At 38.1% G+C, this 60,948-nt stretch overlaps 1 protein-coding gene and 1 pseudogene across 1 annotated transcript; one reads left to right on the forward strand and one right to left on the reverse strand.

Moving 5' to 3' along the window:
• The window catches only part of LOC110743009, a 1,664-nt pseudogene extending 839 nt beyond the window's left edge, over positions 1 to 825 (reverse strand).
• A 27,289-nt stretch (positions 826 to 28,114) lies between these two features.
• OPN5 (opsin 5) lies at positions 28,115 to 60,109 on the forward strand. The gene is made up of 6 exons (XM_031667603.1): positions 28,115 to 28,244; positions 32,534 to 32,653; positions 37,806 to 37,970; positions 41,230 to 41,564; positions 54,737 to 54,978; positions 58,243 to 60,109. The coding sequence occupies exons 1-6, from the start codon at positions 28,115 to 28,117 to the stop codon at positions 58,304 to 58,306; spliced, it is 1,056 nt and encodes a 351-aa protein (XP_031523463.1). The 3' UTR covers positions 58,307 to 60,109.
• Positions 60,110 to 60,948: the final 839 nt, after the last annotated feature.

Genomic DNA, 60,948 nt, shown 5'->3' on the forward strand with positions numbered 1-60,948 from the left:
TTTTGTTTTGTTATTTTTATTTTTTTTTGTAGCAGTTGTTAGAATTTAACAAACCTCCCTCCATGTGGCTTCACACCACCGGCCCACTCCAACACCCTTTAATCCTCTCCTCAGCTCTTCTTCTGAAGAATCTGGCCTTCACAATGACAGGCTGCTTTGGGAGCGTTCCCTTTCCCAGAACTTTGTAGTAGTCTGATCATATGACATCAATGGTAGGAGAGCCCCAGTCTTGTTTTTAGCAGCATTCACCTGTGTCTGCTCACTGACCAAAGTCCACAATTCATTGTGATTGGCAGTTGAGCAGGAGCTCTGGTTCCTCTCTAAGTAGTAATCCTCATACCAACTTTCCCAAAGTAGCCCGGGTGATATTTGTCAAAGTTGATCCTGTGGTGATGCATGCCACCAGCATTCTACTGCCTTCCAAGTGCTTCTGGTGTTTGCTGATGAGGCTGTGGCTGTGGCTCATGTGGCCCCAAAGTTTCTGGGTCTTTCTCACTCTGGATGGCATGTCAGCAACTGAGACAACATAGAGATACTCTAGGTATTTTAAAGTCAACTAGGCATTTTTATTATTGTTTTATAAGACAAAATTTATTTAGCTTTAACCACATATTTACCTTTTCCATTGCTCTTTACTGTTCAATGTCTGTATAATTATATTCCTTCTCTGTAATTATATTCCTTCTTAAAGAATGCCTTTCAGTATCTATATTCATGCAATTCTACTGGCAAGAAACTATTATTGTTATTATTTTAAAAAACCTTTGTTTTCATTTATGAGTATATTTTTATTTTGAATAGAATTTTAGGTTAGAAAATATTTTATTTCATCACTTTGAAGACAAAACTTTACTTTCTAGCTTTCATTGTTTCTGTTGAGACAGCAAGTATCGTTATCACTTTCTTGCTGCTTTGAAAGTAAGGTGTCTTTTTTTCCCCCCTCTATCTCCTTTAAAGATTTTCTCCTTGTCTTTGGTTTTCCTATGATATGCCTAGAAATTGATTTCTTTGATATTATTGGAGTTCATAATGAGTCTTGAGTTTGTGGTTTGATATATTTCATTATTTTTGAAAACCTTCAAAAATTGCTTTTGCCTGTTTTCTCTTTTGTCCTTTTCTGGGACCACAAATATATGTATTAATCTTAGACCTGGATACGTTTTATGTACTGAAATTATAGGTCACTGATTTTCTCTTCAAATGTGTCTAATTTGCTATTTAATGTACTTATTGCATTTTTTTAGTTATTGAATTTTTCAGTTTTAGAGTTCCCATTCCCATTTTATACTTCTTCTTATTAACTCTAGTTGATGAAATTCTTTATCCTGTTGTAGAATTTTGAGCATATAAATCATAGTTTATTTTAAATGCCCTGTTTATTAACGTTAATACCTGCATCCTTATGAGTCTATTCTTAACAACGGTTCTCTATCTTGTTCTTTTCTCTTGATACATATGCCTGGTAGGTTTTGATTGACTATCAGACATAATGTATGAAATAATGTATAGGCTCTGCATGATTCTATTCCGCCAGAGAACAGCAGATGACCTTACTTCAACCAGGACTTAATTGGTTTCTAAGCCTGACTTCTGTCTGTTTAAAGACCTGATCTAGTTCCACTTCACTTTAATTTCTAGGGTGCAGTTCTTCAAGAAGTCTTAAGTACCTTATCAGTATTCTTCCAAATAAGCAGACACTTAACTCTATGTCTTCTCTGCTCAGCACAGTGAAATTTCTAATTGCCTTGCTTAGATTTTTGGCCTCTTAGCAGGTACTTATTGTTGACTCTAGGTACCAAGTTCACTTTTCCAAACTTCCTTTCTGGACAAGATCTTGAACTTTCAAGTCCTAACTTTGTTGGCAGCCCTAAACTCCAAGTGTGTCTTTATAGTTGCTAAGACTGCAGAAAATTTTCTCCACCTCTCCAGTTTTTGCTCAGCTTCTAAGCATTTCTGTCCACATTACTTATGAATTAGCAAATGTGTTGAAGGGGAAAGCATTGAAAAATGTCAGAATCACTTCTGAGTTTTCTTTCCATGATCTTAGCCTCTCAAACCTGTCTGCCTTGGTGCCATTTTGATAGCTTCATTTAAATTGTTTTTCTGTATTTTACAAACTTTTGAAGTTATTCTCAGTGGGAGAATTGGTTCTTATTATAAGTGAAAGCAGAAGCCTTTCCAAGCCATAGAAATGGGCATTTATTGTGGATTTATTCCCCTTGATTACATAAAAAAAAATGTACATTTCTTGTAGTAAACATAGAAGACCCAGAAATATCAAAAGAATATATCTTCCAGAGATAATTATTTTAATATTGATACATGCTATGGACTGAATGTTTGTGTCTGCAAAATTCATATGTGGAAGCACCAGCCCACAATGTGATGTATTTAGAGATGAGCCTTTGGGAGGTAACTAGGTTATGAAGGGAGGGCCCTTCATGAGGGGATTAGTGCCCTTATAAGAAGAGACACCAGACAACTTGCTGTCTCTGTCTCCCCAACATGTTAGGACGTGGTAAAAAGGCAGCCATCTGCCAGCCAGGAAGAGGGCCCTCGTGGAACCTGACCATGGTGGCACCCTGCTTTCTGACTTCCAACTGACTAAAACTGGATATATGAGGTTGACTAAATATATACGTTGTTGTCTAAAACTATATATATATATTTAAAATTCAATATATAAATTATATAAAATTATGTATTATATATAAACATATAATACAATATATAATAAAGAATATACATTATAATACATTACATAATTATATAATATATTGTATACATATTTTGTTTTTCACTAAGTGAAATCTTATATATAATTTTTATTATCTGATTCATTTAAATTTGGCAATAAAATAAAAAATCAAACCTTTCCTTATGTCAGTAAATATTATTCTACTACATATTTTAATGCTATGGATGAATCCAGTTAGATTTCTTGCTAACATTTTATGATTTAAAGTAATGCTATGATGAACATACTTAGCATAATATTTTATATATTTTTGATATGGTTTGGCTGTGTCCTCACCCAAATCTCATCTTGAATTCCCACGTGTTATGGGAGGTACACAGTCAGAAGTAATTGAATCGTGGGGGCAGGTCTTTCCTGTGCTATTCTTGTGATAGTGAATAAGTCTCATGTGATCTGATGGTTCTAAAAAGGGGAATTCCCTGCACAAGCCCTCTTCTCTAGTCTGCTGCCATGTGAGACGTGCCTTTCACCTTCCACCATGATTGTGAGGCCTCCCCAGCCACATGGAATTGTGATTTCAATAAACCTCTTTCTTTTGTAAATTGCCCAGTCTCGGGTATGTCTTTATCAGCCGCCTGAAAATGAACTAATAAAATTTTATATTGTTCCCTCATGATAGGTTCTTAGACATGGAGTTTACTAAGGTAGGTAAACAATTTAGATCTGTATTTGCACTTGAACATTTTTTATTCTAGACATTTTTGAACGTATGTAAAAGTAAAGATGATAGTATAAATAACCTCCAAGTACCTAGAACACATTGTCACCATTTCAGCAAATTCTGGGATGGGAGTTTCACCGTGCTGCCCAGGCTGGTCTTGAACTTCTGGCCTGAAGCAATCCTCCCACCTCAATCTCCCAAGTAGCTGGGATTACAGGTGCAAGCCACTGTGCCCAGCCATTTTTGCAAGATTTTTAAAATGTGATTGGACCTCTAATTTCAATAATGAACAAACAATTCATTCCTATCTGTTAGGGAACTCACTAGATATTAGGGTTTTTTCCACTCCAAGTATTTGCCTTCTCAATTTCCTACAATCATCAACGCACAATAGCCACAAACTTCTAGGAGTCCAGTTTATATCTGCATTACAGAGAGCCTTGAACAGTTGAGAGGCTAGGTTTACATTGCTACGTCAGGAACTCTAGAACATCATAGCAGGACCTTAGGTGTGTTGTTTTTCTTTGGAGTCCCCAGAAAGTTTGGGATAAGGTGAAATATAGAAATGGGACTTGGGCTCAAGGTCAAGTTCTTGGAAATTTGAAAGAGTAAGGCCCCATACATACAGGGCAAGGGAAGAATTGTGCTCCTGGAAGAGTAGGGTCTCATTCTTGAATGGGGATTAGTCAAGGGATATTTCTTTTTGAAGATTGGCTTAGGGTTCATAGAAGGCTACTGGAAAATATCACTTTGAAGATTTTCAGACTCAGATTCCGTAGGACTTGGGAACTGCCCTGAAATGAAAGAGAGATAAACTTCAGAGTGAAGGGTTGCTCTTTGAGGCCAGAATTACTTAGACCTGAGTGATCTAAAACCAGCTGAAAGAGCTACATCACCTGAGGGAATATTTGTTGCATGGAGAGTGAAAGACAGTGAGACTGTCGTGGGGGATGGGGTGGGGGAACACATGTGTCACTCATCAATGTCACAGACTGGAAGAGAGCAGGAAGAGGAGTTGTAAATGGTCAACAGTATTGGAGCAGATGAGTGTGGATGCAGGCACTGGAAAAAGACACGAAAGGACCCGAGGTAAAAAGCAGCATTGGTTGGCGAAGTGGGAGTGGCGTGTCAGGGTAGCTGTGCTCATGAAACTTACAGCTGAGTACTTGGTAGTGGGGTGGGGGAGAAACATGGCTCAAGTCCCCTACCACTTGGTTTATAGCTTAGGTTTTTGATATTTTTCTGACAAACAGCGTAGCCTAAAATAATAATTTTATTTTTGTTGTTACTCATGTTATTCCAGGTAACTTCAACTTATTTTCTTCCATACAAAATAAACATATTAACCCTCTACAAACTAGAACCATCTTACAAATTAACAAAGAAATTGCACTGCTAAGTAACTCTTTCAGTAGCTTTTCTCCCAGAACAAAATACTTGCCCATAATCAGTGCATTAAATGTGTAAGTGTGCATGTGCGTTTGTGTGTGTTTGTGTGTTTGTGTGCATGTGTGTGTGTTGAGAGGGAGGAGTAAGCATAGGGAATAAATGTACAAGTAAGGCAACACAGGCTACAATTCAGAGGAAAGTTACAAAGACTGGGAAAAACACCTCCAGTTGGGGAGGCTGAAAGGATTTCATGGAGGAGGTGGTTCTTAAATGAAACTTGAATGTTATATAAGATTATAACAAGAGTAATGGTAGAAAAACATTCCAGATGATTCTCACTTCGTATGGAAAACCTATGGGCCAATGAACTGGGTATCTTATTGTTTCCTATTCATAGACATGTTTTTGTCCAGATTAAAGTACATGTGCTAAAGCTTAGAAGCTGGAAAACAAATTTGAGGCCATATGTAGCAAAAAAACTCTCCATGTGAGGCTGGAAACACTGCAGTGCAGCAGGAACTGAGGAGTTAGCCAAGTAATTTTAGAAAAATTGCTCTTTTTCTTATTTCTCTGAATAATAAACTAAAATCTCCACCTATTTTTTTCTTAATTTCTCTTAAAATTTAAAAATCTATGTAGAAGACTAGAACATTTTGGGAAAAGGGAACAAGAAAATAAAAAAAGGCAATTATAATTTGACCACCTGAAATCAACCTTTTGCTCTATTTTCTTCCACAAATATTTATTCACATTATTTGTGAAAGCATTTATAAAACTTTAAAGATTTAATTTGTATGTATCATATTACATCATAAGCATTTCTCCATGCTATTTTACAGTTTTCATAAATATCAATTAATGGCCTCCAGTATTCCACGATATTGATGTACCATAGTTTAATCATTTGCCTCCTGTTGAATTTATGGATTACCCCCTCTTTATAGGCATGTAGTGAGTCTGCAAAACAGACAAAGAATGATCTTTGTGGTTTAGAATGATAGATAGATTCAAAGAAAATTTAATAGGGATATATATATAGAGAGAGCTCATTTAATACATTTATTTACAGTTTAGTTTTGAAAGAATAAAACGTACCAGTAAGAGACAAGCAGACCTGACATGAAAAGAACCCAGGTGCTTAATTAAATTGGATCCTCATTGAAATGATAGCTGTAATCAAACAGCTAATGCAATCTTAGGTTTTTAATGTAAAAGATAGTGCCACAGTAAAAGCAAGAGTCCTGATAAACTTCGATAAGTTACTTTAGGAAAGGACAATTATTTGAGAATGAAGAAGGAAGAGGGAAAAGTCAATACTTCCCAAGGTGATTACCCCCATATAAGATGATGAGCTTCAGATTTCGACCTTTAAATGTAGATTGGTGATGAGAATGAGTAATATTACTTTCCAGGAATGCCTCCTCCATGACATCATGCTAATAGCTAGCTCAGGGTTCTAAGCATTATTAAAGAAGCTGCTGGACAGCAAATGTTACCTTCCAGTTTTCACATCTAATGAATCAGAAAAATGCCGTTGGAGTAAAACTTTTATTGAAAACTTTTATTAATGAATTAAATAAATGAAGTTAAGGTAAAACTTTTATTGAAATCTAACTAGTCAGGTCCTCAAAGTTCTTATTATGGCCATGAATTTCTAATATGCATACGATATGTAGATGTCAATGATAAAGCCTCAGAAATTAAGTTGAGTGGAAACAAAGACCCTGGTGTGTTGCATAGTACGAAAAATTTAATTATGATTATTATTTACTCAAGGTGCTTTCTAAAGAATGCTTATTAGAAGGAAAGGTGAAGGGGTGACATGTACAAAGATTAGCATCTCACCATTTAAAAAGTAAGCAATTGAATGAGGGCATAAGGGATTAACTAAGATACAGTGACATACATTTTATAATAGCTTGGTTTAAAGAATTATGAGGACCAGAAAGAGTGAGAAACTAATGATTCTGCTTGTTGGAGTAGAATGGAAAGAATGGAATGCTACATATAGGTGACATTTACCTGATTTTCAAGGACAAAGAGAGGATAATAAATCAGTAGCCTCATATGAAAAGACAAAGAAAGCTTATCTCTGACAAAAGGCATATTCTAGTTGGACAGCAAGCTCTTACAAGTCTATTAAGACGTAGATAAATATATTTCAAAGGACTTTTTAAATAAAATCATTGCAATCAAAGAGATTCTCTTCCTTTAGTTAACCAGAAAATTAGTAATAATTTTGTTAAGCACTGTGCTTTACAGGTCAAATGTCACTTATTCTTCACAGTTACCCCATAACACAGGTATTATATTGTTATCCATTTGGCTTATGGAGAAAAGAGAGTTTCAGTATCATCTTAAGTTCACTCAGCCAGACCTGGTATTGGAACCCATGTACTTGTCATAAGTACACAGTCTCTGCACTATTTGCTTTTTAACCATTCAGTTTTGTGAGGTTTTTCCAACACATCAGATTTATTGTTAACATGCAGACATGTATGAGTGGATGCACATATGCAATAATTTGTTTACTATAGCCTGTTGACATGGATCACATAGTTCATTTTGTACATATCTTTTGGGTTCATTCACGGTCATCACCCTCCTTTTTAAATTTTGACAGCTCTCCTATGCACAATTTTAAGCATTTGGTCTACATTAACTCATTTAATCTTAAGTAACTTAAGGCATACAACTAGCAAGCAGTGGAGCTGGGATTTGAACCCAGAATATTGGAGTCCAGGAGCTATACTAATAATCACTACAGTGTACTCCTATTTAAATCTTAGCTATCCTTTAAGTTCTCACACTTGAAATCATCTCACCTTAAGCAGTCTTTGGCGGTTTTAGGTTGAGCTCCCAAGAATCATACATATGGAACTCACTGGAATTTTCTAACTTTATTGTGTAATATGCTATACGTATTAATTTTTCTGCTGTTATTGGACTAAAAGCCCATACAGCTGCTAAAGGTGAACACCTATCTATGACTGACATCACCATAAGCCACATCTTCTCTCTTTTCAGTGTTTGTCACCTGGAAAATGCTCAATACATGTTTGTGTAATGGTTAGTTAAAACTGCAATTGTGAATATCAGTTATTTATAATTGCATTGTCCTGTAATACATTGATTCACCTAGGGTCCATCTCAATATGCAGAGCTATTGATCTTGATCCTAAGTCTCTCTGAATTTTTATTTTTAAGAATTCTTGGCCGGGCGCTGTGGCTCAAGCCTGTAATCCCAGCACTTTGGGAGGACGAGACGGGCAGATCACGAGGTCAGGAGATCGAGACCATCCTGGCTAACCCGGTGAAACCCCATCTCTATTAAAAAATACAAAAAACTAGCTGGGTGAGGTGGCAGGCGCCTGTAGTCCCAACTACTCGGGAGGCTGAGGCAGGAGAATGGCATAAACCCGGGAGGCGGAGCTTGCAGTGAGCTGAGATCCGGCCCCTGCCCTCCAGCCTGGGCGACAGAGCGAGACTCCATCTCAAAAAAAAAAAAAAGAAAAAAGAATTCTTTATTTTGTTATATATAGTAGACTATATAAGTAATTACATACATTTTATTTAATACATTTTAATTGATAAATTTTATTTTATGTATTTTTTTATTTTTTATTGAGATGATTGAGATGGAGTCTCTCTCTGTTGCTCAGGTTAGAGTGCAGTGATGCAATCTCGTCTCACTGCAACCTCCGCCTCCCGGGTTCAAGCGATTCTCCTGCATCAGCCTCCCCAGTAGCTGGGACTACAGGTGTGTGCCACCCACACCCAGCTAATTTTTTGTATTTTTAGTAGAGATGGGGTTTCACCATGTGACCCAGGATGGTCTTGATCTCCTGACCTCATGATCCACCCACCTTGACCTCCCAAAGTGCTGGAATTTCAGTCATGAACCATCAAGCCTGGCCAAATTTTATTTCTTTAGAGTAGTTTTAAATCGACAGCAAAATTAAGTGGAAAGTACAGAAAGTTCTCATATGCACAACTTTCTCCACTATCAACATTCCACACCAGGGTGGTACATTTATAATTGATGAACCTACATTGCCACGTTATAATCATCCAAAGTTTATAGCTCACTCTTGGTATTGTACATTCTATGAGTTTTGATAAATGTGGAATGACATGTATTTACTATTATAGTATCATACAGAGTAGTTTCACTATCCTAAAAATCCTCTGTGCTCCTCCTGTGTGTCTCTCCCCTCCCTTAAACTCTAGCAATAACTAACATTTTTACTGTCTCCATGGTTTTGTCCTTTCCAGAGTGTCATATAGTTGGCATTATACAGTATGTATAATATAATATACATAATCTAATACAATATAATATAATGTAATATGATATCATATAATGAACAGCCTTTTTAGATTGGCTTTTTACACTTAGCAATATGCATTTGGTTTTCTCTACATTTTTTCATGGCTTAATAACTCATTTTTTCAATGCCAGATAATACTCAATTGGCTGGATGTACAACAGTTTATTTATTCACCTACTAAGGGATACCTTGTTTGCTTTCAAGTCTTGGCAATGATGAATAAAACTGCTATAAACATTTGTGTGCAGGTTTTTGTGTGAGCATGTTTTTAATTCATCTGGGCAAATACCAAAGAGCACAATGGCTAGACTGTATGGCAAAAGTATATTTAGTTTTGTAAGAAACTGCCAAAGTGTCTACCAAAGTGGCTGTTGCAATCACGTCTTGCATCTGCCTTTGATACCTCTAGTTTACTTCTGTACAAAACAAATTATTATTGTGAGAAAAAACACATAATATGGGATTAACCAATTTTTAAGTGTACAGTCAGTGTTGCCAACTATATGCACATAATGGTACAGCAGATCTCTAGAACTTACGCATCTTGCATGACTAGAAGTTTATACCCATTGCACAGCAACTCCCCACTTCTTCCTTTCCTCAGTCCCTGGCAACCATCATTTTATTTTCTCATTCTTTTGAGTTTGACTACTTTAGATACATCACAAAAGTGGAATAATGCAGTATTTGTATTTAAGTGCCATTTGGTCCAGTAATTCCACTTCTGAGTATGTCTCCAAAAGAATTAAAAACAGGATTTCAAAAAGATATTTGCATTACCATATTTATTAATTACAGCATTATTCACAATAGCCAAGAGGTGGAAAGAACTTAATTGCCCATCGAAGGATGAATGTGTCAATGAAATGTTGTATAGACATACAATGGAATATTATTTAGCCTTAAAGAAGAAGAAAATCCTATCAAATGGTACAATATGGTTAACCTTGAGGATATTATGCTACCATTTTTTTTTTTTGAAATCAGCAACAACGACAAAGATCTAGTTTTTTGTTTTTCTTTTTCCCCAAAGAATGTCACTGACCCAGGTTTGAAATGACTGGTTCCAGTTCCACTTATACCCTTTTCTCCTCTGGGTAAATTACTTAAACTCTCTAAGCCTCGGTTTCTCTTTATTTTTTCTTTTCAATGTTAATTTTAATTTAAATTTGTTTAACACAAATATTGTGCTACCTACTTTTTTTTTTAAATTATACTTTAAGTTCTGGGGTATATGTGCAGAACGTACAGGTTTGTTACATAGGTATACACGTGCCATGGTGGTTTGCTGCATCCATCAACTCGTCATCTACATTAGGTATTTCTTCTAACGCTATCCCTCCCCTAGCCCCCAACTGCCCGATAGGCCCCAGTGTGTGATGTTCCCCTCCCTGTGTCCATGTGCTCTCATTGTTCAACTCCCACTTATGAGTGAGAAAATACATTGTTTGGTTTTCTGTTCTTGTGTTAGTTGCTGAGAATGATGGTTTTCAGCTTTATCCAAGTTCCTGAAAAGGACATGAACTCATCATTTTTTATGGCTGCATAGTATTCCATGGTGTATTTGTGCCACATTTTCTTTATCCGGTCTGTCATTGATGGGCATTTGGGTTGGTTCCAAGTCTTTGCTATTGTGAACAGTGCCGAAATAAACATATGTGTGCATGTGTCTTTATAGTAGAATGATTAATAATTCTTTGGGTATATACCCAGTAATGAGATTGTAGGGTCAAATGGTATTTCTGGTTCTAGATCCTTAAGGAATTGCCACACTGTCTTCCACAATGGTTGTACTTTTAATCTCTTTTTTCCAACAATCTTCAGGCAGGGAGCCAGAAACCTAAACTTGTTAGAACTGTGTCTAAAGTAAGAGTAAATAGGTGCATGGATCTGATCTAACAGGTTCAGTGATACACATATTTGTATCTATGTGTGTGCTTAGAGACCTTTCTTGATTATTCCTGTTTTCAGTTTTCATTTTTTATAATGTACATTATTACAATCAATATAAATAATGTAACTAGAAAACAGAAAGAGACAAGAAGTGTTTGCATAAACTGCACGGAATTCAACAATTTGTAACAAAGTTTATATAAAATTTGTAAATGAAATATATTGCTCAGACATCATTATGCAGTAGTTCCTGATGCCCACAGCTACTAGCTGACTAACTGTCGTATTTATGCTGGCAAGAGAGAGGTTGGGAAAATTCTGCTCACTGTTAAATAAATTTTAAGGGTTGGTAGATTTAGAAAATTCTGTCATTGTGTCATTATAGTATTATTTCATTGCATGGAAGTGTCACCTGAGGAGTTCACAAATTATATCTGAATGGAAATTTCAGTTGGTACTAAAATAACCATGTCTTAAAATATCATTTACTTCATCTTGCTTACTTTCTCCCTGATTGCAACTCTTTGGTGAAGGGAAGTGTTCCTGACTTTGCTCCCTGTAAATCTTCAGAGAGCCAATTTGATAAGAACTTTTAGAAATGTCCTTCAAAAATACACACCCACACAGTTCTTTTTCAAGTTTTTTAACTGACTGCTTTGTATGTCATTTAATCACCACATTCAGCATTTACACATTTTCCAAGTAATTGCACTAGAACTCAGGAATGGGCCTATCGCACATCAGCTAGTTTTGATTCACTGTCTTCCTCACTGCTTCACTCTGGCAGGAATCTTTGCAGAGTGAAGGTGGGTGGATGACATGTCAAAAACACTTACTTTCCCTTCTGCAAGTGGTTTAGAAGCTCTTATTTAGGACTGTTGGAGGGAACACATGGGCAACCTTCTTCCTGCCCACCCTCTCCCCACCGTTAAGTCTTCAACTGATAAGCCAGGGTATTTCATGCAGTTTTATGGGGTCTAAGCAAGAAATAATTACTTTTAAAAAAGTAAAATATGGTTGTGATTGGCATGTTGATCTAGCATTAAAAAGCCTTGTGAATTTAGCTTTTGAGACCCAAGCTGTTTCCTTACTCATACTTACAAGGTAAACATCACTATTAGGCAAATACAGTCTCCCTCCACCTCTCTGTCTCTCTCTCTCTCTATGTAATCTAAATTTATATTATATAATATATAAAATTTATATATATTTATATCTATATTTATATTAGATATATATTTATAAATATGTCTATACACACATAAGTATAGGTCTGGCATATAGTAGCCACTTAAGAAACGGTAAGAGTTATTATTACCATCATCACCATTGTTTTAAAATTTATCATCTTAGTCCTTGGGTGAAAAACATTTCCTTGAGGCAGTAATGATAAATCTCTCCAGGAGGTGCTATTTAATCTTTGTTTCTTTTCATGAGAAACTTGTCTCTTCCGGCTATTTAAAAACCTAGAGACTCTTTCTGATGTTTTATGACATATCACTAACCATGTTTTGCTGTGTTTCATATTCCATCATGCTTGTAGCAATTACCGGAAAGACACTGGATTGTCATGCTGGGTTGTCATGGATGGCCTCTTACATTGTAGTTGGGGGCATGTTGTAATGTGGAAGAGTTGTGTGTGCTAATGATTTCTCACTATTCTTATGTTTTGTCACTGCTCACACATGTCCATTTCTGAAGAATTATTGATTTTATTAGAACTCTGTCTCATTATATCTTCACATTGATATGAAAATAAATCAAGGACAAATATAGTCTTATTTGATGTAAGTCAATAGTTCTTACTTATGGATGGGTTTTCATCAGAGTTAGCAGAGGTGTTTTAAATATGCATAACCCAACTTGAATTAAAAAGTCTTCAATGGGGCCAAGGCATATTCCCATGGCTCAATCATTTACTGAGGAGTATTCCATTGAATTCCTGGTTCCATAGACTTTTTTTTCAAGAAATATTTTAATGACCATTAACAGTGTCATTTATTTTTCTCTATTGTTCTTCTGTTTTCTATTTCATTGATTCTTATTTTTAGCTTTATTTTTTTCTTCTGTTTATATTTGCCTTTTAAAAAATTCTAGTTTCTTAAGATGGCACCTTAGGTTATTGATATGTAAGCTTTTTTCTTTCTATATTATGTTATGCATTTATGTCTTTTTGATGAGTCAATCCCTTTATTATTACAAAATGGCCTTCCTTATCCCTTGTAAATTTCTTTGCTCTGAAATCTACTTTTTCTGATTTTAATATAGTCACTCTAGCTTTCTTTTGATCAGTGTTAGCATGATGTATCTCTTTTTTTAGCCTTTATTTTTAATACTATTTATGTCTTTATATTTAAAGTGCAATTCTTGTAGGCAGCATGTAGTTAGCTCTTGTTTTTTAATCTAATCTGACAATATCTGCCTTTTAGTTTTGGTGTTTGGGCCATTTACATTTAATGTAATTATCTGTATGGTTAAATTTAAGTATCTCATCTTGCTATTTGTTTTCTACTTATCCCATCCATGGTGGTTAATTTTATGTGCCAAATTCACTGGGCTATAGTATATCCAGATATTTGGCCAAACATTATTCTGGGTCTATGAAGGTGTTTCTGGATGAAATTAACATTTGTACCAGTAGACTGAGTAAAGCGAATTGCTCTCCCTAATGTGAGTGGATTCCATCCAATCAAGTGAAGGTCTGAATAGAACAAAAAGGCCCTCCCATGAGTAGAGGAAGACTCTGTCTGATTGTCTTTGAGCTTGGACATCAGTCTTCTCCTGCCTTTAGATTTGCTCTTGGGCTGGAACTTAAACCATTGGCTTCTCTGGGCGTCCAGCTTGCTGAGATTTTGGAGCTACTCAGTCTTTGTAAACGCATGAGCCATTTCCTTGTAATAAACCGATCTTTCTGTCTCTCTGTTTCTCTTTCTTGCTCACTGTATAAGTAGCACACACACACACCATAACATATTTTTTATATATATATATATATATAGTATCTATCATTTATATATATATATCAAGGTTCTCTGGAGAACCCTGACTGATACAGCATTTATTCTTTGTTCTTTATTTCTTCTTTTATGATATCATCTTATTTCCTTTGTTGGCTTATTAGCTACAACTCTTTGTTTTGTTAATTTGGTTGTTGCTGTAGGGATTTATATATATGTATTTAACTGATCGCAGTCTACATAGACACTACACATATGACATAAGAACCTCACAATATTATACTTGCATTTCTCATTTCACTCCTTTGTGTTCTTTATGCTCACTTTAGTGAACGTATACACACACACACACACTATTAATCTCATACTATATTTTTATTTTTGCCTGAACAATTATACTTCTAGGAGATTTAAATAATAATTACCTATATAATTACATTTCTGTTGCTCTTTATTTCTTTGTGATATTTGTTTCCAGGTTTCTTTCCTTTTTTCTTTATTTTTCTTAAAAGTAAATTTACTGAAAGTTTTTTAATTGACAAAACTTTTGTATATTTATTGTGTACATGATGTCATTTTGAAATATGTGCACATTATGGACTGGCTAAATCTAGCTAATCAACGTATGTACTACCCTCACATTTTTTTTGTCATGAGAACACTTAAAATTTATTCATTAGCAATTTTCAAGAACACAAAGCATTGTTATTAAATATAGTCTCCATGATATTCAATAGATATCTTGAACTTATTCCTCCTGTCTAATTGAAAGTTTAAATTTTTTGACTAACATCTCCCCAACTCCTCTGCTCCTAACCTCTGGTAACCAACATTCTACCCTCTACTTCTATGAGATCAACTTTTTTAGATTCCACATATAAGTGAGATCATTCTGTATTTTTCTTTCTATGTCTGTCTTATTTCACTTAATATAATGTCCTCTAGGTTTATCCACGTTGTCTCAAATGGCAGAATTTTCTTCTTTTTTAAGGTTGAAGAGTATTCCCTTGTGTATATGGACTACATTTTCTTTTTCCATTTATTCACTGGTACATGTTCCCCTTTCTCTGTTCCCATGTAATCTCGAACTTCTCCTTTGTAAAACTTGCAGCTGCCTGACAGAAAAACTAATTAGGATGTAGGCCATATCTTTTGCTCAACAATAGTGTTCTCAGGGCCAGGCACAGTATTGGAAGCATACTCAGAAGGTACTCAGTAAATATTTGTTGAATGAAGGAAGGAGAAGAGTTCCATGCTAGCATTGTAAACAGTAGGCAAAGTCTTGATGAAGGCTGACATTGCTGAGGTCCTGTACGGTGAGACTTGATAGTGTGTCATTCCCTCATGGAAAAAAAAAAAAAAAAAAAAGAGTAGGAATTAGTTACTTTTATCTCTTTCCTCGTGCTTCTAAATTCTTCAGATCGCTAGTCATGGTGCTTTTTGTCTGATCTTTCAATAGAACTTTTTGATATAAGATCTTTCTTAATCCTTGGGTTCCCGATTTGATAAAGAAAGATTTTCTTGTCCATTCATTTTTTCTTAATCTTCTCTGTCTGTTATTTTGATTTACCACCAGTGACACCTGAGCAGATGATTGTTAATCAGTGCTGCTTCCTCGGGCCTTCGCATATAAATGTGAGTATCAGAAAAGATAAAGAATTGCTCCTTCTTTTAGATAAGGGAGCGATCATTGTAAAAATCCATTTCAATGAATTTCTTTCCATACAGGAAGCAAAAATACTGTGCGTCAACTACCCTGAAATATTGGACATGTCACTTGAGCTGGAACGAATAACATATCTAGCTTTTTGTTAACCCCTGGGATATTAGCCTGTATCTATACTCCCTCAGTCCACAGTTTCAAAGGACTGCTCTGTGTTAGCTAGGCACAAACTTGAACTTACCTAAATCATTTTAAGCTCTAGGTAAGAATTACTCTGAATCTTACTGCCCCATAACAAATTATCTGATACATAAATTAGTCTGAACTTTAAGTTTTATCGTAGCTAACTATTTTGAAATTTTTACTATTTTTGCTCCTTTCTCTGCCTGGAAGTTTCATATCCCAAATATCTTTCACGCTTGCCCTTTCACTTTCCTTACATTCTGCTCCAATATCTCTTTTATAGTGAGTCCTCCCTGGCCACTTTTAATAAAACAATGACTCTCTACCATCAGCCCAGCCTCTGGCATTTTGTATTCTCTTCCTTGTGCTCTATTTTTCCCCATTATACTATGACCATTTTATTTTTTATATATTTATTTGTTCATTTGTTCATTCTGAGTGCCAGGTACATTGCAGGTGCTATTATGGTTTGAATGTTGAACTCCAGACTCATGTTGAAATGGAATTACCATTGTGACAGTATTAAGAGGTGGGGCCTTAAAGGGGTGATTAGGCTGTGAGAAGTATCATTGTGGAAATGGATTAGTTATCATGAAAGTTCGATTATCTCTTTTTCTCTGTCTTGCACGCTCTTGCCCTCTCTTGCCCTTTCTTGTTATGTGATACCTTCTGCCATGTAATGACAAAACAAGAAGGCCCTTTCCAGATGTGACTCCTTGATGTTCTACTTACTCGATTTGAGAACTGTGAGCCAAATACACTTCTATTGTTCAAAAATCACTCAGTCTGTAGTATTCTGTCATAGCAGCAGAAAAGGACTAAGAAAAGTGCTTAATAAATTTTGTTGAATGAATGCATGCATTAATAAATGGTTCACTTGATATACATTTAATAACATGACTCAACAGTCATTAACGTGTTGCATGGTATTTAGACATAAATGATAAGTAGTTGCAAAAAAGTACAACAATTAGTATTGCTTCTAAGTAGATGAACAAAACATCATGGGAGAGAGGCTAATGGAGGAGAGGGAGGCTGAATTTAGTGAAGCAATAACTGGCTTTGAAGCCTTTCGAAAGATACTTAGATCCTTAACAAGGAGGTTTCCTCATTCCCTGTGTTTGGACAGTCAGGGTAAGCACCCAGGACTAGAGTCTGGGGCTGGTGTGACTCACTGCAGGAAGTTTTGCACAGTTGGGTGAGATGTATTTCTCTTTTACTAAGGATGAGAAATGGAGCACCTAGCTCAGTCTCTGCAAGGAAAGCTGATGTGCAAAATAAATTAGGAGAATGACAAATCCTTTCCTTTTGCAGAAGAGATAACTGAGGGCCTTGGCCTATTGTCCATCTTTAAAATAGGGATTTGCTGCCACTACATTTGGAGACAGTTTTATTTTCTGTGAGTGGCTTATTGGTACATACTTTCCTTAATTGTAGCTAAATGAATTTTATGTTTGTCTTTTTACTGTTGTATCCTCAGCACCCAGCAGATTTTCTGGCTCATATTGGATACACTGATTTCTTTCCATTTTTTCTTTTTTTTTTTTTGAGACAGGATCTTGCTCTGTCACCCAGGCTTGAGTACAGTGGCAGGTGAACAGGGCTCACTGCAGACTTGACCTCCCAGGCTCAGGCAATCCTCCCACCTCAGCCTCCCAAGTAGCCAAGATTATAGATGTGTGCCACCACACCAAGCTAATATATATATAAATTTGGTAGAGATGAGGTTTTGCCATGTTGCCCAGGCTGTTCTTGAATTCCTGGGCTCATGCCATCCACCGGTCTTGGCCTTCCAAAGTGCTGAGATTCCAGGCATAAGCCACCATGCTCGGCCTACTGATTTCTTTTAGGTAGATAATATAACCTTCTCAGTCATATGGACACCACTAAACTGCATTGAAGATGCCATATCTTCCAGACTGTTAGAGTCTCCCTTCTCAGAATCCCAGTGCTTGGGTCCCTGCTTGAACGTAACCCTGACTTTCTATGGCCATTAGTTTTCTTTTCATACAGATTGCAAGTGCCATGAAAGCAAAAATTTCTAGCACTTAAGATAATGTCCAGTTCAAGCTGAGGACTCAAAAAGGTTTGTTGAGAAAGGGCCGTATTATTTTGGATTGGCAATTGGTAACATCTATAAACTCTCTTTTCCCTTCCCACATCAAAGCTACCTCACAGATCTGGTTTCAGAACCAGATATTTCAGAAAAACATGTCTGGGATAGCCAGACAGTATTGTTGTCTAAATTTATGACAGAAACCTGTTTTGTAGAGACTCTGCTCCATAGAATGTACGCTGAAATGTTGCAGGAGAGAAGTTGAAGGACTGAATTCTTGATATGGCTTGGATTTGTGTCCCCACCCAAATCTTATGTTGAATTGTAATCCCCAGTGTTTTCAGAGGGGCCTGGCAGGAGGCGATTGAATCATGGGGGCAGACATCCGCCTTGCTGTTCTCATGACAGTGAGTGATCTGGTTGTTTAAAAGTGTGTAGCATTTCCCCCTTTGTTCTCTCTCTCCTGCTTTGCCATATGAAGATGTGCCTGCTTACCCTTTCCCTTCTGCCATGTGTGTAAATTTCCTGAGGCCTTCCCAGCCATGCTTCCTGTACAACTTTCAGAACTGTGAGTCAATTAAACTTCTTTTCTTTATGAATTATCCAGTCTCAGGTAGTTCTTTATAGCAATGTGAGAACAGACCAATACAATTCTCAAGCTGGGTTTTGCAGGGCAGGTCTAGCAAGAAATTAAGGATATCAGAAATTTGTGAAGCTTGTTGAGTGACTAATGCAATAGACCTTGAGGTTCTAAGATATTCATATATAAAGAGGGCAAGCAAATTGAAGATAAAACAAGGTGATCAATTAAGATACAATAGAGATTCAGGCATGAGAGCACTTGGGTGTCATGGAAGAATAGGACATTGTGGCCCGTGGGTGTGATAATTAGAATTTAGTGTTTCATAGGTGGAACAGTACAAGGTTATATATAAGACCAGGGTATGACCATAGAAGTGAATTGTTGAAATAAAGTTCACTGGAGTTGAAACGGTCAATGACCTTGGGGTAAAATTATTTACTTAGTAAGTAGTATAATTAATCCTGGCACTTGGGTCTGCTAAATCCACAGTCAGAGACAAAATTTTATGGCAAGCACACATTCATACACAGGCCTGGCTAGACATTAGTAGAGAATCCACATGCAAATTAAGGAAGGCAATGTTCTTTGCTCTATTTCGTCCTGACTCCATTCGCTACCCCGATTATTTAAGCATCTTTTACTTTTCTCTTTTAAGCATCTTTTTTGGGAGAACAATTATTTTTGACCTTTTTTTTTAGAAAAGAAATCATATAACTATCAAGAAACATAAATCTGTTCTTCAGATTGAGGCTTTTGAAAGCACATTATCTTATTTCTATTATAGTTGGACGGTAAGTGAATGAATGGGAGATGAGCTGAGGTATGACCTATAGTGAGACGTTAAACTGTGGGATCATGTGATCTGAAAAGCACAATTCTACTGTTGGTGGGATAGGACATTTAAAACTGAGATTATATTGGAAAAGCTAGGAATATTTCTTGTGAGGGCTGTTCTGAAATAATCCTATCTTTTAGGAGGCTTTCCTAAAGTGATTGTGTTTATTGGCCCTTTACATTTTTTCTCTAACATACATATAATGTCTCCTCTTTTCTCCATGAAAAACATTATTTGAAGCAATGCTATGTGTTGGTTAAAGTCTTATTCATTGATGTAGTCAACAAATATATAATGAAATAGCACTAGGAGCTAAATAGCATGACCTTGTGCAAGCTAACTTAACCTCTCTAAATCTAATAGAAGTGTATATGCATTTCTGTTTGACAGTCAACCTCACCTGATCACTAGTTTTCTTTGTGGTTGCAAACATTTATAACACAAATAAATAATACGTGTTTGAGACGACAGATATGTTAATTTCCCTGATCTGATCACTGTACATTATATGTATTGAAATATCACTAAGTGCCCCTCGAAATGTACAATTATTAGGTGTCAGTTAAAAAACCGGCAATAATAACAGTAACTTTCTTCACAGCGTTATTGTTGTGAAGCTAAAATGAAACAATGCATGTGAAACCCTAAGCACAATGCCAGTGACAAAGGTTCAGTGTCATTCCCTGCTAGACATGACAGCGTGTGGCTTTGGCTTAATACCAAAGAACAAAAACCGCATTTTCAATCCTGACAAACCTTTAGGGTTGTAAACCAGGCTAGGACAGGTGTTAACTTTTATGTGTAAAAAATGATGTGTGAGTTTCCCTTTTTCTATTTGAGTTGTATTTCTTAAGCAGTTATATTAGGTAAGTAAAGATAGTATGTTTTGTTTAAAAAATAGTTTAACACCAGAAATATATAATAAAGGTTTTGGAATTTAATTCTAAATTATTTAATGATTAATTTGAGACTTTTAAATCTGAAAAGAAAAAAATCAAGCATATGGTGTCTTACAGTACAGTCAGCGGACAGCATTATTCTTGTTTCTGATCAATATGAGGGCCAAATAGCTGCTGCTGGTTTTTTAATCACCGATAAGTGAAGCTTCCAAAAATTGCATCTCTCCTCATAATTCAATAAGATGAGATTGCTTTTTCCAAAGATACGATTGGTCCTTTTGCCAAAGGGGTGGAGAGAGCAGGGAAGTCTGGAAAATGAATACCTTTCACTATATTTTGTGAACATTATATGTTCAAAATCAGCTGAAGCACAAAGTAACTAGAGTATTGCTCTGGAAGGAACCAATAGGAAGACATTGCAAGACCCGAGCAAACCCAGCCAGAAGCCCAGGGAAAGAAACTTCCCCTGGCAGGCTCTTAAATCGGTGAGTTTTAACAAGGGGCTAAACCAACTAAGAAATGAAAATTTCTAAGATTGCTTGTCTGGAAAATAGGACTTGGAATTGAATGGTCATTTACAAGGAATTATGAGGATAGCCTATGCATGATTCACGAGGCAAATAAACAATGATTCTTAATTCATTTTCAGGGAATTTATTCCTCTCTTTTTCTTTGCAGTTGTGAGAACTAAGAGCAAGTTAAAGCTATTCTGTCTGAGCCTTTATTCTGAAAACCACTGTAATTAATGAAGTTAATTGGATTTTTTTCCTTCCTGTTGGGTTTAGGCCCAATCTGTCAACTAGCGCATATAAAAAACATCTCAGAAGCAGAGTTTCACGTCAGGAATAAAATAAAGAATGCACCCAGCAGTAAAATAGTGGGAATCTGTAAAATTGCAATTTCTGATCTTTTCTGAAGCAATCTGAGTTTCTCTGCCCAGGTGTTTAGCCAATTTGTTCCTCACAGTTTTTTTGTCAACTTGTATATTTCCTTTTGATGAGGAATAAACAGATCCTATTGCTGAAAATTCTGCATGTGTTTCATGTTGACTATTATTACTAAGGGCAACTTGATAATTGTAAATCATAGCTAACATGATCTGTATGTATATAGGAGATTGGAGCTGGAGTATTTGAATTTGAGATGTAAATTAAGGGATTTATAGCCCTTTTTTTCAAAGTTATTATTATTATTGTCCAAGTTTCTTTTTACATTCTTGAGGGCTGAGGAGGAGATAAAATGTCTACAATAACTGCAGTGTCCAAAGATGCTTCCAGATTGAGAAGGATTTGCAGGTCTGGTATTCCTTGGTGACGCGGTGGGGAATTCTGTGGTTCTGGTTTCATCTCTGGGGTTTATGGTTTCCTGCATGTTCTCAGGCCAGTGTTTAGATCAGGTAGCCCCTTTCATTATCAGCAGATGATTCGGTTACTTGATTGCTTTGCTAAGAAGGACTTTTGGATGTAGGCAAGGCCCCCTGGGAGATAAATAGAAGAATGGACACCATGCCAGGAGGTGGGCAACCTTGTCTAGTACTTGAGTAGGAAGCGCCTCTTGTTATGAGAAAGAGAAATATTGAGGCCTGGAAATTACAATAGTAATTGTTACATGAAATTTACACCTTATCCCTTTTGCTTTAGAAAAGTGGGTTGGAGAGAGTGTGGGCATAAACTAATTTGAAACTTACTATTCAGAAGCTGGATAAAATAGTAGTCATTACATGACAGTTGACACTTAAAATATTATCAATCTAAGAAAGTATTAGAGCAGGTCTGTCTATTTCTCATAATTCTCCTATTACCTTAGATTTGTCAATTTGTTTCAAGCTGAACTGGTTAGGAATAAATTGGCATGGAGGTTATTATTCTCAACAGACAACTCTGCCCGCTTTTTACATGGCTTAGAAAATATTGAATTGAATTGATTGCTCTTTTGCTGGCTTGGTTCTGTAGAGAAAAAGATTCTTGCCTTCCTACTTCCCTTCCTTTCTCCCACCCTTCTTTTCCATGTTTTCTGCCATATTTTTAGTTAAGTTTCATGTGGAAAAAAATACTACTCTTTTATTTTCTTCTCTAGTATTGTATTGAACCATGGCAGAAAAGCCCGAAAAGTGTATGCGCATTTCTGTTTGACAGAAAACCTCAGCTAATTACTAGTTTTCTTTGTGGCTGTGAACATTTCCCCTGTAGAGAAGGCAAGGATCTCATTAGCACTCGCTAATAGGTAAAGGTTACCCCTCTGGAGACCTGGATTGGGGTATTTGAGACCCCAAACTATTGATTTTATTTCTTGATTGCTATTTTGCATGCCAAAGTGCTTTCAGGTTTTTCTTTTCGTGTATAAAAGAAAAACACTCTATCCTTATATAGTAGATGCAAAAATAATCCAAATCTTTTCACTGGAATATAGAATTGATCTATGACATATCAGTATTGGTATCATTATGGCTTATTGCATGTTAAGCATGTGTAGATGCTGACACAGAAAAAAATAATTATGAAGAGCATGGCTTAAATATATTGAATTTATAGAACACTTCGTGAGCAAGAACAGATACAATTACTAGGAAGAAAATCCTTAAGCTGTGACCTCTGGCTGACAAACATCCAAGGCAGTGCTAGCACGTGCTTAGAGCACAGATGTGAGCTGCTTACCTATGTGGGGAGATTTCAGGGCTGTGAGTAGGTCTTTCGCAGAAAAACCTTCAATTTCAGCTTCTGTAAGCCATCTCATTAATGGCAAACTTCCAAGGGAAGTAATTTATAGACTGAGTAGAGGCCTGCACATAATCTATGGTAAATAAATATATGAATGAATAAATGGATGGGTGTAGCAATTTCACTAATGTTATAATTTGTAATAAATCTTTATTAAAAATAAAGACAATATTGCAAAAGTAATATGCCATTTTTAAACAATTTCAAAAGTGCCTTTATTACCAAGTATCCTCACTCTCCAAATGAAAAGTAAAGAAAGAATTACTCCTAACATCATTATACATCATAACCATGCTAACACTATACATAATAAAAATATATTTTAACCCTTTGGCATATATATTTCTAGGTATCTTCCTCTATGGTTTTTCTCGCTTAAAAATGCTTCATAACTCTTTGATAATTAGTGCTTTTCCGCAAAGTGTATTATGAATATCGTACCATGTCAATGAGATTTATCAATTCCATTTTTTAAGAGAACAGTTTGATGGGAAAGGGAAGGTGAGATGCTTGAAACCACTGTGGTGCTCAAATGGAGAGGTCAAATCTTAAGGTCGATAGAGACAGGAGAGAGGCTAGCATGCAGAAGGAGTCAGAGGAAAACTGACTGGTCTTCAGTGTGGTCATCCCTGCACACAATCATGGCCCATGCCAGCTGACTCACTGGGGTTGAGTGAAAGAAGCTTAGTCCTCAATAGTTGGTCCTTATCATCAGACACCAGCCTAGGGGCTGGCGCAAATTTCTGAAGTTGGTATAAAAATGAATCTGACCACAAACTCTTTTTCCTGTAGGTTTATTGTGTGTAATCCTTTTAGACAGTAGTGGAAATGAACAATCACCCACTTGATAAAGACCTATGTAAACCAGCTAAAGCATTTCTCAATGTTTAGTAAATTATGTTTCCTTACTTACATTTTATCAGGCTTAACACTGAGCACATTTTACCTCTAGATATTGAATATTAACTGTTTATCTTTCTTGGACATCTTTTCTCTAGTTTGTGGTTGTTTCTTTGTTAGCTTCCTGGACATTTCCTGGTCTTCGATGTTTGTTTCCAACTGACTCCTCTGCACCATCTCACACCTATTTTGAGGTCTGTTGGCTTCTACTAGGTTTCAAGTAACTAATTTCAGAAACTATGTTGAAGTTTTCATGGATTCTGGTAGATTCAGATTTCATGTTCTCAGATTATGTATCCCTAGAAAGAAATTTCTTGGTGATAATGCTTCAGGCAAAAAATGGCAAAAGTTTCAGAAGCCAGAGCAGACCAGCGGGGAAGACCATTTTGGGCAGGATGCTTTCAGATACTTTACATAAGTGGCTCTCCACACTGTCCATGCTTTTTGGTCTTGCCTGCATTAAACCAGGGAAAATTTAGCAGGTCAATGAGAAATTTGTTGCCACATATTTTTTGAAGATAATGTTAAGACTAGATAGAGTCTAACAGAATTGGACTCTGTTTCTTGTATTTATTGGACAAACTTGTATTTATTTCCTGTTAGGAGGGGAACCTGTGCCATTCTCTTTTCCATATCTGCTTATACCTATTTTGTAAGTCCCTTCAGTTTGGACATGAGGACTTCTGGCTACATCTAAAGATATTCTTTAATTTTTTTATTGTGGAATAATAGAGGATTTTAAAAGGCTGATTCTAGTAACTCAAAAGATATGAAAAACTTTTATGGGTGATGAAGAGTAGGGATGTTTTCAGCTTTTTCTGTAATAAGCTGTTATGAGAACAGTCTTAGGAAGCTTTATTCATGGTCCAAAAGACCATTGATTAGCAGATGTGAGAGCAGTGGAGTATATTTTATGGCTTAAAGGATTATGCTAACATGAATAATCACATACAACTTACTCCAAGAAATTTCATTTATATCTTTCACAGAATCGTAAATTCAGCAGAAATTTTGACAAGTCATTTAGTTTCTCCTCCACTTTTAAACAGGATACTTTCCTCCAACCCCCATATGTTGTTTCCCCAACAATAGTGCCATGAAATATTGTGCAAGAAAGGAAAGCTTCCATGGTTACAAAATTCGACAAACTGAGTACTATTTGATCCTCTTGGAAATGATATCATAGACTCTGGAAGTTGTACTCAGACTACAGTACCTAAAGAGTAGCTACAATACAAAATACAACAATAACAATATACAAAAAATAAAAAATAAGTACATAAGAGATTCAGATATGCAGCTGATTTGGAACCATTGCTTTGATCATAGGATGCCATCCCAGGGAACTGGGGGATGTGGTGTTGAGGGTCCTGACCACCTGGGAAGGCAGATAGGACAGAATCTATCTACTGAGAGCGGTAGGCAATCTTCAAATACAGGAGGTAAAAGAGGGAAGGAATTGACAAATGACTCTATTTTATTTACACAATGAGGTAATTCAGGCACATTCAATACAGATAAAGGTAATTCAGGCACATTCAACACTGAAAAAGAAATTCTCTAAAACATATCTCTGAACAAATACAGTCATGACTATGTGTTGCATTTATTATTTTAAGTAGTACAGTTAGTGTTCTGCAAAAATATTTATGATGGCTACATTGCTATAGCCTGTTTTCAGCAAAAAGTGTAATTCTGTATCAATGATGAAATAGCACCTCAACAAAATAATGATAATGATCCCGTACTATGCACTGGTACCTCTAATTTCTTTATGAACTAAAAGTTATTTTACTCATGTGTAGGTAAACCAGAGGAAGAATTAAGGAAATTAAGCAGGATTAATTTCTCCTAGTTGTATTTTAGTAGCAATTGAAGGAGCCAGTTTTATATTCTGAAGGATGTAGACTTTGGATAAAAGCTTGAAGGTCAAGTGGAATTTGGATAGACTGAGAAGAAAGGGAACACAAATTACATATAGGGGAAAATATGTGTAAAGTGTGAAGTTGCAAGTTGAGTTTGTAATGCACAAAGAAGAGTGGAAAAGAAAAGAATTCCCAAATAACCATGTATTTAGGATTCTCTGCCTCTCTCACTGTTCCTCAGGAAGAGTTGTGTCTAAGTTATGTCTTTGAAAAGAACTAGAAACACTCTCAAATACTATATTTCCAAACTTAAACAATAGCATTAATTTTGATCAGTGTCAGAAAAAAATAAGTCCACATATGATATGTCAAAAGCAACTCTTCTGCCAGGCAGGCAAGTTTCTACAGAGCAAGATCCCGATGGCTACCATTTCCCACCATCATGAACTCTGTTCCCATGGAATGACTCTTCTTCCATCCCTCATACACTCTATGTTCATTTTTTCCTCCAAATCTTAGCTCATGTCATTTTCTTACTGAAAATATTCTCTACAGTTTTTGTTGCTTATTAAAGCCCCTTGGGGGCTCAAGTGAAGTTTTATGTTATCATTTTCATTATTAACATATCGAGTCTTAGGCTTTGCAAGGCCTGGATACTTTTAGATATAGGAAGGACAATTCTTGATATTATACACACAATCTAGTTAATTCCTCAGAAAACAGGATTATTTCCTTGCTTTAAAAATTATTGTCTAGGCCAGCTACAGTGGCTCATACTTGTAATCCCAGAACTTTGGGATGCCAAAGTGGGAGGAGCCCTTGAGCCCAGGACAGGAGTTTGAGAACAGCCTGGGCACCATAGAGAGATACCGTCTCTAATAAAAAAAAAAAAAATAATAATAATAATCATCATCATCATCATCATCATCATCTAGGCGTTGTGGCATGCAACTGTGGTCCCAGCTAGTCGGGAGGCTAAGTTGGGAGGATCACCTGAGCCTAGGAGGTCGAGGATGTAGTGAGCACTGATCACATCACTGCACTCCAGCCTGGGCAACAGAGTGAGACCCTACCTCAAAAACAATTGTCTAAAGCCAAATAAAGCAGCATTTTATTGTTTTATGTTCTTGTATTATTATTATATTTTCTGACCACTGGTTGTATCTTTTCTCTGTCCAAAATGATAGATACCCTCCCTAAGTCTAGATAACATGGTAAGCCTCTGTTATCCTATCTCAAAATGCTGGGTTTATAGTAGATGTTCAGTGAATACTTGAGTTAACACACAAGCACACATTGATTCGGCATGGGACCCTGAGGAAATCTGTTATACGAGAGCTATATCTTGATGGATGGGCAAGTTTGGGAACAGTAAGCATCTCAGCATATAATAAATAAACAGGACCCCCCATTCATAATGCGCTTTTGAATCCAATATCCTATTGCTCCTACAATAAGCCTGAGTGATGGGTAAGGAGACTGCCCATTTTACAGATGAAGTGGTTGCAGTTCAGAGAGTTTAAATAATTTTCTCAAGATCAGAGAGTGGGTATCAGAGTTGGACTCCAACCCTCCTCTTATGATTCTGAATCTAAGGTGGAGGACAGGACTGGACAGCCAGCTCGGCAGGGGGAATCTTTGGGGAGGAGAGAGTTTACCAGAAGAAGAGGCAGTCAAAGGGGAATCAGGAGTTTGAAAGGTAAAGACAAACTTTGACTTGGGGTAGGTCTTGGGATGTGGTGCAACTGGCAGCCAAAGATTTCTCCTATAGCTTTCTGACCACCTCAGGGAGAAAGATTTGGAATTAACATTAGCACATGACTGTCCTCAAATTGTGTGTAGGAGACAGTAGTTTTAGCTAACTGGCCACTGATAGGGTCACTAGCCTTCCTCTGCAAGCTGTAAATTGGCAGCTAGAAAGGGGTTAAATTCATGTCTTTTGCAAAGGTGAATAACATGGTTAGACATCTGCCGATCACTCTGTCACCACCTGTGAGGCACACAACTCTGTTCCACTTGCTGCCTGATATAACGCCCGAAATTGTTGCCGAGAGAGCTAAACAGTGACATCTACTGGTTCGATTTGAAATATGCAAGTTCAAAAGAGAAACAGCCACATTAGTATTTCTTCCCCTTTCAAAACAAATAGTAATAATCATGCCAAAGGAATGACTCTTCCAAAGGAGAAAATGAAGGTTTGGATAATCTGCCAACTGAATAATTGAGTAATGACATAATTGGATCATTGAAAAAAATGTTAACATTTTTACCAGTTATTAATTAGAGAATCATGCATGACCCTGGGGACTTGCTTTTTGTTTTAAAACAGGAGCCACGATTATGAAATGGTTCAAGCTGGCTTATTCATGTCTGTTGAGATCTCTTCTGGTCTGCTTTTCAGACTCCTCCTGGTTCGAGAACAGAATGGCGTTAAATCACACTGCCCTGCCTCAGGATGAGCGCCTGCCACATTACCTTCGAGATGGGGATCCCTTTGCTTCCAAACTTTCTTGGGAAGCGGATATAGTGGCTGGCTTTTACCTGACAATAATTGGTAAGCTTCCTTAATTCTTCTGTGCAAAGGCTGCTTTTAGAAAATTCATGGGCTGATATGTTAATTTTGTCAAAGGATTCTGGTACTTAAGTGGATAGTTTAGAGGAGGCGAAGAGCGGGTAAGGGTAGAAGATGGAATGGCATTATGGCATTCAATAAATGTTTCCTAGATATGACTCTTTATTATCATTATTACTGGGAATAAAATTCCATTGATAATCCGAGAACTCATAGCAAAATTATTTATCTTGAGATTGTATTTCATTTTGGTTACTTTGGGAGTAGATTTACTTTCTGAATACCACAATTAATCATAATGATATTTTATTTAAACAGAGTGCTTTTCTTTTATGTTTGTGATATAATCATAAGATTTTAGGTTGAGAATGGGCCTTAGAAATAATCTAGGTCAGTCTCCTGTTCTCACAACTGAGCAAACTCGATTGTGCTGTAGTAATGGTGGAAACACTGAGTTTACTTCACCTAAAAGTAAAGCTGCATCATGACAGCATAGCTAAGCCATTTTGGTGAGAGTTGAAAAATGTATTGGTGTTAAATGGAAGAAAGTCCAGGGTCAAAAGATTTTTGTGCATAATTGACGAAGGGGTGCACCTGCTTCTAGACCGCACAATCTCATTCATTCAGTAGCCACATGTGGCTTTTCCAAATTGAAAGGGACTGTAGTGTAAATACTTACCAGATACTGAAGGCTCAGTACAAGAAACAGTGATATAAGATATCTCATTAATAATTTTTAAAAATTAAATACATGTTGAACCTACAACATTTTGGGTATGTTAAGCTCAGTAAAATACATTATTGAAATTAATTTACTGTAAATTTTTAATTTATACATTAAATTTTTACTTGGTACATTTTTACTTTGTTTAATGTGGCTACCAGAAAATTTTAGTATCCATATGTGGCTCGCATTTCTGGCTTACATTGCATGTCTATTGGACAGCACTAGTCTAGACAATTAGGATTTAACCACCATACTGTTCTTAAATTTAAAATTGTTGTTTTAAATTTGGGTGACCAGTGTGAAGGTGGGTTATGTCTTTAGGTTTCTTTGCCTTTACTTTTTTCAGATGTTGGGTCAAACTTGCTCTCTTTCTCTTTTCTCTTTGTTTCTATCTTTTTCTTCCACCCTTCTTCCCTCCCTTCCTCCCTTTCTCTCTTTTTCTCCCTCTCTCATCTATTTATTACTGGCTAAGAATTTCATGTAACCTCCTGAAATTAGCAAAACTCATTAGAAAATACTTGATACCCCTCTATGGTCAGTGCTTGAGGCAAAAGGAACTCATGCGATTCAACCAAATTCTGCTGTAAAGTGATTCCCTGGATCCTTGTCTTTATTGTTGTTGGTGTTTTACTAGTTTACATTCTGTTTCTGATAAATGAGTCCCCATCTCTTTTCCACATAAATATATATTGAGCACCCACTCTTTGCCACTGTTTTAAGTTGCTGGGAATAGAGCAGCGAATAAAATGGGCAAACGTTCTGCTGGAACAGCGACTATCTTACCTCTGTAAAATCCACATTGCATTTTTATTAAACTTAAGTACTTTCAATTACCAGAAAAGGCAGAAAAATAAGCAACTTGATCAATTGAATTTAGCATAGCTCCATCACTTTCAAGGAATGAATTAAAAAGTAACATCAATAACCTGACAAATCTCTCCAGACAACACAAAATAGAGAGGCATGTCAGTCTATTCCCAATCTTTAGCAGGGAGGATTGCAGGAAAAGGCAACTGGGGTGGGGGAAAATCAGAAATTCCCACCTGACGCACATGGAGTTGGAAGGAAAATCCACAATCATATTCCAGTGGGTTTGCTGAGATGGAGCAAGAAAAACAGGTTCAAAAATAGTGCTTGGACATGGGGAGCTTCAGGAGGATCAGGGCACTGGGAGGTGCAGCCAATGGTATGTTAGAGAACAGTCATGCAGGGTGAGGAGAGGGGTCAGCTGGAGGGGTTTGGACTCACCTTAGATCCACTTCTTGGACTTGGCCGTGTGTCTGGTTTTCACTCTCCTAGAATAGGCTAGTGTAGATGTGACAAGATTCCTTTTTTTTTTTTTTTCGAGATAGAGTCTTACTCTGTCACCTAGGCTGGAGTGCAGTGGTACGATCTCAGCTCACTGTAACCCCCACCTCCCAAGTTCAAGTGATTCTCATGCCTCAGCCTCCTGAGTAGCTGGGGCTATAGGTGCGCACCGCCATGTTTGGCTAATTTTTGTATTTTTTTAATAGAGACAGGTTTTGCCATGTTGGCCAGGCTGGTCTCGAACTCCTGGCTTCAAGTGATCTGCCCCCCTCAGCTTCCCAAAATGTTGGGATTACAGGCGTGAGCTACCGCGCCTAGCCAACATGTGTGCGTCCAGATTGCTTTTAAGAGGCCAGAGTGGAATAAACATTCTTGGTGGGCTTTGTTAAATACTAGAAGTCTTAAGAGACAATTGAAATATAACAATATAAATCTAAGTTTGAAATACAGGAGACAGAAATTACAAACCCATTTTCTACCGTCCACACTTTTACTATTATCATAAATACTAAGTTTATTAATAGTTAATATATATGACATTTTTATATCCATAAATGAGATAGGATTTTATCACCTAAAAGTGTCCCTACTTGGGTCTTTGTCTTCTTAATCTGGTTGTCTTTTCACTAATATTAGGAATACATTTGCTTTCTCCTGACACTTATCTATAACATACTGCTTGTCAGAATAATTTACATGTAATGAATAGAGAGGTGACTATTTTTTGATAATGCTTTGGGCACTGGGTAAAACCTTAGGACGCAAGGTCAGTAAAGAAAATGTAAGGAAGGAAAAGTAAGAAAACAAATACTTTCAAAAGAGAGGTAGACAGATAAAAGGTGTTTCAATGAGCCTTGGGTATCAAATGAAAATGGATACTTGTTTTCACTCTTTTTGGATACAAAGTAGGTGGCATTAAGTTTATAATTTTTCAGGCCACGTTTTCTCATTTTGCTTTCCTAGCTGGTTTCCTTGAGTGAGCCCTAAGTTTCATTATAGTTGGTTTGCTCTGGAACTCCGTAATCTCTTTTACTTTTCTCTTCTTCTGCTCTATGAAAGCTAAAGAGGTTTTAATGGACCATTAGGCAGTGCTGACTCCAGGGAGTCAGAATTTCCTAAGAGCACAATGCAGTTAGCTCCTGGTGGTTTCACACCATCAGCTGAATCACACATTTCTTTCTTTGCCCCCAAAATGAATGGTGGTGGAGAAGTAGAAATTAAAACAGCAAACTCTGGGTTTCTCCTGTTAATACTCTCCTTATTCCTTACTACTAAAGGCAGCTGTACCAGATTCTCATTTATACACAGCTACACTATGAAGCAAGAATTCCTGAAGAAAATCTACTCTACATGTTAAGCTATGGAAGTAGGTGTATTCTTTTCTTAAATAAAGTCAGTAGGGATTGGGTCTTTTTGGATTTAAACTGGGTGTGTAAGAACTTTCGAACAGTTTCATTGTAATGCCAAAGGCAATTAGTCATTAATAAAAGGATATGAAAAAAGTGGGAACACACTTCTGGCATTGTTGGTAGGTTCGGTGGGTTGAGGGTCACTTTCTCTCCCCTTGGTGGGAGGGACAGTGCCCAGGTTCTCGATTGTCACCCACTTACCCTTGATGTCTAGTCCAGTAGCAGCTGAAGGCTGTCCTATCTGCCAGACACTCAGTGTCCATGTCTCCCAAAGAGGCAAAAGTCCTGGGGCTTCTCTGGGAGATGTCCATTTTCTTGAAGGGAGTTACGCCAGCCATACCTGGCCTCTGCCTCTCCTGAACACTGGCGCTCCCTTAGGAGTTCACAGTGATGCTGAAGGCACCTTCTTTGGTTGGCTTCATCTTCAGAATTTATCAAGAGCTAAGGGTTTAACCCTACTGATCAGAGGGAGGGAGTTCTATAAAGCCAATAATCTATAAAAATGGCTGAGGAAAGTGCTCCACCCCTGGGGGCCAGGACAAGAACTGACCATTGGGACTCCCACACTTTCCTGAGCCTCGCGGGGAAGTTAGCGATGCCTTTTTCTGGGTAAGTTCAGTCTTATAATCCCTGACTCCTGCCCCATTGGCCTGTCACTCACAACTCATGCTTTTTATTTCATCTTCTTAATTTAGATTTTTTTATTTAGAGTCCTCTCACTACCCTCTAAATCTATGGTGTCCATTTTTGAAGTTGAGAAGTGTTTCATATCTGAGTGAACTCTAAATCCTAGTGTTAACGATGGGAATTTTTATTTTTCCTTGTAGGGATTCTGTCTACATTTGGAAATGGATATGTCCTTTATATGTCTTCTAGACGAAAGAAGAAGCTGAGACCCGCTGAAATAATGACTATCAATTTAGCTGTCTGTGATCTGGGGATTTCAGGTAACACAACCATGCTGTTTTTTCTTTGTGGGTTTAAACTATGCCCCATTCTAAAGTACTCACTGTCTCAGACGTCACCCCCTGACATCTCTTCCCTTCATATCTCCTTCCACTCTTTGCTTCACAAATCATCTTTCAGACTTTTGTGGTAAATCAATGGGGTGCTGTCCGGTTGACAAGATGATTCATTTAATATTTATTGAGTCTTTTCTGTGTGTCAGGCATGTTAGATGCTGAAGGCACAATTTGAAATAATACATGATACCTCAGATGTCTCAAACTGTAGTGGGCTAAATGATTCAGAAACCAGAAATCAGGAGGCAAGTCCCGGGTCAATATTTTAAGCTTCTTTACACCTCTTCAACCCTTATGGAAGTCTGATTAAAATAAACATCAACAGGAATCTTGAAGGGTAAATGACAGTTGAAGACAGCTGAGAGGTGAATATAAGAAGAGGAAAGAAGTGCCCTGCTGATGATATATGTAATCATGACTTAGTGACACATCTGAAGCATAGCAAGCTTCTGGTTCAGTGGTCCTCAAACGCAACTCACAAAATATCATCTGGGGAAGTTCTGAATTAGGTGGTTGAGAATGTTACCTGGGCATCAGGATATTTAAAATGAGAATCTACAGGTATGTTAATGTGTGGCTAAAATTGAGAACCACTGGCTTCTTTTTCACTTCTCTAATAACACGGCAAGGAGGAGTTGGAATAAGATTTCTCCTTCACCATAATTCACTTTTAAAAATACAAACCATTTTAAGTAAATCATTCTTCACCTTCTTCTATACAACTTCAGAGTTGCTTAGACGGACTCTAATCTGTCCTTGAATCCCAACACCTGCTTTTATCTTCTGGTTTTTAGGTCATTAGAGTCGGGTAATCTGTTTGAACAGTATACAGCAGCTCCTCTTACCATTAGAAACTTGTTAGTAGTTTCCCATCAAAAGCCTTCTTTAAAAAATGTTTTCTGGCTGGGCACAGTGGCTTGCACCTGTAATCCCAAAGCTTTGGGAGGCTGAGTTGGGTATCAAGTTTGAGGCTAGGAGTTCAAGATCAGCCTGGGCAATGTAGTGGGACTTCACCTCTACAAAACAAATTTATCCTTGAAGTCTGGGTATTGGGTAAAACTACAGAAAACAAATGAACAAAAAATAGCTGGGACTTGATGAAGTTCAGGAGTTCAAGGCTGCAGTGAGTTATGATAGTACCACTGCACTCCAGCCTGGGTGAAAAAGCGAGACCTTAATTTAAAAAAAGAGTTTTCTGATATTTGTTTTTCTCTTCATAAATGGATTTTTCTGCCAATCTCTAAAAACAAGGCTCAATACTAATCCTCCGTGTTCTGAGTCACAGTTTAGCACATAGCAGATGTGTGCTCACTCAGAGTTTCGATGGTCTGGGTTATCTGGGAAGGCTTTACTGAGTATGGACCTGCATAAACATTATGAACCCTTATGATGAATGCACATGCACATTAAGAAGAACACGACATGCCTGGTGCTGTGAAAACAATCAGGACGAACCCCACGGGATTTGTGAGGCTGCAGAATGGCTGCCATTTTCACCCGTTGCCACGCGATGGCGGTGTCGCAACAGGAACGGTAGCTTTCCCGGCCAGCTCGCCGCGCGGGCCCCTTAGGTGCTCTACCTGGTATTGAGTTTAACATGCCTGAATGAAACCTGTCATTCCAGCCACCTCCTTCATCGGTGAATAATAGCAGGCTCATTGCTGAATTAGACTAGGCTTGAATAAAAATGTCCTTAATTGGCCTGATGCATTGAAACATGCTTTCAGCCAAGCAAGTCGGCTCTAGAATGGCACAAACCACCTCATTACTCTGCTTATGTCTTCAGAGTAATTCACCAGAAACCATTTTCTTTCATATAACAGCTTTCTCTAACCCAGATCATTTTTTCAACTTCTGAGCATCTATAATACATTTTCCCTTCCAATAAACCTTAAAACTTTGCCTGCTTTATTTTTTTCTTGCTCAGCTATATTCCATTATAAGCACCTCCTAGAGGCCAGATGTATGGCATCTATGCAACTAATACTTGTTGACTAAATATCAAGGGCTCCCAGTCGTGCATATTATATACACGTGTTATATTAGGCTAACCTCTTAGGAGAAAGTCGTGTTATATTAGGATAACCTGGGCGGGGGAGGTGTTAAAATGCCTGAACTCGCTCCAGATAAGTGACAATATTGGGAGATTTGTGGCGAGGGATGGAACCCTGGATGCTGATATTTCAAAGCAAAGCAAAACAACCCCTCCAGCAATGCTAATGCGCAACTGGGTTCCGGAAACATTCTATTAAGCGGAAGAGAGAGAGAGACATTCTAGATGACACCCCAAAGGTTAATCCAAAGCTCTACTGAAGAAGGAAGCCTGAAATCGCTTTTGCTAATCAGGATCCCAGGCATAACAGATGTAATTTTACTCCATTCTGTCACGTTCACTTGCCTTTTTGCTGCCTTTAGCACCCACCTGGCTGACACCCACCTCAAGCCTTTTAGTTTGCTGTTTCCTCTGCCTCTAATCCTTTCCCTCCAGAAGTTTGTTTGACTTCTTTCCCACCGATTTAGATATCTACCTAAATGTCACATCTCAGAGAAGTCTTCCCTAATGTCTCTACGTAAAACAACGATTTCCATCTACCTGCCTTCTCTGCTTTATTTTCCTTCGCTGTACTAATCACTACCTATCGTTCTGTCATACCACATCTTATATTACAAATTTAGGTTTTTTTGAGTGTGTCTGCTTTTCCTGTTAGAAAATAAACTTGTCAGTCTTGATGTCCACTTTGTCCTCTAGCACCTTGCTCTGTGTTTCTTAAACACTAGGCATTGAAAAATTAGTTGTTGAACGGGAAAAAAACCCACAAACCCAAATAGTTACTTTACACTCCATTTCCTTGTGGACTTACTGGAATTAGGAGGCTCTCATATGAGGGCACCCAGTCTCGCAAGCTGAAAGGTGGCACTAGCCGTCTAGACAACTAGAGGAGATGTGTGTCCAGCTTGCAGAAGGCACTCGGTACATATGTGTTGATTGACTGAACTAACAGGAACTCCTGAAAACTTTTGTATACCATAGAGTAATACACCTGGGAGGGCTGGGCGCTAGCACCTGGAGGCTGTGAATATCAGTTACTTAGCTTTCCTAAAGCATTGAGGTTAGGGAACCTTCTTTTGTGATGTAGTTCAGTTAGAGGTTTGAAGAGCTTCCTCAGCACATTTTATTTTTTTTTATTTGGGGGACCGAATACAATAACTGAATAGGGAGGGCTACAGGGTATTATGTAAAAGTAGAAGAATGCTTTCTAGAAAGTTAAAAAAAAAAAAAAAAAAAAAAAAAAAAATTCTAATGGAGGCCCGAGGAATAAATAGTTTAAATCTTAGAAATCTGGATCTGGTTGTAAACAGCTTGGACCTCATATTTACTGAAATAGCTATACCATATTTGAATAAGACATAACAGAAGAAGAAAGAAAGAAAGAACTGAAACAGAAGGAAATGTGGAAATCTGGTTCTAACCTCAACAAAAAGGATTTTTAAATACAATTTCTAAACAATTTTTTTAAAACAGTGAATTTTTTTCTTTGAAAAAGATGACTTAGAAGCTGAATATATAAAACGGGTGAAAAAATTATCTTTCCTGATTGACAGAAGGTGGAGCATGGAGCCTTGGCTGCTTAATATTTCTTTCCCTAAATGACCTACCTACTTCCCCTTCAGGGTACTCTCCACTCTCTCTCTTTCTCCCTCTCTCACTCTCTTGTAGAAGAACTCCATGAATCCTCTGGGGTCTAGGCAGGAATACACATGAAAATTGCTGGGCTATATAATTATTCTCCCTACTTCACCTCCCCGCATCCTATTGCTTCCCTGTGAATATTCAACTTTCTGGGGTTTCTTAAGCACTCTTTATTCATTGATAATAACTAGGAAATAGCAAAAGACTAAATATGTTCTATTTTTTAAATAAAAGAACAAATTCACATTTCAGAGAAAGTTGTCCACATCATTCTTTAAAATGTGTCTGGAACTCACACCTTCTTTCTCCAGTGCTCTTTAGAATCTTTATTCTCCAGAGTGCTGTTAAACCTCCCCCTTTTCTATATTCACAGCAGTTAGTTCCCTGCTTCTCTAATTAAGGCTTTCTCTGATAGAGAACCTCTCTCTTTCCTCTCCCAAACCCCATTCACAGACACTTAACTCCTAAAGTACAAAGTTATCTTGGGGTGTTAGAAACCATATTCCTGCTAGAAGGATGCAGCTGCCAAAAGAAAACAGAAACGAAATTCCCCTTTGCATTATAAGGAATCTCATGCTTTGTACTGGTTCTAAAATATCCCACTTGGAGGAAGATGAGGTGGATGTAAATCACCATTTTGCATATTTTTTTGTCTTTCTCCTCTTTTTCTTCATTTTCTCTTTCTCCATCTCTTCTTTCCTCTATTCATTGAGACAATTTTCTGGGAGTTTTATTATTAAGAAAAGTTGCATTGGTCCCAGGAACGTAAGTATGTTTCAAAAACAAATCTATTAGTAACCAGCATTAACCGATTCAATGAGAAAAAAAGTTATGATCACCTCAGTAGATGCAGAAAAAGCATTTAATAAAACTTAACGTCTATTTCTGGTAAAAAGAAAAAATCGGAACAGACTAGTGTGAGAAAGAACTTCTGTAGAATAGACAAGTTGTGCTTGAAGAGGGTATTTTCTCTCAGAGGTTTTATATGTTGCCCCTTTCTCTATGCCTTTCGAATGAAGGACTGCAATAAAATGTTAAAAGTGACAAGATCGTTGTCCCTGGCTACTAGTATCATGTCTGTAACTCCTGAAACCAGGTCTCTTTGAGACAGTTTTTTCAAAAGTAATACTTACTTAAACGTTTTCCTTCTATATCCTTTCACTGTCTTTGGCTATTGGGATGACTGAAAGTCCTCTCTGGGTAGCTCCAAACTGAGTTTATTCATAGATAACTGCTGGACTTTTATTAATCTAGGAACGGGTGTGTGTGTGTGTGTTCACATGCGTCCTGTGCTTTAGGGGAGGAGGTTCAGGTGAGTTGAGGTAGGCGGGGAAATAGTAACCAGAGGAACCTCTGTTGACAAGTCACCTGGTGCTCTAGTTGTAGGCAAGCCGTTCACCATCATCTCTTGCTTCTGCCACCGCTGGGTGTTTGGCTGGATTGGCTGCCGCTGGTATGGATGGGCTGGATTTTTCTTTGGCTGTGGAAGCCTTATCACCATGACTGCTGTCAGCCTGGATCGATATTTGAAAATCTGCTATTTATCTTATGGTAAGTTGGCAGGTTTCTCATTCCCTGACAGTTAAAGCTAGGTGGATTGAGTGTTAGAACTGTACATGTTTTATGCAGGTAATAAACAAAGATTATGAACAACCTCAGAGATCAAGAATATTTCTATTTATAGCCTATCATCTTGTTCTGACATGTTTAAGGATTTTAACCGATGTCAAAGTAGACTTCTTTTAATACGTATTTTATAGTAATGTCTGGTGTTTTGTTACAATGCTTTAAAAAAGTATCATTTTCTCGTAGAGTGTGTAAGCTTCTATCATGTTTTCCATGCAAACAAAAGAAATAAAGTGCATCGAAAGGGTGTTAAGTCCAAGATGTTTAGCTCATTCCCCACCTAGTAAGTGTAATTGTAAGAAAAGCTGTTTAAGATTCTCCCTTAGGACTCACGCTCCCTGTAATTTCAGAGATAAGGAATTCCAGAAAGTTCACCTCCAAGTTAGAGTCATGTAGCTGTTTCTGCATGCAAGGACACACATGTAGAAATATCCCTCAACACATTTTTTTTTGTGGCGTTGGTTGGTAGAAAGATGAGTGATTACAAGAATTGGTGAATCAGCAGAATATAAGTTTCCAGGGCCTAAATATATGTTTTTTAATGATTAGACCATTCTACAGGTTAAAAATAATTTCTAACGCTTTTGTTTCTTGGAGCTCTCGGAATTTATTAAACCTGAGAGAACTGCATTTGGGCCTTTAAGTTTAATATTGAGAACCAGGCACAAACCAAGGAATAGTACAGGCTTCCTCTGGATAAAGCTGCTTTGATTGTCAATCTGTCGATTAGAGTGGTTGTGACGGGCGACAGACTGTGGTGTCAGAGCAGGGCCTGGAGACTGAGATGGGAAAAATCAAGTTGACCCGACACTGTCAATGTGGTAGAATTTCCCTTTATATTGTTATAGATTACATTCCCCAAACTCCAAAGAATCCCTTCTTGGGTGGGTGGGAGGTGGGAGCTTGTGAGCCATCCTCTTCATCATCCAGCACTACTTTTTTTTTTTTTTTTTTTAAATTTACATCTCCTTTTTTAAACATTTAAAACTTCCAATAGAAATAGCTTGAATCAAAATTTCCAGTAGGATATAAAATATACAACTATACATATTCTGTGTGACGTCAACCTCTAATTCTTTCTATAGACTTATTTTTGCTCATACCAAAGAGATTTTAGATTTAACTGTCAATTTTATAGATAAGAAGGCAAAATAGTTAAACTTCCTGAGAGTGTTTGAGGAATACTAAACCCTGATACCTCTGTTTTTAAATATTTTCTTGAGTTTAGGCTTTGTCAATTAAAGAGATGATGCCGCCCACTCCCAGGATCATTGCAGGCCGTAACTCCATATGTGGGAACTGTGTATGTTTTCCAGCTTCTTCTAAGGTTGAACCTCAGTAGTGTGGTTTCATCATTTAATCTGATGCACTATTAAACCCTCCACACAGCGTCCCAGAATGTTGGAATTAGAAGGTCGCTTGGGGACGTGTAGACTTTTCTCCCATGTAACGTGGTAAACTGTTTTAAGGCATCCCTGAGAGACGACCACTTGGCCTCTTCTCGAATAATTCCAGTGACCAGTGACGGGGAGCTTACTACTGCACAAGGCAGCCCATTCTCTGATTGGTCTGCTCTCATTGTTACAATGTTATTCCTTATATTAAGACAAAACTGCCTCCCAGTAACCTCCACCCATTGGTCCTAGTTCTGACTTCTGGAGCAACACAGAACCAATCTACTAATCTACTCCCTCCTGTACTTGACAGCCTTTCACCATACTGGAATGTAAGTATAAAACACCTCACAAGTAACCCTAACCATAAATGCTTATACGTATGCCTATGCACATTCCCATGAATATATGTGATTACCTGTGCCAATGTTTCATTGGTTTTAGTGGAGAAGCAAGAGCTGAGTTATAATGTGGCTACATGATTGCTACCCCTATCTGGTTGGGCATGAAATTTGCATTTCATGACACAAAATGCCACATATTTGAAAAAAAATGGAGACAACAGAATATAGAAACAATGTGTTATATTTCTTGTTAGCGCTAAATGAGATATACTTACACAGGAGTAAAACTTTCACGTTAATGTAGCACCTTCTAGTCTGCAAAGCAGGCCCCTTACATTATTTTATTTAACCCATATGCAACATAGTCTTGCATGCACAAGGTCAGTCAAAGACTAGACACAGAAGAATTAGACCTTACTGACTTTCCAAACCCCACATTGCACTAAGCAGAGGCAGGCTCTCAGTCTATATTGAAGTAAGCATTTAGCTTTTATTGAATATATTTTGATATTTCTTCTCTGCTGACACAAAACCTAGGCAGTAAAGAGTCACTTTCCCGGCCCTCTTCGTTTGAGGTGATGAGTGAGGTGTGAAGGTAATTTCTTGTGGAGGCTGCTGCACTTAATCAGGCCGATCTGTCTTTGGTGGTTGTGTTGAACTCTGAAAATGATCACTAGTGCTTTACAGCTTTTCTTAGATGACTGCACTATTTCCTCCGCTTGGAATTCTCTTTTGGTTAACAGAAACTAGTGCTGAAAAACGGAGCTCATTTTTTGTCTTCCTGAAAATATCTTCACAGAATTACTTTGCAGAACATGATGCAACCTACCTAGATTCTCTGCCTCTCCCGCTGTGGCTGTGTGAGTGCGATTGTTGTGTGAATGATGTTTGAAGATTCCAAACCTGCTCCACAAATTACTAAACACAGTCAAGCACTTTAATCTCAAACCATTTGTGTAATGATCACGAGCCACCAAGCCCCTTCCACAAGTTCTTAGGAAGCCAGATGAGACTAGCAACACAAAAGCTGTTAGGAGGAAGGGCATTTTAAAGACACAAGCCATGTTCTGTGATTCCTCACCTCCCAGAAGGATTTTCCCTGGATGATCCACTAACACACCCTTTCCGAGATGTTTTCTCAAGGGCCTCCATTGTCTTCAGCATCCTCTCATCTCTTTCCTGTCCCTTTTCCCAGCTGTTGTCACTTCTCCCTCCCAAAGCTCCCAGATGCCTAGAGAAAACCTTCCAATTGTGTTCTCCTGGAGAAAGGCCCAAGCTCTGGAACTTTTTTCCGTTTACTCCACTCTCCCTCAGGCTTCAGTTATCTGCCCAGGTCTCCCAGAAATCAATGGAATAAATCTTTGGAGGTGGAATTTGACATATCGAGGGGAGGTATCTGGGTGTAGGGCAGATTACATCCGGGTAATGCTTTTCTTCCGCCTCCAGGGGTTTGGCTGAAAAGAAAGCACGCCTACATCTGCCTGGCAGCCATCTGGGCCTATGCTTCCTTCTGGACCACCATGCCCTTGGTAGGTCTGGGGGACTACGCACCTGAGCCCTTCGGAACCTCGTGCACCCTGGACTGGTGGCTGGCCCAGGCCTCGGTAGGGGGCCAGGTTTTCATCCTGAACATCCTCTTCTTCTGCCTCTTGCTCCCAACGGCTGTGATCGTGTTCTCCTACGTAAAGATCATTGCCAAGGTTAAGTCCTCTTCCAAAGAAGTAGCTCATTTCGACAGTCGGATCCACAGCAGTCATGTTCTGGAAATGAAACTGACAAAGGTAACTGCACTAATATTTTACACACGTGTTTTCTGACCACTTACAACTTCATAGGGTAAAAAGGGTAGGGAACAGGCCGGGCGCGGTGGCTCACGCCTGTAATCCCAGCACTTTGGGAGGCCGAGGCTGGCGGATCACGAGGTCAGGCGATCGAGACCATCCTGGCTAACACGGTGAAACCCCGTCTCTACTAAAAATACAAAAAACTAGCTGGGTGAGGGGGCGGGCGCCTGTAGTCCCAGCTACTCGGGAGGCTGAGGCAGGAGAATGGCGTGAACCCAGGAGGCGGAGCTTGTAGTGAGCCGAGATCGTGCCACTCACTCCAGCCTGGGCGACAGAGCGAGACTCCGTCTCAAAGAAAAGAAAAAAAAAAGAAAAAAAAATGGATAGGGAACGTTGGAGACTGAGAGAACTTAGAATCTCTATTCTTTACATAATTCTGAACTTTGTTGATGATTGGCTAAGCCTTTCTTTGTGGTATCTCTCTCCTCTTTCTGTCTCTATTTCCCCACTTCTCTCTTCTCTCTCTCTCTCTCTCTCTCATACACACACACACACACACACACACACATTTTTAATATCTACCAAATTTGTATAACCCATCCATTGAGGGCTTATCTTCTCTACTAAATAGGGTACTCTGGATTCATATTCATTATTTCAGTAATAAGGATAACTTTTATGAGTCATATAATGCCTCACAGTATTTACTGTGTTGCATGGGCTTTGGGACATCATTAGGGACATTCTACCACCTGAATTATTTATAGTGTAAGAGTTTACCACATGTGCTTTACCATGGGAAGCTTTTGTTAAGAACACGAGCGGTTTCTGCAGGCTTGAGTACCTTGGTAAATGATAGTTTCAGAGGCGGCAGTTCTTTAGATATTGTGGAGTAAGGAAAAGAACAAGACTAGAGTTTAATCCCATCACCAGTACCTGCCAGGTTTGTGACCTAGAGCTAGATATTTAGCTTTCTTGAATCTCTATTTCCTCACTTCTGTAACAGGAATAGTGATATCTGTCTCATTGGGTTATGGTGGGAATTCAAAGAGATAAAGCATATTATTCTGTCATCTGGTGCATAGAAGGTGTGAAAGCAACCGTGGTTTCTCCTTTTTCCTTATGACTGTTAGGTATTACTGGTAAAGTCTAAAGCAGTGGTCCTCACATGTTCATGATTTTTTGCCCCTGTACTGAAAAAATATTTTCCAACACATGCCCTCAATATTAAATGACATACAGGTAATACCATCAAGCTTTGTATTAATTATTAACACCCTCTTATTTAACCCCCACATTTTTGTCTTCTATTTTAAAGATAAAAATAAAGGTAGATTGAAGTTATAATTACTTCTTCCTGTATCTCAATCAATGATGTTGATTGCTGTCCTACCTTCAAGTGTTCTCACGTTCACTTTGGAGACCACTGGTCTCAGGGACCCAGAGAAACACAGTTCCCTCCAGATAAGAGATGGCTTTTTAGTAAGTCAGAGCCTTGGTTCTAGTAATATGCCTCTCTCCAAATTGCAGAATTTTTGGAGTTATGCAAAGATCTCTTGGTTGCATATTGCATTAGTCTGCTCTCACACTGCTAATAAAGATGTACCTAAGATGGGGTAATTTATAAAGGAAAGAGGTTTAATTGACTCACAGTTCCACATGGCTGGGGAGGCCTAGCAAACATGGCAGAAGGCAAATGAAGAGCAAAGTCATGTCTTACACGGTGGCAGACAAGAGAGCATGTGCAGGGGAACTCCCTTTTATAGAACCATCAGATCTTGTGAGACTTATTCACCATCATGAGAACAGTATGGGAAAGTCCTGCCCCTATGATTCAATTACCTCTCACTAGGTCCCTCCCATGACACATGAGAATTATGGGAGCTACAATTCAAGATGAGATTTGGGTGGGAGGACAGCCAAACCATATTACATATTGTGAGCTAGATTCCTGATGGCTCCAGTTGACTGTTATGCTCAAAGTCTATGTGCCGAGTAGAGGAAGCTTTGAGGGACGTTTTCATCACTCTAAATCTGTACTGATAGCTTAATAATAGAACAGTTCTTGGACAAAAATGCAGATTCAGGAAGCATGATCTTCTTCTGTCTTATAATTGGCTATAAAGTAGGAAAATATTTTCACAAAATGAAGCATTATGAGTTAGGTTCTTCATTTCTGGCTCTCCCTTTAGCTCTTATCTGCAACTTTCAAAAAAGAAATTTAAATAAATCAATCCCAGTTAAAGTTGAATTAGGTTTAATGCAAATCCTACTTTGTATCAGGTACTATTTTGGAAACTGGGCAATTGTACCAATGATGAAAATTTTGCTTTTCAATAGTTTGTGGAAGTGTGCCCAGGAAACGATGTGTGGACATTCATCACACTGGTATGTGACATTGAAGTTTACTTTGTTGCCCTGTAGTTTGATGTAGCATACAGTTGCTGCATTGTCTGAGAATGTGCTTTCTTTTTGCCATCCCACTCACCTCTCTGTTTGCCATCCACTATTATGTCATTGGCCTTGACACTTTGTTGACCTTGCTCAATAAATCATCTCTCCTGTCAGTTGAACTGCTCAACTTGACCCTCTCACATTCTAGCATCTTGTTTTCTTGTGTATTCTTGAGGAGTGAGCAGTTTGTCTAGTCAATGCTTCTGGAACTCATTCTACATATGAGGTATAGCTCAGCATATACATTTAATTTGATTTGTTATTATTCTGCTTGACTTGGACTGGGTAGATAAAATAGGCTCGCCGTAGACCAGGTTAAACGAAATGTTAAACAAAGTGTAGGAATACATATGTGTAATTTTGTTATATATATATGTATATTCTTTTAATTTATATACTAAGTGATATTATAGCACATAATAGGTAATACTATATTAAGAATGTGTCTATATTTTGTTTATATAAACCTGTATTAAAATAACCTAAATACAAAACATCTCTAATTATTAATATTTGTGCAGAAAATTTAAGCTAAAATTCAACCCATATTGAAAAATGAACCTAGTCAATGTTTAGACCAGTCAGTGCTTCTAGAACTCATTATACATATGAGTCAATGTTTTTGGAACTCATTATACATATGAGGTATAGCTCAGCACATATGCCATTTAATTTGATTTATTGTGTTATTCTGCTTGACTTGGACTGGGTAGATCAAATAGTTAGGCTCACTCTAGACAAGGTTAACCAAAGAAATGTTAAATGAAGTGTAGAAATACATATGCATAATTTTGTTATGTATATATGTATATTCTTTAAATTTATATACTTAATGACATATCACATAATATGTAATATATTAATAATGTGTCTATATTTCATTTATTTATGTACACATTATATAAACCTATCTTAAAATAACATAAACACAAAATGTTTCTAATTATTAATATTTGTACACAAAATGTAAGACAAAATTTAACCCATATTGAGAAACAAACATAACTACTGTAACATCTTCTGTGCTAAATTTAAACTATTTTTAACTACTACTCAATTTTGACCTTGATTTTTCCTACTGAGTAAAAAAAATAAGTAGAAACCACCTTATACTGGACCCTTCCATAGCCTTAGCAACCTTTTTGTTCATTTAGCTACTGCTCAGGATTGTCAATTTGCTTGCTCACTTGGTGCTTCTGATCTTCAGAACAGCCTGTTCTAAAAGCTGATTACTTAAAGGTTACCTTCCGGGATTCTGAGATCAAAATCACTTACTTTTCTGTGTACTCTAATTATTTCTAGCTGGGTTATTACTGGGGCCAGTATTCTGAGGGTCTGATCTCGTGAAGCTAAAAGTTGGCATTCTCTCTGCAAGCCTTTCTCTACTTTGTAGCTTTCTTCTAATTAATTTTAAAAATCAATGGTTTTGCTAGACTTTTGTAGCAGCCTGAAATTTCACAGGCTACAAACAGTGGTGTGATATATATATATATATATATATACACACACACACACACACACAGCTAGATATAGATATGATTATCTTTATATTTCGATGACTCAGCATAATCTCATTTCTATGCCTGCATTTGACCTTGTAAAACTGATTTCTTATTGGACAATCAATATAAATTCTGTCAAATCAGTAATTTCTCTCCTCTTCCCAGGATTACCTAAAAGTTTCAGGAAGGTTTTCACAATGTCGGTGCTAATGGGTAGGTGACTCCTGGTCTGGGTGTTGTCATTCATTGATTCTGACATTGCTGTGATATTTAGGGTTCCTTGTGGTCTTAGTTACAGTTTTCATGGGTCACTTTGCATCTTCGTTGTTCCAACTATAAGGCATCTTTAGGCTCATCAGCACTGTAAGCTACTTCCCCACCCTTCCGCTGAAACCCCTCAGGTGCGTCTTGGGTCTTGGCTGGGACCTTGGGAAGTGAGACACATGTTTTCTGCTTTCACATCCCTGAGAATTCTGTTGTTCTTCCATCCCCATCCCCGACCCTTGGCTATTGTTCTTCCAGCCCCAATCCCAGCCCTTGGTGTTCAGCTCAGTGGGTTAGGTTCAGGACACCTTCTCCGGGTTGGTTACCAACTCCTCTGATGTCCCCACTTGCGTTTGGGGTGTAGGCCCTGTACCTATTTGGGAGTGGAAAAACTGGCTCTTATTTCCATGTACATCCTCTAAATTTTTCACACAGTAATCTTAATGCCCTGAGTCCTTTAAGCCTCTGATTGTGGATACTTAAAGTCACTTTTTTTCCCTACACTCAAAACCCTTTTTCTCAATTATTTTTTCTCCTGTGAGTTTCAAATTTCTATTTTAAAACTCAGAAGCTGAGAAATGAAGGTTTTACTTCTTTGGGTACTTTTGCTTATAAAAATCTTCACACAATGCAGTGAACACTCTTGCTGCTGATTAAATAAGGGGAATGGTAGAGTCACTGCCTGAGGGGTTCTTCCTACCTGCTGCACAAAGAAAGACCACGGCATTGCAATAAAGAGTTTAATAGACATTAGGCCAGTCATGCCAGATGGGAAATGGAGTTAGTACCCAAATCAATCTTATCCAAAGCTTGTAAGTGAGGGGTATCTCAAAGGCTGTTTGGGTGAAGGGGTGGAGATTGCTCTGCAATGGGTGCTTGTTGCTGACTGGTTGGGTTGGGGATGAAATTATAGGGGGTCAAAGCTGTCCTCTTGAGCTGAGTCTGCCCAGGTGGGGCCACAGGAACCTTGGGGTCCAGGCATAGCTATGAGTGTCAGACATGCAAAAAACCTGAAAAGATATCTCAAAAGGCCATAGGTTCTACAATAGTGATGTTATTTGCAGGAATAATTGGGGAAGTTGCATATCTTATAACCTCCAGAATAAGGGCTGACAATCATTTATGTCTGCACTTTAGCAGAACTCAGTCTCCTCTCATTTCCACCAGTTTGATAGTCTCCCATTAGCTTTTCAAAAGTGCTTGAGTTTGGGGAAAGGCCTGTTATCATTTAAACTTGAGCCTAAATGTCCCTCAAAGTCAACCTGGCCCCAATCCCAGGAATAATTAAGGGAAAGTCAAGATGGGGGTGTTAGAACAGCTCAGTTCACTGTTACAATTTTTCTTACTGATAAAATTTTTGCAAAGACAGTTTCAGTACAATGACAGGAAGACAATCCCAGAAGCATGAATTAGTTTTTCCAAATATTATTATGCCATACGTGTTGGTACTTCATAGTAATTCATTTAACACACATCCATCATTTACAATGTTACAGGTCTACAGTTATTATACAGATCCCCTGGGCACCTGAATTTCTCTTAGTGCCCCTTATTTATACCAGGAAGCCCTCCTGATTCTCCCTGGCTGGTTAAAGTCCACCTGCTATGTATGAGCCATCAGAGCAGTTGGCACGTTATCTTTGGTGACACTGGTCATATTTTACTGAATCACATGTTTATAGCTCTCTTTTGTAAGATAGTAAGTGAGGCAAAGGAAAGTGCTGGGGTTCCTGTTTGCCACTGGACCCTATAGCCTGGCACCTGCTAGCTGTTTAATCAGGATCACTTGAATAAATACATAATTGAATAAACGAAGTTAATCTAATTACCTTGATGAATGTTAAGAGGTCCCTTGAACCCTGGCTTGAGTGCCTCTGTTTCTTTTATACCTGACAGGGCATTTTTCTTCACTGTGCTCTTTTACATTGACTGTGAAATCCTTCTAAAACTCTTAAAGCTCCATTTCCCTTAAACGACTCCTCCCTTTTATAGCTCCTCAAATGCTATTTATCATTGAAGGGTCAGATTCAGAAGACCCCCTGTGTGGACTCTAAGGCAGTTTGTGGGAAAGTTGAACTATATTGCTTTAAAGAAAACCCAAACCAATTAATTAATTACATCCCTCTGTTCTTAGCTTAAATGTCACTTCCCAGAGAAGCATTTCCAAAAGCTGAATTCAGATCCTCCTATTAAAATGTTTCATTGCAGCCTTTACATTGTCTTCTTGGCACATGTCACAATTTTTAATTAATTTACAATTTCATACTTATTTGGGGATTATTCCTTCATTTCCTTTTTTCTTTTTTTCCTTTGTTACCACTACTTGATGAGCCCTGAGTGGATAACAGCCATGTTTTTTTGTTCTCTTTGTGTCCCCAGGACCTAATACAATGACCTGAAGGAAGGAAGGATTAGTTCAGAGCAATATAATCATGAAAAAGGTTTAAACTAGGGGTCAATCCCAATTTTGCCACTAGCTCCTTGAGAGGTGTTACATAGTCAATGTGTGTTTTTTGTTTTGTCTGCCAGAGGCTGAAAGACTTCTGTATCTGAGGAATTTCCAACATGTTGTTCCTTGCTTAGAGTGGGAGGAGAAGCATTGTGCCTCTTAATTTAAAAGATGCTGAAAAGATCAGCCACTCATTTCCCAGAATTCCCCTATAGCTATGGACTTGGGCACCAGCCCTCAATGTGTCCCAGGAAGTAATGATATGGCCTCTAGGGGCAGGGAATTCTTTCCTGAGGCCATGGCCACAGCAGCAGTGGTTTCTGCATCAGAACCAGTTCTGTCACAGCTTTGGGTAGCATTCTCTCTGCTTGATCTCAGTAGAAACTGCAGTTTCCCAGTGTTACTTTATGTTAACCAGTATCATTTAAATAAATGTATTTTCTGCCTCACTCACCCATAGTCAATTTCTGTTGCTTGCAACTCAGCGTCTTGATGAACTAAACCTAGAGCAAATCATTTAATCTTCCTGGGCCTTAGTTTTCTCATCTGTGAAAGAAAGTAGAGAAAGAGAATGAAATGATATCTCAGTTACCTTCTAAACTCCATGTGTCTATGAAAATGACTAGATTTGTTCAATTGTTTAAAGGTCTTTGGCAATAGCTATTGTTACTAAAACCACATGGCCTTCCAACCTGAGTATTTGTTCCTCTCCAAGACGCATATCCTCACTTCAAGGGTTTTGGGCCATCTATAACCAATAGTGAAGTCTCTCCTGTTTTGTTGAACCAGATACTTGTAAGTTATTTTCTGTTCTTTAAGTCAGCCACTGCCTAGTCAGGAAATATTGTGTTCAGTTTTGGACCAAAACCCCAAAACACAGATGCATAGAGTGACATGACCTAATTTGCCGCCTCTCTTTTCAGTTGCAGTTTTTGCTTGTTTATAGAGTAGTGGTATTTTAAGATTCGAGAAAATTGCAATTGGGAAGTGTGAAATTCTTGTTTTTCTTTTCTTGATTTTTTTGAAGTATGAATTCATGTTTATTGCTTAGATCACAACCAGGATTCACAGATGGAATGTACACCAAAGATGTCAGAAATTTTTTCTTTACAAGTTTATGGAGGAAGGTTTAGGATGGTTGATCTTCATTATCATTCTGTGGATAAAATAGAAAGAAGGAAGAAATTCCAACTAGACACACTCAAAGCTGTCAAATTACTTAATTTCTTAAAAGGTAATGTGAAAGCTAAGTAAGTGTCACCACTCTTATTTGTGTGTGTTTGAGAAGGAACCAAAGAAGGTAGGTCACAGTTGTCAAGATCCCTCCCTTCCTGCTTGTCACTGGTAGAGTCACTCAGTGACAGGTGGCTCTTATACAGGGAAGGTAGTAGTCCCATAATGGGAATTACTGTCTTTTAATATTATTTTCTTACTGGTTGGAATCAAATCCATATACTTGCTAGCTAGACCCAAGCTAGAAAAACAAAATCTTGTCACCCGCATGCTCCCGTCAATTGCGCTGTCTCCTGAAGCAGACAGGATGCACATTCTTCCTGTTCCCTAATGCATAGAGGTGATCTCTCCTGGGAACATTATCTCACTCTAGCCACTGAAATATCTTTGCTATCCGCAGTCTAATTGGTTCTGTAATGCAATTCAATCTTGTTATTGACGGGGAACTTATTTCATCTCTTTGGCCCTCTTTTTCAACCTTACTTTCACATCAATTCTATATCTTCCTCTCATCTATTTTATTATTCCAGGTAGTATGCAGCTTCAAGTGTTAGCTGAAGTCTTATTTGCATCTGATCAAAGGAGCCTGGAGAGAGGAGCTGGGCACCACCTCTGAAATAGTTGTTCCTAGAAAATCAGTGATTCTGCCCCACTCACGCTGGTCAGTGGGGCCGAACCACGACTAGTATCACGGAGTTACTCAGAGTATCTCCATGCCAATGACTCTTCCCACTATTCCACACTGCCTCAGCACATTGAAAGGAGGGAAACTCCTTCTTAGAAACCTTACCTGCTGGAATGCTTCAGATGTATTAGACCCAGAGGCATAGCCTTGGAGAATTTACTTTCAACCACATTATTGTATTATTGCTTTAATTGGTTAATTAATTGGAATTGAGCAATTACGGACAACACTGCTTTTGTGACACAATGCCAGCTTGAATTGGTGCTAGAAACTGGCTATATCCCTTGGTCCTCTACAGCATGATGTACTTAAAATGAACTGGGTTGCAGATGTGTGATTCTTTTGTAGAAGCTAAACACGTACCCTGTGAATTTCCGCCCACAAAAATTGTCTAATTTAGGATTTGAAGTCTTACTGCTTTTCCAGTGACCCAAAAAGGCAGTGATAAAAGTGAAGTAATTAAAAAAAATAAACAACTTAGAAAAAGTTGATGGGTACAGGAGCCTGTGTTAGAACTGGCTTAAGAATATCTGGAGTAGAGATTTTAGAAAATAAAAATTAAGACACATTTAGAATTGAGGAAAGTCAAAAACAGACTGATGAAAAGATTAAATGTATTCCAAGCTGAGTAGAAAGTGTTGACAAAAATGGAGTGTAACATGAAAGTTTTGAAAACTTTCGTGGCCTATATCTTAAAATAGTTTTTACATTTAAATGTTTAATATTTTGGGGAGTATATTTTAGAATGAAAAGGTTATAGAAAGTGAATGTCCCTTATATTAACTTTGTATTCACTTCAGAAACATAAATAACATTGCGTAGTACTTTTTAGATCTAGCCTTTTATCCCTCTTTCGGCTTTAAACTCAATTTCTAAGTCTTTCAATTTAAAGTATTTAGATTTATTCTAATCCCAGAAAAACCACAGTGATTCATTTGCTATGTGTTTGTAAAACTGCAGTATATTTAATTCTTCTATGTCCTTTTAAGAAGGATAACATAATGCAAATGTTTTAAGTCTTTCCTGTTCCCCAATTGCACACTCTTCTAAAAGTAGAAAACACGTAAAATGTAGAAAATATTATGGACTAAGTGCTAATCTATTTTTTGTCAATGACTTTGGCAGCAACACAGAAAACAGCTTTTGGGATACTGTGAACTCATCATATGACTCACCAAAGAAGCAAAGATGGAGCTATGTTAAGTCCCTAGACATCTGCTAAAGCAAGCTTTATTTCTATAGTCAGTGTTTATTTGGGGATTTAGAAAAAGAAGGCCCTCACTGTGAGCCTTGAGGCATCCATTCCATTTACAAGCAAAAGTCACACAGACATAACTAAATAAAAATTTCTCCTGGGTAAGCTTTGTAGAAAGATAGAAAAGCAAGTCCAATGGGAGAGCTGCATGTGTACACTGGAACTTGACAGGTAAACTGTTAAGCACAGGTGACAGTTTGGCCAAGAACTGAAAGCAAGGTTGCAGGTCATGCAGGAGATCTGGGCTCACTTGATTCATTTCCTGGGGATTCAGATTCTCTATTTGCAAAATGGAGCAAAATCGATATTATTAAGGGTTTTTGTGTGTGCATGCTGCAGTTAATGTTCAGAGATAAGTTCTGAAATTCTTGGGTGGAACTTTAGAACCTGAGACTTTAGGGCAGATTTTCCATGTTTCATTCTTATACACCCCACAGAGGTGGGTTTCCAGGGCAAACACACCCCATAGACAGGCTGTTTCACAGGCCAAGTAGACCGGAGGCTGTGGAGCATTTCTTGCTTACCACTAAAGCGTACTGAGATGCACGTGCACACATATGACCTTGTTATGGGAAAAACACATCCAGTCAACCGTCTAAAACAAAAAAGGCATTCACAAATAGTGTTGCTTTAATTATTACTAATAAAACATTGTATGTCTCACTCCTTATCATTGGTTCTCTAGAACTTGTCATGACCCTGATGTTGGGAATTGTTATTTTGCTTCTTAAAGTGGGGGATGGGAGTAAAAGGAAGTGATACCTGGCATAGCTGCATCCTTACTCAGAGATTATAGGAAAGTCCAATTTTCCTGGAACTTTATAAAATCCCCAAGGTGGGTTTGATCAAGATCTTTTGAGTCATGTGCTGCTCTCTATTCCTATTATCGTAGCCAGGAATGTGTAGTCCTCTGCTTGGTCAGACTTGGGTCATGTGATGCCCATGATGTCAGCTTCATAAAGCAGCCTAGCAGGTTGAGGGGTGCTGGTGATGCTAAGGTAGAAGAGATACACTGGGAAGGTGGAAACAAAGGTAAAACAAACAAACAAACAACCCCCCGCCCCAAACAAATAGATGTCTACTGTGCAGAAGACTGATTTGAATGTAGATTTCAAATTTATTTTACGGAAGGAATATCCTAGTAGATAACAGTGTGTAAGGATACTTTGAAGTTAGTGTACGCTTTTTTAATTAGGGCCTGAAATAGCACAAGTTTTAAATAAAAACCAAAGTTTTGATTGCATTTGTTAGTCTCAATACTCTAATTTCTGATTTCTTCTTTAGACTGCCCAGTCAAACCTGCCAAGAGTAGAAATTCTACATGGGCAGGGATGTGTCTGCTTTGTTTATTGCTTTATCCTTCACACAAAGCATGTAGAAGCTTGTTGATTGAATGAATAAACAATGATCTTTCTACCTTCTATTTTTTTCTGTGCCATTTTCCTCTACAGGCTAATCCTCCTAAGCAGAGCTCTCATCATATTTCCTGCTCAAAAACCTACTAGTGTCTCAAATAATATAGAATTAAGTGCAAGCTCAATAATGCCATACAAAACCCTGAATCTTTCTTTCCTGCCTCATTTCCCTTTGTTGCTTTCTCATACCACAGTGACTAGCTCACTGGTTCCTATACTGACCTCCCACATTCCTGTCTATGCCTTTACTTTGTTTCACCACTATTTCTTTATTTCTACTTGTCAAGGTGCATGTCCTCTTTGAAACTTTCCTCGATAGGCTGGGCGCAATGGCTCATGCCTGGAATCCCAGCACTTTGGGAGGCTGAGGTGGGTGGATCACCTAAGGTCAGGAGTTCGAGACCACCCTGGCCAACATGGTGAAACCCTGGCTCTACAAAAATAGAAAAATTAGCCAGGCATGGTGGAGCACACCTGTAATCACAGCTACTCATGAGGCTGAGGCAGGAGAATCTCTTGAACCTGGCAGGCAGAGGTTGCAGTGAGCAAAGATCACAACACTGCACTCCAACCTGGGCAACAAGAGTGAAACTTCGTCTCAAAAAACAAACTCCCCAATTTGCCCAATAGGATGTACATGTGTCTTCCTCTGAGCTGCCACTTAAATCATATTCAGCCTTGTACTGTAGTTATTTGTATTCTAGAGGGATACAACTCAGGCTCTAGGTTTTACTGGTATTACCCCACTGCACTAGGCATAGTGTCTTACACAAAGACTTGTTGAAAAGAGTTTGTTGAAGTGAGATGATGTATAGGGGTCAGGTAGGTAGTTATACAGCACTAATTAGGACCACATTATTAAAGGGACTGAATTGCAGATGGTGAGAGACTTGTGAGGGTGTTTTAAACCCTATCACTAATTATTCTTTGGTCTGAAAATAAAGAGGTCCTGAAGGTGATTATAATTTTGTGAGAGTGAAAAGTGTTTTCTGGAAAAGTATTGTTCTATAAAACTGTGCCACTTTGGCTGAATCTCAATGACTTATTTTACATTATGTACCTAGTGATTTCCACTATCTGAGCCTCAAACCTGAGAAAAATTTGAGTCAAAAGAAATAACATTTAATAGAAATTTCTGAAAATGCAAATTAGAATTTCAAACTAGGGCAGAGTTTCTGTTTCCTGAGGTGAATATGGATGATGATTTAAAATTTCATCAAGGTTGGCCGGGCGCAGTGGCTCAAGCCTCTAATCCCAGCACTTTGGGAGGCCGAGACTGGAGGATCACGAGGTCAGGAGATCGAGACCATCCTGGCTAACATGGTGAAACCCTATCTCTACTAAAAAATACAAAAAACTAGCCGGGCGTGGTGGTGGGCCCCTGTAGTCCCAGCTACTCAGGAGGCTGAGGCAGGAGAATGGCATTAACCTGGGAGGCGGAGCTTGCAGTGAGCTGAGATCCGGCCATTGCACTCCAGCCTGGGCGACAGAGCGAGACTCCATCTCAAAAAAAAAAAAAAAAAAAAAAAAAAATTTCATCAAGGTGAATATATTTTCCATCGAGTTTTTAAGTGAATGTGGGTTGAGAAGTCCAGAAATATGATTTCCTGCCACATGGAGGCATAATCTGACAGCTATTTGAGGGTTATATTTTGGGTCATTGGGTACATTCAAATTCTAGAGTGGAAACTAGATAGGATGTGGTAAATGGGATAAAAAATTGTAATCACTTCTTTTGGCTGAACTTCGCAGAAGTCCATATGAAATGATTGACATAGACAAAGTAAATGAAAACAATGACAGATTTTCTTGGGTGTGAGAGGTGACCTGATCCTTCTCCATACCCATAGTTTCAGACTCATGTCCTTTACCAGCTGTCTTGATTCTTTTCTCTGTTGCTTTCCCTCATCAGGTAGCGATGTTGATTTGTGCTGGATTCCTGATTGCCTGGATTCCTTATGCAGTGGTGTCTGTGTGGTCAGCTTTTGGAAGGCCAGACTCCATTCCCATACAGCTCTCTGTGGTGCCAACCCTACTTGCAAAATCTGCAGCGATGTACAATCCCATCATCTACCAAGTTATTGATTACAAATTTGCCTGTTGCCAAACTGGTGGTTTGAAAGCAACCAAGAAGAAGTCTCTGGAAGGCTTCAGGTAAAACTTCAGAAGCTGGAAATGAATTACACTCTCTTTGTTTCAAAATCCGGCAGGGTTCAAGCTCCTCAGATGTGCTGTCTTCTCAGGGTTAAAGCTCATCTCCTAGGAGTAGTGTAGGAAGGACTTTATTTTCTGTTTATCAAAGATCCTGAAATCAAGTGATCAGCTATGTAGAGGTTATATGACATGGATAGATAGTGAGAAGTGATTCTGTTTTCGATTCTGGAGCAACTAAGATACAGAGATGTGTCCATCTGAGCAACAACCACTGTTTATCCATGGCTCGTAAGTTGCATATCTGGGACCAAATCCATTTTATTCTAAGAGTACTATTTCACATGGCTTTGATCTCACAATAGAATGATTCTCTTGTTTGGCACATAACTACCACTAACTAAGGGCATAAAAGTTGGGCAGGCAGAGGAAGGAAGGGGAGAAGGGAGATGACATTTCTGCTGTGTGCCAGGTTTCTTTTATTTTATTTTCACAAGAGCCTTGGGTTATTCTCTTTCTTTGTCAGAAGAAGAAATTGAGGTTCAAGTAAGGTTAGAGTTAAGCAAGCTGCCCATGTTTAAACAGCCAGAAAGTAGCAGAGGAGGAATTCAAATTCAAGTCTGCTGGGTTTCAAAATGTATGCTCCTTGGTTGATACTGTTTGTGCTACACAATGAAAAGAGTTTGGGAATCCAGCGCCATTTTTCCTAAAGGCCCAAAAAGCTCAGGGTGAGTACAGACTTGGGGGTTATTGGTGGTCTTCTGTGTCCACTCAGGGCCAGTATTAGCAGTAAAAAGTGGAACAGGCACTTGAATTCATGGTCTGAGGTGAGGGGTGTTGATAGGGCCCCTGGTTTCAGTGCTTTTTGTTCTTATTTACTTGATTTTTAGATATTTTTCAATACTTTTTCCCTTGAGTAAGTAAGGGACAGTGGAAAAGAAGTAGAACTAGCTATGAGAAGATGTGGGTTTTGTCTTGTTCTTTCATTGTGCCTGAGCAAGTGACATATATTTTGGACCTTAGGTTCCTCACAACGGATCAAACGCAAAGATGACAAAAAGGCACAAATAAAAGGTAGCATTATCATTATTGCTGTGGTACAGGGGAAGAGACGCACAATTTGAAGATAGAAGACCAGTATTTAATGTTCGGCTGTTTACAATATGTTTACAATAGCTCTATATCGTTGAACAAATTAACAACATAGAGCCAGAACTGGAATAAACAGTAATAATACCCATCTCCTGAAGTTGTAAGAATTAAGCAAAACTGATGTGTGGAAAGATCTAAGGGATAATTGTTAGTAGTGCTTTCATATTTTTTGGTGGTTGCTGCCTTTGCTGTTGAATTGAACAGTTAAAACCAAGTGCTAAAACGCATCTCTTTCTGAAGTAATAACACTATGTCCTCATCAGCTATTGATATTTTGTTACAAATGCAGATGGAGAGAATAATTTTAATAGAGCAGTTGTGGGAGAAAGTAATGGCACACTTCTTCATCTGAAGGAGATGGGAGTTTGACAGGCATGACTGCAAGCAAATTTCACGTACCTCATCATTTTGCCTCAGACTGCCTCTGTGTTCTGTACATTCACTCACAACCGTGAGCAACCCATAAATATTCAATACTCAACTTTGGGAAGAGGGAAATTTATGTGGGAGAAAGTGACTTAGGGCCACAGACCTTTGGGAAAATCAGTCAGGCAAGAGACAGCTCGGTTCACTGGTTCCTATTAGCTGTTTATACGAAATACATCAATTACTCTGCTAGAGAAGGACAGGGCTATTTCTTTTCTCTAGAGGGTCAGCTTTCAGGGGAAAAAGCAGGTGGTAGAGTCGAAGCAGTGAAGAGCCCTTAGGTGCTAGAGGTTGAAGCCTCTTTGTGGAAGGAATGCTGAAGAGATATTGAGTCGCAGATTTTAGAAGGGGCAGCTTCAGAGAAGAGCAGAAGGGTGGATGGTAGCCACCAGACGTTTCTTTATATCTTTATAAAGAAGCCAGAAAGAAACCTTGTTTCTCTTTGTTGTTATTAAGAAGCTATGGAAGTGAGTAATGTGCGGGTCTGCAGAGCAATGTTAAGTGATGTGAAGCTAGTTTAGAATTATTGCACATACCAAAACAAGTGAATTAAACTGGATTAATCAATATCCTTGTTCTTTTCTTTTCTGAGCCCTGAAATGTTTTTGCTTATAAGGGGACGCCCTCTTGGGAAATATTTTGAAATCAAATAATAAAGCTAATTTATTGAATATGGGATTGTGGAAATAAATTTTGGGTAATTTTAACAGTCTATTACAAGCTAAACTCATTTTTTCCTCCTGAATTGAATCCCCTGAGATTTTGGTAGAAGTTGGTGAACCAAAGGAAACAAATGTGGCCAAGAACTCTTTCTGGAATGTTATTCTTTTATCCAGATGTAGTCTCCCATATTTTGTAAACAGCGCTTCTCCACCCTGGCTGTGTAATGGAGACACCTGGGGAACTTTGAAAAATGACTGCTCCCTGGGCCCCATCTGTCGAGATTTGGCTTTGTCTGGATTGGTCCTGAGCTTCCATTGTTTAATTGTTTACCTCTCCCAGATGATTATCTTGTACATTGTTGAAAGCTAACGAACCAGAGGCTAAGAAAGGAAGACACTGGCAGTACAGCTCATGGAATCATAGGCCTTTGCCAACACAGAGACAAGTGAGGGCACCTATGGTCAGTGACAGGGGAAAGAGGCTTCAGATGCTAGGCCTATCTCAGATGGAGAAGAAATGTTCAAAAGGCACTGGGGGTTCAAACATTTGATTGGGGGTGTGCAGTGAAGGATGGGGTCATTTACATTCCTAGTATTGAGTGAAGATAACAAGGGAGAACAAAGCCGCAAACTCTGGCGTTGCTATCATAATCAAACCTCCCCTGACCACCTTGGCTTGCAATGCTGTCTTATAAAGAACATTCCTTCAGTGGGTGAATCACAAGGCCTAGTTGAGTGCAGGTAGGTGTACAATTAATTGTGTTCTAGAAAACAGGAAACTCATGATGGCACAGGAAATGTGCCGTAAATGAGTGGCTTGTTTTTGGAAAACTCTGATCAAATAATTCCTTGACTTTGAATATTCCAAATTGAATTATTATTTTCTATCTGTTGCTAATTCAAGATTTCTGCACGTAATCCTCATGGTAGTCGAGTTTGACATATACATAGGTATGTCTATGTACATATGTATTTGTGTGTGTGTGTATGTATATATTAAATTGCGTTTTTCTTCTCCTGTATCTAGGCTGCACACCGTAACCACAGTCAGGAAGTCCTCTGCTGTGCTGGAGATTCACGAAGAGGTATGAAGATGGATACAGCATCAGTATGGACACACTATTCACTTATTTGCCTCTTCACTGCTGTAAACATTTGATTGTGGCCACACTTTTGTCTTTATATTATATTTTTATATTTTGCATAGTTTTCCTCAAGCCAGGGGTTGCTGGGAAATTCCAATGGCTAAATGGAAACTAGATTACAGGATACTAATTTAAGGAATATTATCAGGATGAGCGTCCCTGGAACTTTCTTTTCATGTACTTTAAAACCTGTTGTCATGCCAAACAGAATTGAGTGTGAGATAGTGAGGAAAATGTTGAGAAATTTTATTTATTAGGGGGTTATTTAATTTTATTATATCATTGTCATTATTATTTCTTAATGTCGGGTTAGGGAGGCAGTTTCTGGGGCTCATTTAGGTGGACGATCATATATGTTGGGCCATGGCTGTTTGGTAGGTACTTTGGTTCTCACAGCCATTTTTCATGCTGGGGGAGGTTCACACTCTGAGGGCAGTCATTCCACAAAGGAGTCCTCTGGGGAAATCAGTTTTGCCTTAAATCACTAATGGAAAACTCTCCTGTATCTCCAAATTTAAAGACAACAGTAATTTCCGCTGATGATAATTTTACCCACGTGGGTTTTCTCATTAAGTTCTACTTACTAAAATCATGGATGTAACAGGGCATTATGAGTTGTAATTGCTTAAGTAGTGAATTTAGTGAAGATAGCTATTTGGAAGTGTTATTTCTTCTCTTTGTTCTTTGTTAGCTTGTTATTTCTTTTGTTCATTCTTTTGTTAAACAAACACCTTTTGAGGCAGATAGGTAAAGAGATGTAGATATGAATGAGATGGAGTGATTTCAAAGACAGATTCCTGCCCTTTAAAAGCTACTGAAAGGAGAAGGCATGTAGATACTATGTCCAAATAGGTTTTCTACTCGTTGTCTATTATCTTTTCTCCTAATCTGATAAGCAGGGCCATCTACATTGCAGTTCTTTTAATTAAATGACTAGACAGGTGTTCTCTATGCTTCTCTATTCCACCCACCTCCCCTTCTGCTATGAACTTAAGCCTTGCTCATCAATTGTGATTCTGCCTTTCTGGTAGCTGCCAGCAAGAACAGTGAAAAGGGGAAGAGGGTGGCCCCTCTCAGGCCATTGATAACCTCTCCACTCCTTCCACTTGAAGGTTTATAGAGAATCATACCCTCCTCCAAGGCTCAACCTCAGTACATGGCACCTTCAGTTCCTTTGTCTTTGTTCTTCGTCAGTCAAGGGTGTGGGATGAGGAATGACTTGATAGGTGTCATTGGTTTAAGATACATGCCAAATAAATGTTGGAAAAACATGCTCTATGATCAAAACAACAACAACAACAACAACAACAACAAGCAACAACTCTGCTTGGGGCTTATGACTGCATATCAAAGTCTGGAGCAAAGAAGAGGCAGAATTGTCATTAGACTAGAAAGGCAAGGAACTTTTCGGCAAATGTGTAAATTATAGAGGTGTGAGAGTGTGTGGCACTTCAGATGGAGGTGGACACAGCTGTAAAGCACAGTCAGGTTTGCACTCCTCCTCTGTGCCCTTTGGCAAGTTTGAAAGATGAGGATAATAACAATAGTATCACAGGGTCATTGTGAGACTTATGAAATAGTATCCACATAAGTCACTTAGCACTATGCGGGTGACAGAGAAGCATCCCTGTGTACTAACAACTGCTCTTATTATTATTAAGGCGAGTGGTGGTGGTCAGAAGTGGAGCTGGGAGTGGCAGTCTGGCAGGAGCCAAATCAGACTCCAAAGGCCTTGTTGTTTATGCTGTAATATGGATTTTATCATGATGGTGATAGGGAGACCATTCGTGATTTTAGGCTGGGGAAGAAAGACCAGTCTGGTGCCAATGTGGAAGGTGGATTGTCTGCATAAGAGTGGGGAATCAAGAGTAGAGGTCAATAGACCAGTTAAGAGGCTTTATAAAAAAAATCGCAACTTATGAGAATCTGAATTAAAAAATGGCACTAAAAATGAAGATGAAAATTTAGGTTTAAAATATTTTGAAAAGTGACAAAAAAGTGGTAATTGATTACATGGATGAATAAGAGTTGAAGATAACTTGGGTCCATCTGTTTAGGAAATAATGTAGATAATGGTGTTTACAGAGGGGAAAAATACAGGAGAGCGAGTGGGATGGGGGAGTGAGTGAATTATATTTAGAACATGTTGAACGTGGAGCATTTGCAACGTAGGTAAAGATATTCAAAATAGGTAGTTAAAAATAATCTAAAGTCATACTGAATGATATATAGATTATATCATTATATCATTATAACGATATAATTATAGATTATAGAGTTGCAGAGTGAAGCAGGTAGGACAAGAATGCTAAAAGAGAAATTGCTGGTTTTAAATGACCTGAAGAAAGTGAAGTGAAGGAGATTTTTTTCCTTCTTCTTCTTTTTTGTGGGGGGATGATTATGGAAGTGGATGATGGATGGTGGTGCAGGTAAGAAAAGGAGAAAAGAACACTCAGGTTGGTGTAGATTTGTCTAGAAGGTGGAATTTAACATTAACATTGTACAAACGTTCCTGAAAACGGGTACTTTAACTGTTTAGCTAGAATATGGTCTTTAACATGGCTTTATAAATGCATGTATAAGAAAAA

The sequence above is a fragment of the Papio anubis genome, chromosome 6 (genome assembly GCF_008728515.1).
Source record: "Papio anubis isolate 15944 chromosome 6, Panubis1.0, whole genome shotgun sequence".
NCBI classification, from domain to species: domain Eukaryota; kingdom Metazoa; phylum Chordata; class Mammalia; order Primates; family Cercopithecidae; genus Papio; species Papio anubis.

What these genes read in the sequence shown, in the direction of transcription:
- OPN5 (XM_031667603.1), top strand. Translation starts at nt 28,115, where the DNA reads ATGGCGTTAAATCACACTGCCCTGCCTCAGGATGAGCGCCTGCCACAT. An exon ending in TGGAAATGAAACTGACAAAG is followed by an intron (nt 41,565 to 54,736) that starts GTAACTGCACTA and finishes TTCCCTCATCAG; the next exon opens with GTAGCGATGTTGATTTGTGC. An exon ending in AAGTCTCTGGAAGGCTTCAG is followed by an intron (nt 54,979 to 58,242) that starts GTAAAACTTCAG and finishes TCCTGTATCTAG; the next exon opens with GCTGCACACCGTAACCACAG.